This window comes from Bacillus rossius, chromosome 8 (genome assembly GCF_032445375.1).
Source record: "Bacillus rossius redtenbacheri isolate Brsri chromosome 8, Brsri_v3, whole genome shotgun sequence".
Lineage (NCBI taxonomy): Eukaryota > Metazoa > Arthropoda > Insecta > Phasmatodea > Bacillidae > Bacillus > Bacillus rossius.
Genome location: NC_086336.1, coordinates 68,466,954 through 68,525,973, shown reverse-complemented (window position 1 = coordinate 68,525,973; position 59,020 = coordinate 68,466,954). Strand labels below are relative to the sequence as shown.

At 40.0% G+C, this 59,020-nt stretch overlaps 3 protein-coding genes across 7 annotated transcripts; 2 read left to right on the top strand and 1 right to left on the bottom strand.

Moving 5' to 3' along the window:
- The first annotated feature begins 2,489 nt into the window (after positions 1–2,489).
- LOC134535214 (protein bric-a-brac 2-like) lies at positions 2,490–10,951 on the top strand. Of its 4 annotated transcripts, none has more exons than XM_063374257.1 (5): positions 2,490–2,603; positions 3,584–3,978; positions 4,923–4,985; positions 6,608–6,944; positions 7,467–10,951. In XM_063374257.1, exons 2-5 carry the CDS (start codon positions 3,610–3,612, stop codon positions 7,778–7,780), a joined length of 1,083 nt encoding a protein of 360 aa, XP_063230327.1. In that variant the 5' UTR covers positions 2,490–2,603; positions 3,584–3,609; the 3' UTR covers positions 7,781–10,951. The 4 variants fall into 4 exon arrangements, with proteins under 4 accessions (XP_063230327.1, XP_063230329.1, XP_063230331.1 ...); XM_063374259.1 differs by having other exon boundaries at positions 2,499–2,852; XM_063374261.1 differs by having other exon boundaries at positions 2,521–2,539.
- Positions 10,334–32,694, bottom strand: LOC134535213 (TBC1 domain family member 5). Of its 2 annotated transcripts, none has more exons than XM_063374255.1 (14): positions 32,298–32,694; positions 32,081–32,213; positions 30,962–31,229; positions 29,987–30,157; positions 28,299–28,387; positions 27,500–27,550; positions 26,854–26,962; positions 25,585–25,718; positions 24,219–24,361; positions 23,696–23,802; positions 22,585–22,736; positions 20,745–20,844; positions 20,201–20,353; positions 10,334–18,750 (listed from the first exon to the last, which is right to left on the bottom strand). In XM_063374255.1, the coding sequence occupies exons 1-14, from the start codon at positions 32,353–32,355 to the stop codon at positions 18,529–18,531; spliced, it is 1,890 nt and encodes a 629-aa protein (XP_063230325.1). In that variant the 5' UTR covers positions 32,356–32,694; the 3' UTR covers positions 10,334–18,528. The 2 variants fall into 2 exon arrangements, with proteins under 2 accessions (XP_063230325.1, XP_063230326.1); XM_063374256.1 differs by having other exon boundaries at positions 30,962–31,130.
- Positions 32,695–33,292: 598 nt separating this feature from the next.
- Positions 33,293–56,864, top strand: LOC134535211 (LMBR1 domain-containing protein 2 homolog). Its single transcript, XM_063374253.1, has 11 exons — positions 33,293–33,974; positions 35,333–35,502; positions 37,940–38,107; positions 39,829–40,039; positions 41,142–41,318; positions 42,939–43,116; positions 43,817–43,998; positions 46,363–46,602; positions 50,550–50,751; positions 51,445–51,558; positions 52,556–56,864. The coding sequence occupies exons 1-11, from the start codon at positions 33,801–33,803 to the stop codon at positions 52,765–52,767; spliced, it is 2,028 nt and encodes a 675-aa protein (XP_063230323.1). The 5' UTR covers positions 33,293–33,800; the 3' UTR covers positions 52,768–56,864.
- Positions 56,865–59,020: the final 2,156 nt, after the last annotated feature.

The following is a 59,020-nucleotide window of genomic DNA, read 5'->3' as shown; positions in this document are numbered from 1 at the left end:
TTATTTTCTTTCACTGTGCGAAACTTGTACATAATAAAAACAACTTCATGGCCTTCTATGCATATAACATCTGAGTCTTCAAAAGATTTCGGAAAACTTAATTTAAAATTGCCATTACCCGCGGTTTCGAGGGGGTGCTGGATTGCTGACTCTATCCAGGAAGGTGCCAGGATAACTTGGAAACTAAACAATTGATGTTGTGTGGGTCGTCGAACCCAGCGTGGTCAACTAGGCCCCTAGGCTGTAGAATGCTGCTGAGTAAAAAAAAAGCTAGCAATGAAACAATATGAAAATTCCCTATACAGCATACGTGGATGATTTCTGAAAATGTTAATTTGCAAACTAAATAATATATAAATAAAAAACAACAACACATATTTGGAAAAATACATGGTTTTAAGCACACGCGATATTGGTTACTGTTACATGGCTTGCGCTGGTAAATTACAGTTACACTATGTAAGATAGTTGATTCTAGCAGCAGTCTTGCTAAAAGAGAGTTCTGCGATTGGAGGCGGCCAATTCCATAAGTTGCTTCTTTAACTGAGACTAGAAACGTGGCTAAACGAACCGTGAATCTACAGTAGAACAATTAAGAAAAATACTGGTACCGGCAGATGAATGCACTGCTTAATAGACAAAAATTATTCCCTGGAGTCGGTCAGTCCCATACAAGATTAACCCCCAGTGTGGTCATGTGGTGGGTTAATTTTAAGGTGGGCGAGATGGCTCCGGAATGCAGAATGGCCCGGGGATACATGGGGAGTTAATTAGAAACAGGTTTTAGGTTGTTGATTTATAGTTACCAGAGATACGAATCAGTGAGGCACCATGCTTATGGGACCAACCGACTCCTGTGTGTTCTTTCAAGATATATTCGCTGACACAGACATGCGTGGGCCTCAAAATTTTGGACAAAGATTAAATGCCATTGAATACAGACAAATTTCCATTTTCTGGAGGAGATTGTGGAGTACTCTACATTTGTACTTGTGAGTACACATGGGTGCTGCATTAAAGCCGGATGTGACTACTACCTGATGTGTGATTATTGTTTGTTTACCCCCGATTGTTATCCTGTCCCAGTGAGTTTCCACAAAGTGTCTAGCCTAGATAATGGCGTATCCACGAGCTGCAACACATGGGTCAGTGAGGGTTCAGGTTAGGCTGCAAGGCAGAATTTATACAGCATGGGTGACATTCCATTGTAAGCCAAATAAGTAGAATGGTCCACGGCTCACTTCCCTTTAGGAGGGTGCTCTTACTGAGAGAGCTGGCATTGCGCAACAACATCTAACCACAATGCTCCCGAGAGATGTCCATCATGTCTCCGCACTTGGCAGAAGTCTGGAATGCATATCAAATCATAAAAAATCAATATTAACCCCATGGATGAATACGTGGCTTCAATCGATCGCATGTAAGTAACACAAACGGAAGAGTTTGGGATTGCCCAGATAATCCATTATCCAGGGGTGGCCCTAAAGTTTGCGGGGCCCTGGGCCATTTACTTTTGAGGGGTCCTGGGCCATTTAATTTTGAGGCTCCTTATCAGAGGCCTGAGAAGGCGGGAGGAATAGCCCCCTGGAAAAAGGGCATTTGGAGGTTCCAGCCTGGAAAATTTGAAAATTAAACGGTTCGAAATAACATTTTTAAACCAAGATGGAACATAAGTGTCGATTATGACTATGGTGATCCTTCCTGATAAATTATACTGTGGTCAATTTTTGAAGATGCTACTGATCAAACTTTGTTGAAATCGCATCTTTTAATGAGGCAAAAAAATCTTTGAAAATTGTCCTAATGAACAATCATGAAAACCCAACTGAAATCGAAAGGTATTAAGCAGCGCTTTAAATTAAATGCTAGTTACAATTGAATTGTTCGTTTTCCCATTAATTCAGAAAACTTGATTAACAAGGAAAGTTAAAATAAAAGCATTGAATGTGGGGCCCTGCTAGACATGGGGCCCCGGGCAGTAGCCCGGCTTGCCCTGCCCTGAAGCAGCCCTTGACATTAACCATAGAGTGGTACTAACAACCCTATTCGTGATTACGTATCCGTTTCCGCTTCCATGTCATTGTAGATCGGGTCTGGAGGATTTTTTTTCTCGGCATTTGGTCAATATGAAATTAAGTGTTTTGATATTTTGACTTGTCATGTGATTTCATTTCACAATTTCGTACTTAGTTCATATTTTATTCAGATTATAGTGCCACTTATATTAAGTCTTTATGGCTTCCTTTTTTATTAAAATCGTAAAAAAAAAGTATTAGTTTGCCAACTCAAACATATTCATTTACAACATGACCATAATCAGTACTATGGTGCATTGAATCTTTAATAACATATTTTTGTATGTTCGAGTTTGCACAAGCAAATAAATAAAATTAAAAATAGGTACATGAAAAAAGTATGCTTCAAACAAGAAAGTGTAGAAAAGTGTAAATAATAGCCATATACTATCAAGGTCAAATGTGTTGTGCTTCCTGTGTGGGATGCCTAAATATCGTCTGCAAAGCGAAACCATGAGCGAAACGTGAGCTAAACTAAACAAACAGAAACAAACAAACAAGTGGTTTTGTTTTCTGAACCCTGAAAGGGTAGGTGTTTCTTAACATGTGGGTTGTTGTTAGATTTGTTCATTTCTATATGAATGTGAATTTATTACATAAATCTGTTTAGTTGCACACACACACACCTGAAATTTAAAGTAATTGTACTTTATTGTGTATCCAATTGATTTTTATAATGTAATATTAAAATAAAGGAATTTGTGTTGTTTGTGATGCAAACATTTGATTTTGAAGACATGTATTAAACTTTGAGGAACAGTGTTCGCGAGAGAAAGTGTATGTACCGGTTTGTATCCAGTTTTATTCTAAAATATAAAAATATAAAGGTAATCATAAAACTTAGATACGAAATATGACAGTACTAATTTTAATTCTAAACAGAATTATTGAAAGAGGGATTCTTGGCAATTTTTTGTTAAGTTAATTACAACCAGAGGTGATTCTTGCAGAGAGTAGCTTTAGTATGGGTAAAAAAAAGTTCTAAAAATGGTATTTAATAGTTTTTTATTGCTTTTTTATTGTTCTGCAAAGGGGCAATTTTGAATTCCCACTAAATGATGAAATGCCCCGTAGTAGAGAAAAACAATAAAAACTACAATTGCGTACTATTCACAGAAAACTAATACCATTGACAGCAGTGTAAAATACCTTTTAAAATACACAACGCACAAAAAAACACACTCATTGATCTGAATCACTATCAACTCTTGGCATTACCTACTCTTGCAGACATCAACATTTGTGAATGAATTGGACCAATATTTCGCCGAAATATCCACACAATAACTGCTTTGTAAAATAATAATAATTTTCAAATGCACCACTGCCTGCTATGACCTCTCACAACCTTCAAAAGGCGATAGAAAAAAAAAATATATTTTTTAACTTCTAAGATAATATCAATGTGATGGTCTAAGGGATGACTACAAACAGAAATATAGAAATATTTAAAACATATAAACTACAATCACAACATACAACGTGCTAGCTCGGTGTCGTGTTGGCAGCGCGCGGGAAGCGACGCCGCGGGAGGATGGAGGAGGGCGGAGAGGGGCGGACCCTGCTGCGCTGGAAGGACTCCCCCGCGAGCGCGGCCAGCTACTTCCAGGGGCTCCGCGCGAGGCGGGAGCTGGTGGACGTGACACTGGTGGCGGGACGGGGCGGCGCGACGGCCCCCGCCCACCGCCTGCTGCTGTCGGCGAGCAGCCCCTACCTGCGGCGCCTGCTGGAGGCCAGCCCCTGCGAGCACCCGGTGCTGATCCTGGGCGACGTGGGGCGCGCCGCGCTCTCCCTCGTGCTGGAGTACATGTACACCGGGGAGGTGCGGGTGGCCCAGAGCCAGCTGGAGCCCTTCCTACAGGCCGCGGAGCTGCTGCAGGTGAAGGGGCTCTCCGGGGGCCAGGTGCGTACCCGCCCTCCCAGGGACTCCTTTCCAGGGTTAGGTGAGTTCAGGCAAGTTAGAAAAACGTTCGGAAACTTAAGGAAAACCGTTACAAGAAAAACAAAAAAAAAAACAGGAATTTTAAATTGGTCAGGTAATTCAGGCAAGTTAGAAAAACGTTCCGAAACTTCAGAAAAACTTTTTTTTAAAAAATATAAACAGGAAACTTAATTTGGTCGGGTAGGTTGGTTAAAGTAATAAAGGGAAAGACACTGAAATGTCAAGTGGTTAATTTGCTCTACAATGAGAAATGAGAGGTACAGAAATCTCTTGGAAAGAGGCAAATTGTTAATTAATTTATCGTAGATTAAAAAAAAAGTCTTAAGAAAAGTGTGGAGCAATGGAATTTTTGTCGAGAAAGAAATAAGTAATTTTTACTTTCAATTATGGCCTTTTGATAAACGTGCAACGACCCACAGATACATAGACAGCTGATGCGACTCCTTTTGATAATAATTCCGGCCATAACTTCATCGTAACGTGACATTCTTAGGATAAACCAAATTGAACTATTGTTCCGAATATCATTTATAAAACTTAAATTTTTTAAAGTGGTTTTTAACGGTTTAATCTTAGGTTGCAGCCTATCGTATTCAAGATAAATCATAGTGATTACAGTCATGGAATATTAGCAATGATACTGGGGGTAAAATCATGTAACTGATGACAATATAATTTATAATCACCAACACATGGCTTTATTTTGCCCACTCCCTACTTCGAGTAGTCCCTTATTCTTCTGTTAAAAGTAGTTACATCTTAAAGAGTTAAAGCATAACTAATATTTTAGTCATCTGATTGACTACTGGTCAACAATTGGCGGATTTACGCCGGCGACTGGCTATTTTAATGCTGGCCTTACGGAGGAGTCATTGGCAGCCTTTGATGTTGGGTTCTCGTTCTAGGGCAAAACTGACGACCCAGAGGGCAGCGACGACATCAGTGATCCTTGTGCCGAGATCGACCCGGTGAGTGACGTAGCACATCATCTGTGACATGAACAAGAAAAGTTACGAATTACTTAAGAGCAGAGAGCAGATTGTCACGGGACGCGTAGCCGTGGAAACCCAGAAAGTGAACTTCTAGCTAGTGACCATGATGAAATCATTCAGGCGGCCAAGTTAATTATGAATATTTCCTGACCTTTTAAAAGTGGCATATACCGGGCGCAAGGCTGTGAACTAGCGTGCAGTCTTCTCATCGTGCTTTTGTAACTAAGATATTTGAGCGGTAACCATGACATTATATGGCGGATAAATGAAGATAATGGTAGGTATCATGAAAGTCCTTTTTGGTGCTTTCAAGAATCTGAACTGGGTACTTCACGCCTAAAAACTATTCTGGAAACATGCATTTGAGCCCTTTTCACTCTCTTAAAAATACTTACTGTTTAAAAATGAAATACGGAAACAGCTCTGCACTTTGTGTGTGTGCCTGGGTGTGTGTGCCCGTTAGACGAACCTGGAGTATAAGATTTGTATTGACAAGCTGTTGCACACTTTATTAGAAAAAATTTTGCTTATTGGGATTGTTGTTATTCTTTCGTGGTCACATCACATACCAGTGCAACTCATCAAGCTTGGCTCATCGCTAGAGCCCCGTGTCTTGTGAGGGTCGTGGGTTCGAACTCAGCACCTGGGCATTGCCAATCACAGCCAGAGCCTGTCGTCTCAGAGACCCTCCGTCTCTGTACACGATCCAGCATTTACCTTCATAGGCTTGTGCGTACGAGAAAAAGTACTGTAAAGTTGAATGAATAGGATAGTAAAAACATAATCAGAAATCCTGAAGATATTGCTCATTCAGTTAATTTACCAGGTTTTGTAGTTTATTAAAATTAGAAATCAATCTAAATACAAAATCATTCTTTTTATAAAAAAATACTTTATGTGGATTGGAAATACCTAGCAATTTAATATCACAGTAGTTGACAATTATTTAAATTATTAAATTTATTCCATATTTACTAAACGCTGTTTGATTCCACTTTCATCAGTAGAGCAATTTACATGGTTTCTTTTGAAACACCAAGCTGCAGCTATGGGTGGGGGGGGGGGGGGGGGCGATTGAAGCTGTTCAGAAAGCAAAGCATGTGGTGATACAGGGGTCTGTCTTCTGAGGGAGGGAGGGAGGGAGGGAGGGGGTGCCTTCCCCAGCAGCCAAGACACAGAGAAGAAGAGCAGAGATCCCAGTGACAAATTCGATTTGCAGCCTCTCCTTCATCCTGCATCTTGTCTGTCGACCGTGCAGAGGTCCAGGGAGCCCCGGGCTAAAGTGGCATAAGTGCTGCAGTTTACAGGCAGAGCGTGTAGTTTTACAACTAAGTGTAAGTTCAGTAGGTGGTAATTAACAGTGGTTTAAAGAGGCGTAAGTGATGAAATTTAAGAGGCATAGCCTTTAGTCTTTCAACTAAACATTTCCCATTTGCAAAATACAAGATTGCGATTATAACGCAACCCCCACTTTCAGTCAAAATCATAGCATGATGTTCAGGTAAATATTAAGAATCACTAGTGTGCAAACATTGTTTGTTCATCAGATATTTGTAATCTAGGTTCAGTTTCCACTCTGCACGAACGGTTGTTCCCAGGATGCTCCTGAAACTCGGCCGGAAGCGGAGGGCGACGGCAGCTGCGCGGAGCCGGCCGCGGAACGGAGGCCGAAGCGCTCGGCCCGGAAGCGCAAGAGGCCCGGGAGCACGGCCGAGCAGGGTTGCACAACCTCGGCCTCAAAGTGTGCGCGCGCGGACGCGGGTTCCAGCGAAGACGACAGTTGTTCGACCGTGCCGAAGGAAACCATCAGTTTGGTGGACGTAGACGCGAGTTCAGACGCCGAGAACAGAACTGAAGCGGAGGCCCGCGGAGACGCGACAGAGAATTATAGTTACCGCAACACTACGAACAGCCAGCGTTCGGTCGACACCTCAGGTGGGGTTCTGGCTTTGCATGCAACTATAACTTGGAGAGGAAAATGCACGATAATTATTTTTAATGGTTATTCTCAGAGCCTCAAGAATTTTAATAATTTTTTTTTTTTTAAAAATCTTACGTTATTTTGACTATAAGTAATGGAATTCCTTGTCATTACTATAAATGCTAAATATAATTTCTCCTGTAAAATAATAATTGGGTTGTTAGTATGGAATCCGAATATTTTTCTTTCAGAACTACAACTAATAATACTGTTAATAGATACTGTTTTATGGACTTACTAATTTTAATTAATGGTGATATATAAAATAATATTTTTTAATGTTGTCAGGCTAGGTAGTATTTTTTATGGCAACAGTGGGTGCCATTTATTTTGTACTGCAAATTAAAGAGTGACACACTATACACTATGTTGTTTTCCACCAGTGTAAGTCAAACCACTTGGTAGGTATGTTCAGTATAAATGGTGCTGTACCAGTGTCCACACACGTGGGCGTAACTGACGACTCTGCTCGGCAGATGGTCTGCAGCTGATCCAGAGGCTGTGCGGCTACCCGCAGCTGGTGCACGACGACTGCATCTTCAACTGCCAGCTGTACGACCGGGACTACGTGCACTGGGTGTGCCAGGACAACTACCGCTCCAACTGCCGCGCCTGCGTGGTCACCGCGCATGACCGGGTGGTGAACACGTTCGGGGCGCGCCACAACCACCGCGCCCACGGCCAGGAGGTGGAGGACCAGATGCTCCGGGGGAACTTCCGCGTGCAGCCGCTGCGCAGGGACATGTTCTTGTCCGTGCGCGGCCAGGCGTCGTCCCCGCCGCCGTGGTGAGCACGCACGGAGTGCACGGCCGGGAGGCGGGGGAGATACTAGGGGGCCGCTGCACAGGGACATGTTCCTGTTGGTGCGCGGTGAAGTGACTCTGGCATCCTGCAATGGCTTACCAGCATTTGTAAGCCCCAGTCCAGTGCAGATCCACACGGGGAGCTTTAGCCGTTCCGTTTCTGTCTAGCAAACAGCTCTTTGTGTCTGCCCGACTTCTTCATATCAACGGCAGTTAAGGTTACTACTATTAATTCCTGCGTGGAACTTTCAAAACATGTTAAATGACTGATAATAAATTAAGAGAGTGAGAGTGTTACACATGGAATTGCATTGCATCAGAGCCTGGAAGTGCCCACCCCTCCTCCTTGCAACTTGCCACTGGAAAATGTTATGTTTCCTGCACAAATAAACTTCGAGAGACATTTTCAATACAAGTCTTTGTTCACAAGTTTCTGCAATGTGTTGCACAAGCCTATTGTAGGAGAGTTAACATCTTGAAGAAACAAAAGTTATAGGTAATGTCCACGTCACAAACTGACTCTTAATGAAAGTCGTAGAAAAGTCCTGACTGAAATACCTAAATAGTGACGGTACAGGAAGTCACAAATTTTAATTTCCAGCATATATTTGCTTATTTGAATTTTTTTTTTGGCACCACACTTGAATTTATAGTCGCACATGAAATATAGTCGAGGACTGTCCACTTAAGTAATTTATAAATTATGTAACTTTGTAAAGGTTTTTAGCTTTCTAACATTAAACTCGGTATGTTCTTACGAATAGTAGGTGTATTTCGTATTGCGTTCATTTTTTCCATTATATAAAAATAACCCTGACGTAAAAATTCCAGCTCAAGGAAAGGCTGACTTAGTGCACTACCTACATGGACCCCTTAATGGGCCCACCTTGGCAGGGGTGTATTTCTGTTGGTGAAGCAGGCAGGATGATAAGTGTGACACTCGCTGGTGCTTCCAGCATAGTGTTGCCTCTGAACTGGCAGGGTCTTCTCGTGCATAGAGGGCAGCTTTGAGATTGAGTGGTGAAAGTAACATTTTATGATGGAGAAATGAAAAGGGTGTAATGAAAGTCCTTCGAGTGCTTTCTAGTATCTCTACCAAATTTTGGCCTAAATATTAAATGGAAATTACATCTTTTAGCCATTTTCACTCTTCTGAAAATACAGCTTAACATTGAAATCCAGAAATTGAACAACTCATTCATCCTCAGCGTATTCTTAATTGCTTATCGTAAACAGACCCTCAGATGTCTTCAAGTCACGACGTTTATTCTGAAAATCTGCACATTGCATTGTGTCCAGGTGACCGTACATAAATGTGCAGTGATAAACATCTCAGTGGCATTTCACAAGTTCAGGAAGATCTGTAAGAGATGGCAGGACCGTGTAACTGCAACAAGTTTGGGATGCCAACTAGGAAGTGATATCCAGCCTCTGCTTGTAGTTGTGCTAGTGGACCACTAGTGCGAGCTGCTTAGCTGCAGTCTTCGAGACTGATCTTGTATGATCTCCAGTTCTGAGTTGTTTGTTATTGTGTTTTGTTTTAATGTTTTAATACTTGCGTTCAGATTGTATAAGCATCAGTAGAATATGTAATTTTTTTTCCCCAGTCTTTCTTACTACCAGGGTGCTGTGTGCTGTGAAAAAAATTTTTACGTACATAATGCTGTAAATTGGAAAACAGTATGTGTTTCCTATGTGCACAAATAGCAGTAAATCTGAAGTGAAATTGGAAATTACTACCTTCTATGTAGATGTGAGAATCCAAGTGTCAACATTTGTAAATAAATGAAATAAATCACTAGCAGTACATACAGAAATATTACTTGAATGTTACAAGAGCAATGTTTATGCAGTGTCAGTGTACGCAATTGCACCATTTCAAAACTGGGAATGGTAGGTTTAATTTTCTTTTTACAGATCATCAAGATTCGAAAAACAGTATTTTGTGGTTGTTGTTCAGGGAAACTTGTGTGTTTGTAATAGATCTGATTGACACATATGAAATTGTTTATGGTTTTTAAACTTATAAATATTCTTTATTAAAAAAATTACATTGGTTAAGTATTTCATAAAACTTAAATTTCTGCAATTTTTCCTTATTTATGTACATTTATAAAATCTTATTCCCAATTATTAATATTAACAAATTTTAAATTCGATTGGGATCGAGAGTTATCTTATATTTAAAATATTCTTTCACTCAAGATCTTATAAACATATCTCTTACTTTTGAGGTCTTATAATTGAGGTGATGCTACATTCAAAATTCCTCTTCAATTTAAGTTCTCCCCTAAACATTGGAGGTCTCACTCTAATTGAAGTCCTACACTCAAGGTTGTATTAGTATATCAGAGGTCTATCTTTATAACTGGTTAAATAGAATTGTTAATATGTAGTTAAGAAGTGATAGTTAATATGTAACCAATTTTAGATTACAGAAGAATACAATAATTTACTCTCAACAAGTGGAATTAGGTAAATGAATATTCTTTACACACTTGAATATTCATAGTGTAACCATTGAGAATGTTAACATGTTATTTACTATGGTTATTTTGCAGATATTTATTTTTCAATATTAATTACAATTATTGTAATGTTTAATACTAGTTATCATACATTTAATGTGTTAATTAATCCCTATTTGCAGTTTAACTTCTCCTAGTTTGTTCATTATATTTATTTTTATAATTTGATCATTCCTTTTTGAACCAAGTATGCACTAGACTGACATACATTCATTATGCGATATTGGAATCAACACTACATTCATTACTTCCTCACAACGATGGTTATGAGAACACATTCTACGGACTGCCTATGCCTATATTATGGTCTTGCCAGCATCTCCACAATAGACTTACATTTAAAATGTTTTCTTGGGATCAATACTGCCATATATGCACATGGATCTAGGAGAAAGTAAACTGAACAAAAAAGAAAAAACTTCAGTGATTCCCAAGTTATTTGGACCAAAATGTGAGGAAATTATTCCTTTCAAATAACTACTAACAAACACAAGACTAAACTAACAGTTCTGGAAATCATGGAAACTACATCTCAGTTATCTTAAACAAGTTCCTATTGGTGTTGTGGTAGACATACCTAGGCTGGGGCAACTTGAAACAAAATTGTGAATTGGGAAGATAAGCGTGATTTTAATAAACAGTAGGTAACCTATAGTGCTAAATCATATGGAAATGATAGAAACAAAATTAATAACCAAAGATACACATTTCTTGTCTGGAAACCTACCACTATTCTGACCCCAAGTTAGACACTAAAATAAATCATGTTTATGCATAGCTTTTTTTTTTGCTATAGTTAAAGGTTAAATGTTTTATAAACGTGAGATTCTCACCAAAAAAAGTTTTCTTTTTTCTTTTGGGACAGTGAGTACTATTCACGTGTGATATTGATAACGACTAAAATAAAAGGATGGTGAAGTTGGTTCATTTAAATAAATAGTAGGTACGTTAAGTTCTGGTTAAAGTATTAAAGTACTTACAACATTTAATTTTTTTCTTTTGGCAACTTAGTTTTCTCCAATCTAGGAGACTAAAATTAAAAGTTAGTTTATGTCAGCGACATTTTAAATACATACTCTAAAATTGCAGAAATGTATTAAGTCCTAAAAAATATTGTTTTTGTTCAAACTGTAAAATTGCACAAGTGAGTACGTTTGGGTATGATCCAGTTCCAAAGAAAAATGGCTTCCCTTTCAAATAATAAGTTAGTTGTTAATAAAAGTAGGTTTTTGTTCACTGTAGAAAACCTTTACTTCCTCTTGTGGCTAAATATTAATTTATAACTAAACTTTTACAATAATTTAATAAAAAAATAATGAACTACTTTAACAAATTATTCAGGAACAATGTAAATTATATGTAAACATTTGTATGTGTATGACATATATAAACTACAGTAAAAATAAGGCATATTGGTAGAAAATTATAGTTGTGCCTATAATTATACATTAAAAAAAGATTTTCAACATTTTTTTGCACTCTGGCAAAGGCATAAAAATGTAAGTACCTCAGCACTGTACAATATTGCTTAACTTAATGACAAATAAGACAGAAAAAATAAACACATGCACTAAAAAACTTAACTACTGGATGCAATTTCAGAAACCTTATTCGCTCACATTGTCAATAAAGAATGTTCAAAATTGTCAGTTTGTGGAAAAGAGTCTGTTCACTTTTTTAGTATTTTTTTCTGAATAGCTCACATAATGCACCCATTTTCAATTGGTCATTTTTCGTACTATCGTCGTTCATGACGTTTAAAATTTTGATCAGCTTGACATTGAGAAAACTGTAATGAAGGACAACAACTTTTGACTCTTGACATTAACTAAAGGTGAAGAAATAATAATAATAATAGCAGTACTGCTAGTTAGTTCTGGACATTTGTTGTCATATACGCATCTTATGTCCAGGAATATAAATATTCCTAAGGTACGCAACTACCTTAAACACACTTAGGTATGTGAAAAATGTACAAAGTGGATGTCCTAGATGCTACCTAACTGAGCACTGTACCTCATCAAGGATGAGCTACCATATGAAATAACTAATCATAGGTGCACAAATTGTTATAATATATATATACTTTTTAATGAGAATTATCTATTAAGTAATTCATATAATTAAAAAAAAAAAACAATAGCATGATCATTTTTATCTCAGGGTACTCGTACTTCTATTGGTATTAACTCTCACCTCCGAAAATATTAATGCAAGCCATCCTAACTTACCTTGTACAGTTATTCTCGAAAGAGAACTCTAACCACTGCCCTCCCTACCGGATGCAAGCAAACCAATCCACTCGAGAAGCAGAAGCAAGAAGTGTGTGTGTATTCTGTGTATTCTATTATTCAAGCATAATTCCAGACGAATAAACAAAACCTTTTTAAAAATTAGCCTCCAATGTTTCAATATACTCAATACATGTTTTGCAGTGGCGAGGCGTGAGGTTTACATGAGGGGAAGCAACAACTCCGTTCACCCCAAAACATGTCCGGGATGGGGGGAGGGGGGGTCCGGGTGCCCTCCCCCGGGAAAATATGGATATCAAGGTACAAAAGGGTGCTATTTATGTAGTTTTCTTACTGAACATTGACTATTACACAGGTAGAAAAACTGACATTTTTTAAAATTATAAATTATTTTTGAAAAATAATAATGTTTGACTTACATTATTCTGATAATAAAATACCTACTCTACATTATTTATATACTAATTGGGAGTGTAGTATCATCGATATCTGGTACAAAATATATAAACAGACAACACATGGCAAAGTAAGTACTTAAAATAAAGAGAAGAACCTCATAAAAATGTACTTCTTACCTTAAATTTTATATTTCAGCTCAATTCTGCGGTTTTTAGTTGCGAAGATATCGATCACATCATCATTGAAAGATGATCCACGACGTAGTTTCTGCAGAAGTTTTTTTTCAATGCTGAGTAGTGCAAGGGCAGACAATCTTTCCTGACGCTGGCTGTTCCGCAAGTAGTCTTTAATTCGCTTCAAAGCTGAGAATGATCTCTCAGCTGAAGCACTTGTAGCTGGCATTGTCAAGATAAGCTTTGACAGTTTTAGTGTTTCTGGAAATACGTCACTTAGTTCGGATGCTACCAAATACAATTGGAAATCTGACACAGTACATTTGTGCATGTCACTGTCCGTGAATAAAACGTACAACTCACTTCTTAAGCTTGGTAAATCAAAGAATTTCCCGTAGTTTTTCTTCAGAGATACGAAAGCTTCTTCTGGGAAGTTTTGTGAATGCTGAAGGAAAAGTTTGCTATCCAACAAGCTTACGAATTTTAGCTTGGATACTTCTGAAAATCTTTGATTTACATGCACAATAATGGCATCCACAATTTGAAAAAAAAGTCTTCTGTAAATAACTTTTTTATCCTCACCCGAGGAAAAATCTACACGAGCGCGTTTTGCTGTTGGGAGAGTATTTTCACACTCTGAGCAAACATTTCCCCACACTCTGTCAAAATCATTTCTTAAATCGTTTAGAAAGGTTTTAAAGTTTTCAATCTTCTTCATACAGAAATTTATGTCACTGATTTTAGTTTGAAGTATTTGGAAAATTGAATCCGAATGCGGGAAAATGTACGAAAATATGACAAGAAAGAAATTAAAATCGAAATCATTCAAATGTGATAAAAGACCACGGGCAGAACATAATGTTTCGGAATCCCACTTGTCAGCATTTTCTATCATAGCTCTTAGAAGATCTGCTATATTTCCCTTGTGTTCGTTCACAGTTTCTACAAGCTTACTATTGTAATTCCAGCGAGTTGGAGCAAGCGCGGGAAACCTCTTTTTTACCTCTGCATCTAGAGCCTGCATCCTCTTCGTTGATTTCCCAAAAAAACTTCCAAACGCTGTTAGAGAGATGAAAAATACCTTGCACTGTTTGATGTAACTTACAGACTGCGAAAGAACAAGATTTAACTTGTGGGCGTAACAGTGAACAAAAATAGCTTGATCACAGACTGCTCTAAGTTTTGTTTGCAGTCCACCATGCTCTCCAGCCATCACTGCAGCTCCATCATATGTCTGCGCTACTAATTTATCGACACATTTAAAGTCTTCTAAAATTTGTATGGCATGTTGGTAAAGTCCATGAGCTGTTCTATCATCACTGACATCCACGAACTTTAAAAATCTTTCCTCAACATCCCCATTTCTTGTAACATATCGTAGTACTGAGGATAATTGAGATTTGACTGATATGTCGGTTGTCTCATCCAAAATCAGTGCCACAAAAGGTGACTCCGATATTTCTTTTTTTACTTCACGAATCAGTAAGTCAGACAGAGATAACAGAATATCATTCTGGATGTCACTCGATAAACCTGTGAAAACTGTTGAGTTCTCAAGGTGAGCTTTGAGCTCATTGTCATATTCAGCCAATTCATTAAGAAATTCTATATAATTACCCTTGTTAAGTGACAAAGTAGACTCATCGTGACCACGAAAAGCCAGTTCTTGTTTAGCCAAAAAACAAGTTGCTCTTATCAGATGGCTCACGATCCGTCTGTTTTTCCGCACTTTCTCATTATGCATCTCAATGCCTAGCCGATACTGACTGCTTACCGCGAATTCAATACGTGTTTTACCGAACTGTTTGAGTTCTTTCAAACACATAATGTGGCTGTGGGATAATTTGTGCCGTTTTTCTGCTTTCTGAAGATTATTTAAATCGCAAAAACCGGAAGTACTCCACACTGAATTTTCTTTTGAAAAGAGTAAGCAAGGCCAACAAAAAAGTTTCATCAGTTTCTTGCAGCCACATAACCAGGTTATATGTTCGTAAGTGCGTGGATGAAAATGCCTAGTAAATGCTTTTACTTTTGTCTCCAGAGCTAACGGAGGTATAGGTCTGCCACTGAGGATTATTTCATTTTTTTGTTCAAAAGTTAAAGCACTAAACGGACTGTTTATTAGTTTTTCTATAATACATTTACAATTATTGACGCATGATTCCTCTGAGTCCAACAAAAAAGCATTACCTGAAAATCCAGGTTGAGAAACCTCACTACTCGCCATTATTCTGGCGTGGAAGCTCTCTTCACCGCAGCTTCCAGCCCGCGGTATAGCCCGCCACACTACGCATGCATATCGCAGCTCGTGTATTGAAAGAAAAGTTTACGGTTTATTTATAGACCACCACTATTCACTTTAACAAAACAAAACGTTTAAGCATATTTTAAGATAATCGATACTCATTAGTTAACGTTAAAACATACGTATAAAGTTTTATCCTTTATATTTCACACGTGGTTCTTATACTGTTTTTGCACAACTGGAAGCTGCAGGCGAGGCCGCTTCCAGGCCAACGGCAACTCCCGCCAGCCCAGTTCGTAGTTCCTTTTATCCCTCCTAGATAGAAGCACCAGTCCAGCTGCGCGCGCAGATAGCAGCTGGTCGTTGTTAGTATGGGCGGACTGCTCGTACGGTTAGATTGTGACATGCATCTACACTGCCCATGATTTTTTTTGTTACTTATTACATTTTCTAGATAATATAAAAATTAAATATTTTTATTGTTGTTTACTGGTTAATGGAAGGGAAGCGCCGCTTCCACAGCTTCCATGGACGCCTCGCCTCTGATGTTTTGGTATTTGACTAGATTGCAGCACAAGCAAATCATCTTAATACTGTACGTAGTATTTGACATTAGCCTCACAAAAGTCACAAGGCAGAACTGAATACGGAAGAATTTGGTTTGGGCCGAATGCTTGTGAACAAGAGTATAGTTTGGTTTAGGTTGTATCAATTAGGTTGCTTGCTTTTTTTTTTTTTTTTTTACAAGAACCAATTTGTACAATTATGGCATCGGGAAGTGTCCATTCTGTTTGTGCTCAACAAATATGTAGCTGAAAGTAAAACATAAAGCAGGTCTTTGTATGACTACCATGAATAGTCCAATGTTAATGTTAGTTCTAAGAAACAAGACATGATGGTTAGCTGTACAAGTGCATATAAAATGAATCCACATCAGTAATTAACTTAACACCTAACTTAACATCTTATCTCACTGCAAGTTTCAAAAGTGAATAGATGAAACTTGCAACAGGCTAGAAAAACAACAGAAGTCAAATATTTTTAACTATAAACATAATTAATCATAGTAAATACGTTCTACTCTATTTCTTCTGGAATTACTTTAAATATAAGGGGTGCATGAGTAGCATATTTTAATGTTGAGTCGAGTCTTGCAAAATATCCACAGTACTTTTTTTTTTTTTTCCCCTTTTAAGTTTAACTAACAGGAAATAGTGGCACTAATGTACTGCACACAGTATCTCATTATGGTTTTTTTAAAATCACTATCATAGTGATAACTCCATAATAGCCTACATTCCATAACTACAGTATTTAGATTTACAAAACAAAATTACAACTGCGTATGTATTTTCATGTAATTTAGCTAGGTACTGGAATTTTTCTTACAAATAATTTTTAAGAACCTATTTTTAGTACCTATTTATAAAAAAATAGAATTATCTCTTAAGTTACATTATGAAGCACAAGGAAACTAAATTATATATGTCCATTTCCATTGCAGTTAAAGACTTTGAATTTATATCAATTTGAAACATTAAAATGAAAAATTTTTCACACAGACACTATCATAATCATTTAAATACATATTACAGTTTGTTATTGTCATATTCACTATATGCCCAGTACATGAATATTCAGGGTGTGTGTACATTATTATGCTTGAGCTCGGTGGGTAAGTAGCAGTGCCATAACATATACTTTGCTCGATATATATCAGGTTATTTACCGGTAACTATAGTGCATCTGTGGTAGCTATAGTGCTATAGTGCTTCTAAAGCTTTTATGGTAACTACTGTGTTTATTCATAATCGTTCATTTGTCTTCACTTCACATGCACCATTATTATTTTCAGCTAGGCGGACACTAAAATAGAAGTTTATTTCGTACGTTTATATCTTTTCAATGACACATAGTATAAATAATAATTATGTGGAAAAATATATATTCACACGTCCATTTTAGGAAACAGTTGTTACTGCAGTCAATTCTACCAAATTTTTGAGTAAGGTGCTTGCATAAAATTTATGTTTTTTTTTTTGTAGTAGGGGTTAACGTAAACAAAATTATGATCATGTGCCAAATGACCCCAAATACGTCCATACATAAATATAAATGAAAGTCACAAATACAGTGCGAGATTTTGTAAAATCAAACACCATCTTCAATAATTAATTTTCTATGTTGTTAGTAATATGTAATGAGACGGTGAGAGATAAACACGTCGCATGCTGAAGAACTTAAATCAGTTCTGCATCAACTGATCACGTTTCCTACTGAAAAGCGTTATACGAGCTTCACAGCTACTAGGTGTACAAACCCAGGATACTCCAGGTTAGTATTAGTGATGTTTCATGAGTGTCGAATCATTTCCCTAGACCAAACAGTAAACTATTCAAATTTTTTTGAGCTTTAAAATTAGGCTCGAGTCAATTACCTAAAACTCAACTCGACATTTCGAGTACTCATGCACCCCTGTAAATCCGCATTCGAAGTAATAATATTATAATGAATCCCTTTCCTCTGTTCAACCATCAATATACTACAAGATTATTGCTCTTATGTACAGAGAGAGTGAAGCACATAATAAAAGTATGTTCATGTCCTGAACACGCAGAGATGAGCACACTGCACGAAACATAAACTCACTTGAAGAAGTCGGCGACGCGCACATTTCCCTGATGACGTGTCCACATCTTGCAGTTCTTTCTTCAAGTGATGCCAGCACCCATGTCTTACACATCCCACTTATTCAGCCACCACAATTTGTTTTCCCTCGCTGATTGCTGTTCGCGAAATGCCACCTTAAGAGTTTTTAGCATCATCTAACTCAAAACGATACGAAAGGCAGGAACAAAGGACTAGAGAAGACAGCACCGTTGAAGTAACAATCGTGCGATTCGGCACCAACCAGCGTCCATTCGTCATGGGAAACTATACGTTGTATTTTTTGTACATTTAGGTTCCCAACTTTCAGTTACTATACACATAAATAGCTGTTTTGTTTTGATTGGAATGCTTTGGGTGTGTTTTTAAAAGCTTTAGCTTTCCATTACCAGTTATGAAAGTAATCAGATATTTCAAATCACCATGGACATGTATGTCGTCACGAGACGCTGGAAGGCGGGGGGACGGACGCTACCAGCCGAGGGTGGGGTGGGGCAGGGGGGCGCCTGCCACGACCTCCCCCCGCCCCTCCTCCTGGCTGAACAGCTTGAGCGCGACGTCGCCGCGTGGCAGCCGGGCGCCGGGGGGCTTGTCGGGCAGGGGCAGGCGCGCGGGACGCTGGCGCTGCTCCCCGGCCTCGCACGCGCGCTCCACCTCCGCCTGGTGCGATCGCCCGCCCAGCAGCGCGCACAGCTGGCAACACGCACGCACCGCCTTACGAGACACGCTCTCTCCACATAGCAAACCTAACTAACTAACTTGTGAATTCATTTTTGATGTGTAAAAACATCTCAGGTCTCGGTATAAGGAATTTGGTAGGAGTAATTTTGTGAAAATGAAACAGATGTCAATAAATGGAAATGTGTCACGAAGATGTCAAACCCACCAGTTGCAACATAAACCAGTATATAGTCACTTTCGTAAACACGGTACATACCAAACGTATTGGTATCCTATATTAAACTTTATAATAGTAAAACTATCCTTTAATAGACTTTATAATTTATACTCGTTATAATTTATACTCATAAAAAGAAATATCGACATACTGTATATTCCAGAATTAGAGCCAAGAGTTAATAGTTTTCATATATATATTTAAAAAAATCTTTAAAAGTAATGAATTTAAACTTTATGGTAATTAAAAATTAAAATATAAGTAGTACGTAATATATATTATCTTTGAAAGATTTGTGCAATGGGAGTGCATGACTTGATGTAAGGTTTTGGACATACGCCACAGCAAAACCTTACATCAAGTCACGTATGTAATACCAAGCAGTTGCACTGAACAACTGCTTCAATTATTCATGGTAAGAAAAACAAAATGCAAACACAAAAATACCACATATTGATGGGAGTAAAAAAGAAACTACAACTAACATATTCTATAATTTTTCTGTAAATGTTTCTTAGTTCAGGTGAGAAAAAAATATATACATATTTTTCATAATTCTAGAAAACAATTTTCAATACATGATGAGGGGCACACATTTTTTGCAGAATGATTTCAAGACTAGCCAAGAGTTAAAACACTGTAGCATCGTATGTGTTTCATGATTGGGCGAGTTTCTCTCGGGTACATGTCTACTGTTAGGACACCTACCACAGTCATGCAGTGCGGCAGCAAATGCATCCTGAACAGCAATGGCTGCTTATCTTGCAGACGGCAGCCAATTACAAGGAAGAAAACACTGGCACAGGCATACAATATTGCAGTTGGTAAAAGTTCCATGTTACGTATCCAAGTTTATCCCTTTATCCTGCGGTATATGATGCTTGTTTTTTTAAAATTTTGTATGTAAAAAGACCACGTACATAAAAGGAGCTTGTGATAAAACAAATAATTATTATCATACATTGAATAACAAAGTAGGTAAATTAAGTTTTTTTTTCCCCAAGATCTTTCAACGTACTAAATTAAAATGGCAAGCATCATTTACCACGAGAGCACAACATACACACGCACACACGATCATGTCACGAGACTCGAGGATTAACTTGGATACGTGACACGGAACAATTACCTCGCAGCCCTAATTGCTGCTCGATCTTTATCCGAAATACGACTGCCCCTGTACACGATCTCACGGAAGCTCCACAACGACTGATGTCCTGACAGGAGCTGCCTGCGAGTGCGTACCTCGTTGATCCCGCCGATGGCCTGGTGGACGTCCGAGGGGGCGGAGTGGGGCACGCCCTTGCGCAGGATGCCGTGGTACTGGGCCAGCTTGATGCGGCAGAGCGCCATCACCACCCGGGCGTGCTCCAGCTCCTCTCTCAGCACCACGGGGTCCTGCAACCAGCACCGCCCTCGACACGCCGGCACGAACCGGAACAAGCGCGGACATTACGTAGTGGCAGGGATCAACATCATGAGAAAATAGTATGGTAACTGTAATATTCATGACATTAAAAAAAAAAATCAAGAAAAAAACCTGATATGAAGCTACTTGTAAAAACCATTTCTTAAAAAATATATATATTTTTTTTAAGTTATCCTTCTGACTAATACTACGAATAAGTAGGCAGTTAATTTATTAATGGACATGACTTATTTTCCTAAAAGAGGTTCTCCTGTTGATAATTCCTTTAACAAAGGCATTACCAAAATTTTACTCTTTACATGTGATGTGATCCAACAGAGTAGACGTGAAGGTTGGAAGCTGATGGCGGAAGCTACTCACGTTGACGGCATATCCATCGACGACTGCCGACTCCACGTTGCTTGCCGCAGTCCGACCAACCGCCTTCACCTTCCTCGAGTGAGTGGACAGGAACCTCATCCTGCACACGAGGGCCACCAGCTAGGGTCGGGGCACCCACACGTGGAGTCTCTCTCCGGGAGCCACAGTGACCCTGGCTCTAACGCTAGTTCTGCTCAGCCCACACATTCGTAGAGGTTGTTGCCTTGGTGGCTTATGGCAATTAAATGTTACTTGAAAAAGGTATGACATTCTAAGTAATTTTGAAGTGATAACCTTTTTCTCAAGATACCCAAGTTACATTAACCAATTATTATATGAATAATAATTGAATTTTTCATAGTGCCAGGGGGACTTTGGTAAAGGTCAGCTGATCGTGAGCCGGTCTCTATAGTGTTGTTGCCTGGCACCAGCTCTCTCAGCAAGAACACCCTCCCACGGGGAGTTTGTTTTTTCCTAACCTAAGTTAAAACTAAGTGTGTAAGGGAGGGGTCTAGGTAGGGAAGACTCTAAGTGCGTCTCAGGGCAAGCCCTATACGCTCTAAACATGCGGGTTTTTAACCATGCAGAAAAGGTCACGTGCATCATGTGCTAGGAGGGGATTGGCCAGCCATGGCAGACCTTTTCGCCATGACTAACTCCCCTCACTGGGGGGAGGAGGTGGCAGTGGAGGGGGAGGAGGGGTAGTGGAGGGGGAGGAGGTGGCAGTGGAGGGGTAGTGGAGGGGGAGGAGGTGGCAGTGGAGGGGGAGGAGGGGTAGTGGAGGGGGAGGAGGTGGCAGTGGAGGGGGGAGAAGGGTAGTGGAGGGGGAGGAGGGGAATCTCAGCTCAAATGGCACTCTGCGAGATCTGCACAGAGCCCCAGATATAACGAAAACAAATTTTTAAAAAAAGAATTTGGATGACTATGGATTCAAACACCAGTTAAAGCAAGAAATTGTTGGGAGTTCCGTGAGACAGCATCTGCCCACGCTGGTGGGTCGCGTTTATACACTGGACTGTAGGAGGGGATGTGGCGACAACAATAACACTTATCTAAACATGAGAGGCCGCCAGTTTGTTTCTGGAAGGCTGTAAAAGAATGTATAAATTGATAACTGACGCTGTCCACCTTGCTCATTACAGCCAACAACTACATTATTAATTACCAACACTGACGACGGACGGCCGTGAAGACACAGGGTGCACTCCACAGCGGTGGATGGCAATGGGACCTGGGCTCAGCATATGGCCCAAGACTGTACCATGTCATGCTTAGAAGCTTATTCCAAGTAAAATGAACCCTGAAGTGGCACTTAATTTATATGATCCAGGTGATAGAAGTCACACATACTGACCCATTGACTTAAGATATATGTCAAGGTATCACGCACTGCATCACGGACTTCGGAGGACTAACTATTTTTAAGGTGGCAATGCTGGTAAAAACACATACAATAAACGAATATGTTGTCAGGATAAAAATTTCCTGACTTTTTCAGGTTTCCTTAAGAATAAATTCATATAAGAATATTTAAATATTTTTCGTTTCAACTGAACATACACACCAACACAAAAAAAAAATTATTTAGCAGTTTTCGGCCAAAATGGTTGTAATGTTTGTTGACACTCCTACAGTATGATGTACTATTTCATTTAATGCCATTTCATTTCATTGACAATCATGAGTATTGTTTATGAATCTACAGAATTGTTGGCTTCTGAGGAAAAACTATTTGGCCAAAACTGTACATATTTCAGATTCTTCGGTGGTTGTGTGATCCCAGGTTTTTGCAGACCTTACAGAAGTAGTTCCCGGACGTGCACAAGTTTGCCACACAGACCTGTCGGAGAGCTTGGAGACCTGGGGCTCGGGGTGGTCCCTCCGCCGGGGGCCGCCCGCGTCCTGCCCCGCGGCGCGGTTCAGGTCCGCCCGCCCGCCCACCGTCACCGCCGGCAGGTTGGGGAACGTCGTCATCGCCGGCGCACAGTGCTTCTGCAACCACCGTCGCCCTGCCCGTCACGCCGGCAGCAAGGTCCTCGCACTTCGAGGGCCCTCCCCAGCAGCATTGAAAGTTAGCTAACGCCATGTTTTTTTGAATGATGATGAGACACTGTCAATCGACACTACCATTCTGAGAATTCTTCACCAATGAGAAGGAACTACAAAAATTGTGCGTAGATAGATTTAAATTTAAATTTTTTTTGTATCAAAATACAAAATAAAATATCACAGGCTAAAAAGATAATTTGTTTCTGGAGAAATTGATGTATTAAAAAACTGTAGTCATCGCTTCCCACGCGTCTCGTGCTGCAACTCGGCGGAGTTAGCCCGGAGCCCACCGCTCGGGGAGTGCGGTGGGGGAGCAGATTACTATGTGAGAGGAAGATAACAGCAACGGAAACTTTACCCCTGTGACTGAAAGGTATTCCCAGTTATTGTTCTCTAGTGTACCTATCCACAGTACCATAATGCTCTACTTATTCTGAAAACACATATTTGTGTAACCCCAAAACATTGTTTTTGTTAAAAATGCAAATATCTTAAAGCTTACTATATTAAAAAAGTTCTAATGAAATAAAGTGTTGAAAATGTTAAAAAAAAAAAAAAACCACCGTAAAACTACAGATGGAAGAAAACCTAAGTGAACAGACGAAAAGGAGACGTAGCTTGAATCTTAGTGGACCACACAAGTAAACGAGAGCAACTGCTTTAGTCGTGTACAATAAAATAAGATGAGCTTCACAAGAATTACCCATATTCACTAGTGGGAAAGTGAATTTACAAAAACGTATAAAACAATTTTTGTATTAAAAAATTACCATTCTCCTTTTTCCATGACCTCAGTAGCCAGATGGTGCAGATTCCCGCTCCGGCTGCCCAGTCACACAGGAGTGAAGCGTGGTGGAGTGCGGAGGGGAAGGGAAGGGAAGGCCCGACAGTCGCGCGCTCACCTGGGGGTCCTTCAGGAACAGGGCGTGCTCGATGATGTAGGAGATGTCAACGGCCCCCGGGTAGTGCATCAGGTACGTGAGGCAGGTGGTGTAGTCTCCGCCCAGCACTGCACACACAGCTCGCTTTATCACACCATCAAGTATGCTTGCTGTTGAAATTACAGAATTCAATACGCAGTGATAATGAAAGTGTACCGTCTTGTTTGAACATTTTGTAGATATTATGATGATTCTGTAACTACCAGTTTGGTATCACTCGTACAAACATATTTTCAAACTTAATAACAAAACTTAATAAACAACTGTACCAAACATACAAGCACACACCTGTTATTTTTCTCAGAACACTCTGTTTTCACTCAACAACAGTACTCCCGACACAAATCCCCACTGGAGTGAAGCGTAATGTTGGAATGGGACAAGAGGGGAAGAGAAGGGGTAAGGAAGGAATGGGGAAGGGAGAGAAGAGGTGTAAAGGGGTACGGGAGGAAGGCCAGGATGCCAGCGGCCGCGAGGAACTCACGCTGGTAGCGGATGGCGATCAGCATGGCCACCACGACAAACTTGACGAGCTCGAACTGGCGGCCCTCGGCAAAGATGGCGTCCCACAGCACCAGCAAGTCCTGGAGGGGGAACTCCCGCCCGAACAGCAGCCGCAGCCAGCGTCTGCAACATTCCACCCGCTCTCGGACACTTGCACTCGCTTCTGCCATTCTGTTGCCAAAATTACGGGCATGCGCAGAGTACACTTGTTTGTTGATTTCATCCAGGTGGCTGAATTGCATCTGGTGCCATTAACTCGTATATAGTCATTTTATGACCATTGGGGGACGTAACACACGTGCTGATGTGCCAAATGAAACTTCATGATAGCGAAACTATTCTGGAATACCAATTTGTACAGTTTTAATAGTCATACTCATAACAAGAAATTATCACAACTTTAAAAGTACTTGAAAAAATTAAAACTACACGATAGTGCTGCTATCTGTAGGATATTTGGCATATCAATTGTAACGATGGTTGTCAAAAGTTCGCTAGAATGCATTGAAATCAAGTTTCTTGCCTAGGGCCGGGCAGAATTCATTAAAATGTTGCCTTTTCTTTACCTAACAGGGTTTGGGTTTGGATACGTTCTGGAATAAGGTCTGCAAGTTAGGTTACGGTTGTATCCTAACAAGGTTTGTTTATTCCTTACCTTACTCGAATGTCTTTGAATATCGCACTTAATATTATTCACATCTATAATACTATGACAGATCTACACGGTTGTGTACTCTATGCTTTTGAAACATACACTGTTAATAATACATTGAAACCTATAGTCAGTAATTGAGTGGATATATAAAAAATCAAAATGCTATAAAACAATGACCAATTATTTTCAGTATTCATATAGAGAAAAGAATTTTTTCTACAAATAACTTTCTTTTTGAACAAGATGTTTATCACAGTTACTATCAAGGAAGTGTTATCACAGTAGGTTTCTGCATATAATTATAATTACCAAGTGTAGCTCACTAATTAAGAGATTTAAAGGTTTGACTTCAATATTATATAAGTTACTGACTTTTAAAAGATATTAACTACGCCTGTGCGAATATTCGAATACGAATAATAAATTATTCCTATTTAATTAAACCTAGAAAACTAACACTTCGAAATAATGATGAATATCTGTTTACTTACGAATATTTGACATAGCATGATGCATAGTGAGTTTGTCACATATCAACGTTCATTGCTGAGATTAAGCCATCTGTGCGATACGAATACCATCTTCTTACATTTGGATTGCTCGGGTGGGTTTGGAAGCAGTTTCGAGACAGGGGTCCGATGAAACCCGGGACAGTGGGCGGGAGCGGGGGCGGGAGAGGGCGGCCACTCACATGCCGAACAGCGGCAGCGGGATGTCGAGCTGCAGCAGGTGCTGGTGCAGCTGGGGGTCGCAGGGGGCCAGCAGCTGGTCCCTGATCCAGTTCAGCTGGCTCACCACCTCGTTCTCCCCGGGCCGCTCCCCCGCCTGCTTCACAGCTTCACCGTCACTTCCCGCGCCCCCAACATCAGGGGTGCAACAACTTAACTTCCAAAGGGGGGCAATATACCTTTTTATAAAGAATCATCGATCCCCCATATTGAAGCGGGGGGGTCCGGGGGGTCCGGGGGGTCCGGGGGGTCCGGGGGGTCCGGGGGTTCCCCCCCCCCCCCCCCCGGGAAAATTTGTATTTCAAGGTGGAAAATGGTGCTATTTAAGCAGTTTTATTATCTAAAAATTGATTACACAGCACTTTCTTTGCCCCCGTTTGCCCCCACTTCAAGGTTTCAGAGGGGGGGCAAAATATCCTTGCCCCCCCCCCCCCACCCTGTTGTTGCACCCCTGCTCAACATCCTACATTTACAGGTAAACTCTCAAGCATCACTGGCAGAAAATTGTAAAAAAACTAGTAAATTATTTGGTACAATTGGACGGTCTCCGGGTACAAGGTAACAAGTCACATTTTGGTGATTTTTAGAGAACAAGTCACTTAAACTCTTTAAGTATACTTAGAATATGTAATGCATTATTTTAATCATCGGCAACTATGGTGGTAAATGAAAGAGTAATGCAAGAAAAATTTTTAAGTATTTAAATTCAATTTTTATCTGAAGAGTTTTTTTGTTTCTCCTGCAAAAAGTGAATTATTGACTTGTTACCTTTTACCCGGAGACCGTCCAATTTAACATCTCGTAAGCAACTTCTCAATAAGTTGGGTGCCTTTTTGTTTGTATTAAAATTCATATTCACTCTACGTCCAAGACATAACAACACAGCCATACTGAACTTGTGAATGCCCCGGAACGATAAAGGTATTCCATTGTTTGGTGATCAGCCGCCAATTTTCAATATGGCCGTGGTCAAAATAATCAAATTTGAAGAAACCATGTTAAAGCTGAACTGCCAAAATTTAGCAAACTGTAAAAACTATTACTTTTTTTTTTGTTAATTTGAAATGAAATTCCAATATCAAAAGTCTGAGTTTGACATAACCTGTAAAATTAGCAGCAGATATTCACTCAAGCTTTATCTAAACACAAGTCAGTGACAGGTGAATCAACGACAGACCCAGTGTTGCAGCACACTCCGGCGAAACAGGGCGAAGACGCGGGCGTGTACTCACGTCGGGAGACTTGCTGTTGCTGGAGGGGAAGTAGCCGGTACAGGTCGGCGTGAGGTCGTTGATGCGGTAGCACGACTCGAGACCGCCCATGATGGCAGCGAACAGCATGCTGTGGACGGACACAGCGGGCGGCTAAACGGGCGACAAGCAGGCAGGCAAGAAACATTACCAAGAATATCGGAAAAGTTTAATCTTGATGTCAAAAGAATCCAGATATGAATGACAATACATGCCTACTGTTTAGTTGCTTGCATTGTGATTCTTTGATTAAAAAAAAAAAAAAAAAAAAAAAAAAACATTAATGACTTAAGTTAAAACACTTTCTTACTCTTTACATGAAAATTACTTTCATTTCTGACTTGAGATAATTTATTTTGGAGGTAAATAAATTATTTTTCACCTATGCCTATTAAATATAACTCAATTTTTTTTCCCTTTTAAAAGCACTATAGTCCTATTAAACAACTTTTTAAAATTACTTTCATGAAATATTTACGCAAATTCTACTGGATACGGGATGAGTGTAGACTAATTTTCAGAAACAGCAGTGACATGACATGCACTGCCAGGTACTGCAAAGTACAATGTTAGCCACGGTTCAACTAATGAACCTGGGCCTCCACGAGATGCTCTGTGCTGTACTCACTAGGCATCTTCTTCCATGTACGCTGGGTCCAGCATCTCGGATATCACGTCGCTGGGAACACACACAGAACAGCGACGTCAAGGGAGCACAGTGCGACACAGAGACACAGACGCGGTGGGCGCGGAGCTCGGTAGGCACACCGGTCTCCCACCACGGACGCGACGTGGTGGATGTTGCCCGTGGCCAGTGGGTTTCCTCACAGTGCTCCAAGTGTAGGGCTTCCTTCCACGAGCTCTCCCGTCAACCCTCTCCTTGCGGCTGTTGTCATTCCCGAGCGTTGGTTGAAATCGCAGACAAGATCTCACATTGCTCTCTTTAAAGAAAGTTGCAGTTTTGCCTTTACAACTTTTTTGTTTAATACATTTAAATTTACTCATGGAAAATTCCAATATGGTATTAATGTTTATAAAAAAAAGTTTAGGGGGTTTAAATCGTATACTACTTTTAAACACAAAGGCTCAATGATGATAGGAAGTTTAACAACAAACAAAGTGGACTTGAAAGCACTTGAATTGTGTCCCTGGGCTCATAATAAATCATGCGAGTGAAGACAGCATTCACCCAGGTGGCATTATTCAGGACCGGTGTAGCGAGTAGTACAAGTGTGCTGGCTGTGGGACGGGGAGCGGAGAAGAGGCTGCGACACTGCTCGTGATAACAAGAAAAGTTCTGTCTCCAAGCGCCCTGCCCGCCAGGTTAGCGGAATATAACACATTTGGGGGGTCGTCGGAAAAAGAATTACGCCGTGAAGGAAGCACGACGGCTGTCGGCAGAGCGCGGAGACCCCGGGAACACCCACCTGACGCTCAGCTGCTCCTTGGTGTGCAGCAAGGCCTGGTGGTCGCAGTGCAGCACGAACATCAGCGGGGCCAGGATCTCGTGCATGCCCTGCCGCAACAGCACAAACTCTCAGGTACCTTCTTAAAAATTGCTCGGCTTCTGGGTTGTAGCCGTGTCCTCGGCGAATAATTCATCCGACATTTCGGTCAACATCATGGGCGTCGCAAGGTTATATTTTTTTTTTGGGGGGGGGGGGGGGGGGGGGGACTTCAATTGATTTAGTTGTTGAGGAATATCCATCCACTGGAAAAAAAGCGGGGGGGGGGGGGGGGTCCGGGAGTCTTCTGCTGGGAAAATTTGGAGTTTGAAGGTGCAAAAAAGGTGTTTTTTTTTAGGCATTTTTCTTTCCTAATTATTCTAATTATAGTTGGTTTCAATATATAATTTTTTTTTTTTTTTTTTAATATTTTCAGAGAAAAAATTTGTAAAATAACAGTTAACATATCTGTATTCGGTATCGGACCTGATTTTGATTTTACACGAAGATCAAATTAAAAAGTGCTCACATTACCACGATTGGACTAAATGCATCATGCGCAACATATGGGTTGTATCACAGAAATCATATTTTTAATATAATAACTACGAAACTAAATATATTATTGGAGGGGACGAAATTGAAAACTTTTATTATTGGGGGGGACGGGGGACGGGGACGTGTCGCACCCGTCCCCCCCGGTTGCGACGCCCATGGTCGACATTGCAGTCATCATCAGGGAGCAGTTACCTACCCAGTAGACGACACGGCTACAACCCAGAAGCCAAACTACTTCAGACAATGGCCGTGAAAGCCTGCAAACATTATAAACTTTTTTTTTAGTTTAATGCTTTCTATAAAAAAAATTATATGTATCTTTACAAGCACGGTTTTAAGCTTCCTACAGAATTCAAAATCAATTTTTACTGACTTTTCCAGGCTGTCCTTGAAAAAACCTAAAAAATTTTTTTCTGTCATTTTGAAGCTATGTAGTAGGTACTTTTAAACACATTTGCACGGTAAAATACAAATTGTTTATAAAGTCTAAAAGTTTGTGATGTTTGTTCATTTTCTATTGAATGATTTTTCTAACATTTTAGGTGATACAAATTTCTCTCAAGATACCAATTTTTTAACCGACAACCATAAGTAGTATGGTTTCTTGCAGTTAAAAATTTTTTTTTTTTTAGTTCTAAAGGAAATCAAGCTAGCCTTCATTTTAGAGACTTTTCTTTTTCATTATAAAATTGAATCTTATGAGATTGTTTTCCTGAACCTTTAAATGTCCTATTCCCCAACTTTCTTGGTTCTCCATGACAGACGCAGACACACACACACACACACACACACACACACACACACACACACACACACACAGACACCTCTTTATAAGCCAACTCAAAAGTAGGTTTTCTCCACCGAACATAGCACCAGGGTTGAATTACACATTTGCTCAAAAGGAAAAAAAATGAAGTGATCTCTGCAAAAAGCAGCCTCTCCTCCTGTTGTAAGCCTCGTCGACTGTGAGGTCACGATAGACAGTTCAGGGGCGTTGGAGACGAGAATCTGCCACCCAACCCGCAGGCGCGACTTCGGGGAGCCACGGCGACGGACCCCAGGTCATCGCCCCGCGCTCGCAGGCCGCTGGTTGCCCTGGCGACGGGACGCACCTGCCTGTAGCACATGGCCGGGTTCTCGCGGGCGTAGCAGAACAGGATGTTGACCATGGCCTCCTGGATCGACTCCTTCCTGAAGAAGTCCACCCCGGGGAACGTCCTCACCACGTCCTGCCGGATCACCGACCGGAGTTCCTTGTCGCAGAAGTGCTGGTGCCACACGCTCTGGAAGAGACAGTCGCTCGCACCAAGGAGCACGACGGTGAGCAGAGGTTTCACTCCCAGGTTCAATATTATTCATTGTATTCCCTGAAATTATCCACTAACGATTGGGGCAATACCAAACACACAACATAAAACCAAAGGAATGTGGTTTTTCCCCGCACAATATTGGCATCTAGGTGGTTACAGATTTTCTTTCGGATCAGGATTTAAGTTCACAATCAATTTAAACCTTTTTATCAAAATATTATGGTTTTTTTTTTTTTTTTTTTTACTTTTGTGTATTGATATTCTTAGAAAATAAGTAACGACATTCCTAAAATTTTATTATATACAAAGGGTTGTGTTCATTTATGATGTTGAAATGTGAATGTCACGTTAACCTGGGTATTTGTTTCACGATAATCATTTTTGGGTATTGAAACCATGATACGTATTTACAAAAATGCCTTTATAATACAATACATACATGCAGGGGTGCAACAACAGGGGGGGGGGGGGGCAAGGGTATTTCACCCCCCCCCTCTGAAACCTTGAAGTGGGGGCAAACAGGGGCAATGAAAGTGCTGTGTAATCATTTTTAGATAATAAAACTGCTTAAATAGCACCATTTCCCTACTTGAAACACAAATTTTCCCGGGGGAGGACCCCCGGACCCCCCGCTTCAATAGGGGGCATCGATGATTCTTTATTAAAAGGTATATTGCCGCCCCCCCCCCCCCCCCCCCCCTTTGGAAATTTAGTTGTTGCGCCCCTGCATACATGTATGAATCTGATTCACTATAATTTGGGACTCCTCAGTAGTACCTCCGCCCTCTGCGAGAGGGGGTCGTCGTCCCGGCCGGCGTGCTGGTCCCACGGGTCCACGCACACCTGCCGCAGCAGCCGGGCGTAGTGCTGGCGGTGCTGGCGCACCAGCGCCAGCCACTGCGACGAGTCCGGGGGGAACACCCCCAGCAGGCAGCACCAGCACACGCTGCGGAACCGCGAGGCCCTCAGGTTCCCCAGCTGCGCCCTCCGCCCCAGCTCCTCCATCCCCGCGTCGCCCGCGCAGTACAGCTGCCGCCACTCCTCCCTGGGCCAGCCCCGCCACCACCACGCTCCCTCCCGCTCTCCAGCCGTCGCGACAACAACCGGTGCACGCAACTGTTCTACGTCAGCAACCACCACTGCTTCAGACACAGACATTACTAAACTATTACCATACATTCAGTATGCTCGAAAGTGCCAGATCGACAGAGTTCAATCAACGACATGATCTCAGGGTTAGATCTACAGGGGGTGGGAGGGGGGCAGCCTACCAGAGAACAAGTGCAAGATGTGCTTAACATCTGTTTATTGAACCTTGATTACGTACAGGACTTAAGAAATACAACGTAACAGAAAGTTTTGATTCTATGCTTTGTTAAATAATTTTTTTCATGCTGTAATTAAACAATGTAACCCATTTAAAACTACATATTTTTATCTTATGTTTCTATTAAACCTTGAACATAATATTATTGCTGTAAATACAGTACATGAAGAAAAATATAGACTTAAACTCTGTAAGGACACATTATTCCTGGTAAATTTCTTGCTATTTAAAGGGGGAAGGGAGAACTTATCACAATTTCTGCCCCTTACAAAGGAAAGCCTGGTTTCACCCCTGCATAGTCAGGCCTGGCAACTTCAATTTAAATAAAAAATAAATTGTAGATGCCAAAAAAAATTGGTTAAATCATCTTAATTATTCGGGAACTATTATTAACCTATTATCAAAATTTATCTTTTATTTCAGTATAAATACTTTCAAGGATCAATTTTAGTGAGTTGGCAACAAAGCTAAATTAAAAGCCCCTCCAGCCACATTTTCAGAGCTTTTCAGAGCTCAGGAAAGTCCATAATTCAGCTTCACGACTGTGGTAAATAAAAAGCAAATCATACTCATATTTTTGTGCAGATGAACTTCTTTCTGATGTATCTTGCGACGTTTCGTCACTGCAGGATTCTGAACCTTTATCAGAACTTTCCGCATCTCCCTCGGTTGCGGCACCAGCACTGTTGTCTGCTGCGTCAGCTACGAATCATCACAGCAAATTAACTTTGTATTTCAAACTTATTATCTGAAAAACCACAAAATATCTATAGTATTTTTACAAACCATCAGTTCCTTTATCATCTGGTGAAATAATTGGTGTGGTAGCAATATCAGAATTCATTTTAATACATCATTTAACACGAGTGTATACTATGAAGGAAACATAATTACGCAGTTAAATTACGAAAATATTACGTCCACTAAAAAAAATACTGTCCGTGAAGAACACCACTTCTTCAAAGAGCATCTTGATCTCGTTTTTTTACTGATATGGAACTTACATTAAATTTCTGTTTACGAATCACTACATGTCATTGACTCGGTATCAGCTGGCACACCAAAACAAAAAAAAACTGTCGAAAGATCACGAATGTCACGTCAAAGTGGGTTCACGCGGAAATCATCCTGCCTCATGTTCTGCCGCCTGGCCAAGTACGTACTCAAAAACAAAGAGTGTGTAACGTCGAATGAATTTCTTCGGCTCGCTCTTTCCTCTCTTTCGTAATCACTATTATCTATGGTAGCAGGGTGTCCACAAGGAAAAAATATTTCGTACCAACTTAGGCAAGAAAAAAGTACTAGATTTGAAAAAAATACTAAATTATAATTTGTTATGGTTTTAACAATTTAGGAAGTTATTATGACACTGCAATGCTCGAACTTATATATCTTACCACACACACATATTCTATAGTTTTTTAAAAATAATTACGCTTTATAATAAAACATATTGGAGTTACTATAATATTATTATATTAAAGAAAAAAGTACTAGATCTGAGCGTAAATGTACTAGACCACTAAAAAACTTATAAAAGTACTAGATCTAGTACGAAAGTACTAACTGTGGACATCCTGTATGGTAGTCGCTTACCCCTTTCAAATCCTAATACATTCATTAGCGTTTTTTTTCTTTTTTTTTCCGTTCCGACCATTAACAAAATATTGTGTAGAAGTATTTTGACAGTACTCATTATCACATTTTCGGTTGTAAAAGTTACTAGGGATTAAATGTCATTGTAGGGATTTTTCCAGAAGTGCAGAACATGTTGGCTACTCTCCCGAGCTGTCTGCTGGTCGTTGGTGCTAACAGCTGCGTGTGATTGATAAAAATATAAACTTTATTGTTCTGCTATAAAAATGTACTTATTAAAATGTTGTACCGTGTTTAAGAAAGTGGTTTTGTTTAATATAACTGTGGGTGACCATTTATATTTGTATTAAACTTCCACTTCGACTAATAATCGTACAGCTTTGTGAGCAAACACACACGTTCTAAATTTATTATTTTGTTAGTTTAATGTGATTTGTTAACAGTACCGTTATGTCAAGTCAAAATCAGGCTGTTTTGAAAGAGTTTGTTCCACGTAAAGGATTTGTTATTCCTGATGATGAATTACAGTACATATTGTGCAAGCCTAAGTTAATGCCCCTAAAATCTGTTACTCTAGTAAAACTAGAAAAAATGCAGAAAGAAGCTGAAGAAAAGCTGCAGCTCCAAAAAACAGAAACAAAAAATGAAACATGTTAACTGTTAAGACGTGACACTATTTAAATTTGCTGTAAAATGGCATTAGACATACTTGTAGCAGAAGTTGTCTGCACTTTCTTCTTGGCCTTGGGATTGTTGTACAGATATGGAAATTTAATGAGAAATCATTTGATTGTCACAGTTTCTGTATTCATTGCTTGGTATTTCTCTTTTCTTATCATCTTTGTACTACCACTGGATGTCTCTTACGTAAGTATACTTCTAGAGCCGTATCACCTTTTGGTACCTATTGTAAGCATGTTTATTGTGTAAACAAAAAATTCTATTGAATGTGTATTTATGACGTATTTAATATTGTTTCACAATGCATCTATAGCGTTTGACATAATGAATGATCTTGTTAGAGGCCTGCTATGTTAAAAGGGTTTCAGAATAATTATGTATATGTACTAACATGCTAGAAAAATAGTGTAGTAAATATGGAAGTCACCTTCAGGATCAAGGGTTAAATTGGATACGTGATACAGAACTTTTACCCACATGATGTTCAGTTGGCAGCCTGCTAAACAAAAGTTGTTTCATGTCAATGTTATAGTAAATGGGTAATGTTTTGAATCAATGGCCTTTAAAATAATTACTTTTTTTTAATTCAAAGCAGAATCAGAATGGCCATACCAACCACAAAATTGACACTTAGATAAAATTCGCTAGCTGTGTGATGATATTAAGTCTTAAAATTTAGATTCTCATACAGTACTTGCCAGATGTCAGGAAATAGATTCGCTTTGATATCTGCTTTCAACAGTTCATTTGGAAGCTTTACAGAACATAATTATATTTAAATTTGTTACAATTACAAATAAATAAATAAATAAAATAATTTACTTAAAAAATTGTCTTATAAAAATAAAATTACTACTAAATAAAAAAAAATATTTTGAAACTTTCGATTTTATTCTGGCAAGTTAATTTTTAGGATGTATAACATTAGACTCTAATATTCATATTTGAGTTATTTTTTCCAGGGTTGATTTGTTCGGGTGGAGGTTGTAGACTGTTGTGAGGTTGTGATTCTTGTGTTACGAATAGATGGGTTTCATTTCTTAGACGGCACCACTGAAGAGAGCTCTACAAAAGATAAAATCAATAAATCCTGTGCCCTAATCATCATTATTCTTAACACACGAGCCCACAGTCAGCTGATAAGAAACGCACACCCCGGAAGGGCCGGACCACCGCCCAGCTCTAAACTGACTAGCTCTTCTATTACAAACACACTAGTATTATGAAATGCATGTCATCAAACTGTAGAATACTGCTTGTTACATAACATGAACGTAATTTATTAGAACGGAGTACATAACGCTGAACTGATCGTAATCGTTTTATTAATTTTCATATTCTGTAATTACAAATATTTTAGTAAAACCGTCGATAAAACTTGAGGTGTCGGTGGGCTTGAATACATAGTTTGTTTTTTCAAATGCCTTTTCTCTGGGGGGTATGGTAAATATAGAAGCCCTGCGAAGGTAAATGGTCCGGGGTCCGGGGCCCGGGGCCACCACTGCTCTTCGGCGTCCTCCCACGACCCTGCGTCCTGTGTGCAGACGATAGAGCGGCAGTGCCTGGGCGACCCGCCCGAGGGCAACGCCACGGCAGCGCCGGCGGACGGGGGCAACGGCTCGGTGGCGCCGCCCTGCCAGGTGCAGACGGTGTACAAGCGGGTGCTGCCCAGCCTGTGGCGGGTGGTGTACTGGAGCTCGCAGTGCCTCACCTGGTGAGCCTTGCCGCTCGCTCCCGAGGGCAGAGTCCCCGGGGCACACGTCCACTGTGCAGAGGAACCACGCGACTTGACAAATGCTCGAGATATACCACTTCCCAGTGGGGTCTGGGGGGAGATGAGTAGTTCTGTTTCCGTATTTCGTTTTTCCAACTGTATTTTTAGAAGAGTGAAAAGGCTTAAAAAAAAAAAAAAAAAAATGTTTTTAAATAAAAAATTTAGGCATTAAACATCCGGTGCAGATTCTTGAAAGCACTCGCAGAATTCACATTCTTCATTTCTCCACCATATTTTGTTATGGTTACCACTCAAATCTCATAGTTTCTGTATGCACAGCGAGAAGACTGCGCGCTAGTCCACAGGAATATCGCGGTAGAAGTACAAGCGAGCGTCGCACTTATCATCCTGTCTCACTAGCGCAAATACACCAGTGACAAGGCAGGACTTTGAAAGCTGCTACGCATGCTGCTAAGATATTCTCCTCTGAATGTGTGCAATGATAAACTAAGACCCCAAATACAAAATCACAAATTAAAGTACTTGAATAAAGTTTATCCAGTTTTGTTGGCTTCTGTGTTTCCAGACATATTATCCAGTGAGATGTAAACATTAGTTTTGATGTTTTTGGAATTTTTAATGTATGTACATGTTGAAGTTATGGTGAGCAAATTTTACAAGCTGATGCTTATACTTATGTTTTTTTACACAAATTACTAAATAATTAAAACAAAATTAATCTTTTCATAAGCACATTACTAGCCTACAAGAATTTAAAAAAAAATTATGTATGCCACTTTTGAACATTACTTAGTAACAAAAAGGACTTAACTTAGCAAGCAAGCTAAATAGGCTGCCTCTCTATTTACAATAATTGTGCTTCTGGATATCAGCTCTTCAAAGAACAAATGGAAAACTTTTTAATTTTTCAACTCTCTTTTCTGTCAGTAAATATTTTTATTATAATCAGTAAAAAAAAAAAATGTACATGTTAAAGTAAATAATGTTTGGTGTATTTTTCTCTCCTTGTATTTATTTATTTATTTATTTTTTAAATGTAGAGAAACCTGCCTAGCAACACCTTCTTCAGACTCAGTTACAGTGGAATATTTGTTTATTTATTGCATTTTTGTGTAACACAACTGGTCCAACATCTTTGTGCAAACCAGCACATACAATGTCTAGCATATGTAATAAACTAAACATACTCCTGTTGTAAGTGATGTAAAACAACACACTAGCTGTCATGGTGACAATTTTCAAATAAGTAGCATGTAAGTTAATTAATGAATTAAATCTTACTTAAACATAAATAGTTTTTTTTATGTGGGACGATAACAGTGTAGAATTTGGTATACATGTTTAAAAAATAATATTTTAATTAATCTAATTATTTGAGCAGTAACATGAGCTGTCATGGTTTAAGCTAAAAAATTTTGATAAGCTCAAATTTAAAAATTTGATATTAATTATTTATTTGAAAATTAAATTATTCTTTTTAATGATTTTTGTACGAAGTTATGTTTGAAAGAAAATTAAAGTATCGTCCTTTAGTGTTTGTATCCAAGAAACAAAAAAAAAAGTATGTTTTTGAGAAGTAGTGGTGCAGAGATGCTGACAATGAGCGAGACATGAACATGTACTGGGACTCGAGCAGAAGTGTGCAGTTGTTTTCGCTGGCAACCCGAGTTAGACCGGTCGGGGATGCTGCACCTTGTACAATCTGCCTCAAGCTAAGACTGCAGTACAGAACGAATGGCGACGACTGTTGCCAGGTTAATACTACCTTTCTTGTTAACATTAAACATGTTATTTTGAATACCATCTTTAATTATAATAAATTTTAATATATTTTTAAAATTCTAATATTTTTTTGATTTTTCTAAGACCATAAATTATTATCGATTGACAGTATTACAGATTAACTATAACAGTACAGTTATAGTCATTCTGACAAAAAATAATAATTCACTGCTAAGTACCAATTATTATTTTACAAGAGAAACTATTCGTAGCAGTCAATCACAATTAATGATATGGAATTTCATAAAATTATGTGCTATGCCCAAAAGAGGAAAAAAAATTTCATATTTAATGATATCATAATAATGTTGGGAAAAAAAAAACATTGGAACCAAGATGATGTCTTTCAATTATGACTCCTTGGGAAGAAAACTTGATATCAGATTATGCTCTTGATGAAAGCCAACGGGCAAATGTACTTACGAAGTTGTCGTTCCGAATGTTACTTTACAAAATATAGTGTTTCAGATACATTTAAAATTCTTTTTCATCACATTAGAAAGTTTTGTCTGAAACTTTTGTGCTCTGTGGTGTACACCTGGCGACAGAGCACATCGAAACAAGGACGGCGCTAACGGGAGAGCGAGAGTGAACGTACACTGGAGACGAGACGTGCGTGAACGTGTGGGGGCAGGTTGGTGCTGCCGCTGATGCAGTCCTACATCAAGGCCGGGGACTTCACGGTGCGGGGCAAGCTGCGGTCAGCGCTGGTCGACAACGCCATCTACTACGGCTCGTACCTGTTCATCTGCGGCGTGCTGCTGGTCTACATCGCGCTCCAGCCCTCGCTTGAGCTGGACGGGTGGGTCCTGCTGTTATGACGAGTTCTCTCCTAACGAAAGCCTTATTACCTTCCCTCTCTAATGGGGCTCGAAGGGAATAAAGGGTTACTAAATAAGGTCTCGACATTAACTTCAGTTCCACTTCGATTTACTACTAACTATTACAATATTGTCAACGCCGTCATCCGTTCAGTTAAATCCATAAAACATACTTAAGTCAATCCACGTGCCTCGCTATCACACCTGTGAGTCTCTTTCCTCCGCTCTCTTGTGACGCGCTCGCGGCACACCTCTCGGCGAGGCGGGAAGCGGCGACGAGAGTCACGCGACGCGCACCGGGCTCCGTCTTGGCGCGGCCACCCCCAAAAAGCCCCCTTTCGGGCGTGGCTGCCGTATTTGAGACTTTGGGTCCAAGGCATCGTCGACAGTCCTCTCGACCCCGTTCGCTTTCCGCAACGGTTGGCCAGCCTTGTTCGGAAGCGCTGTCCCAGTATTTCGCGCTGACGCCGCTGTTGCCGCAACGAGGCCGGCCCACGTCGCTGCAGGTGTGTCGTAACACTGCGCCCCGGGCCCGACTGCCTTCGACTGCCTTCGACTGGCTTCCACGCCTCCAGCCTGCCCTGGAGCGATGGAGAGAAGGCACGCGGCCGGAGATAGTCGTGGGACGGCCAGCGTGATCGGGACCACGGCCGAGCCACGTCATTGTAGTCACAATGAAAATACAAAAGAAAAATTAACATACAGTATAACATCATCAACTGCTTTCAGCTCGAAGCGGGGTCAGCATCTTCCTCTGTCACTCCGCCATGCCTTCTCCTTCACCGTGTTTCATTTGTCTTCTCTCTCTCTCCTGTTCTTCGTGTCTCCTCCTCGGTCTTCATTGGAGGGTCTTCTTCCTGTACACTTCAACTCACATAATTTCACTGGGCGGCCTCTCTTTCCCCATTCTCTCCACATGGCCACACCATCTCATTATTGCTCTTCCCATCATGATCTCTTCCAAGTCCTGTGCTCCTTCACTTGTTTGCACCATATCAGTCCTGATTCAGTGTTCAAATCAAGTTGATCTATTTCTAGAATAATACACATGAATGTTACTGTTTGGAAAATTGATGCATATCACATTGCATCGGTGATATAGATTGCTTCTTAAAAAAATATATATATAAATAATAAACGCTTTTGGATCTAAAAATGTTGGTAGACGTGGCTACCGAGGTCAACGGCGGACTCAGTCCGAAGGAATCTGAACGCAAGCCGCTCGATCAGCCCTGGATTACGTAGAGCCTGGAGCGAAGGTCGCAGACTGTAGTTTGTGGAAGGGAGGAGAGGTAACATGTGGCGAGGGGCTGTGTAGTCATGGTGGTGCAGGGGTTAAGCCAGGGGGGGGGGTTTAAGGGGTTTCAAACACTTCCCAACCCTTTTGCACCAAATCTTTAATTAATTTCTTATTCATCACTCAAACAAATTTCATATTAAAATTAATGGAATTTTTACCATTACGATATTTAAATTTAAGAACCGAAAACTGCTAAGATAGCGCTATTTTGCACCTTAAAATCCAAATTTCCCCGGGGGAGGACCCCCAGAACCCCCCCTTCCCCCCGCTTTAATACGGGGGGTGGGGGGCCATGCTTCTTAACACGCCCCACACACAAATCCTGGCTACGCCACCGGTGGTGGTGTGTCGAGAGAGAGAGAGAGAGAGAGAGAGGGGAGTCGAGGGTGTGTGCGGACGCAGGCAGAAGCTGAAGGCCATCGCCTCGTCGGCCAGCAACACCTGGGGGCTGTTCCTGCTGGTGCTGCTCCTGGGGTACGGCCTGGTGCAGGTGCCGAGAGCCCTCTGGGACGCCGGCCGGCGGGGCTACCTGCTGCACTACAGCTACTTCCGCGCCGCCAAGCTCAGCGCGGAGAAGTGCGAGGCGGAGGAGACCGTCGACGACATCCTGGAGGTCAGCACCCCTCGCGCCTGAACCCGCTTGCGTGCGACCGAGGCTAGATCACGTCGAGACACTGCCTACCACCCATGGCCTTATGCCGTCGGTAGGCGTGTAACAAATTGATAAATAAATAAATAACGGGGACAATATGTTATTGTAAATTGCCATAAAAAATTAAGTAACACCAAAATGTCTGTGTGTATATATATATATATATATAATGTGCAAACAAAACTTCACTTAGATCACTAAACTATTAACTATCAATATCAAAATTTAAAAGTCAGTATATTTAGTTGGTAGCTTTTAGCAAATTATGTGGACAAAAATCCTTGTAAAGTTTTTAATTGTATTATCTAATTTTTTTTATTTTAATTATTTCATTAAACATTGCTATTATTGTACATATTTGAAAAAGAAAAAAGTATTTTTTTTGCAGTAAATTCACATTATAAATTTACATTGCAAAGTTTAGTTCTAACAATACAGTGTAGAGCTAAAAATAAAATGAAAATGGTTCTTAAAGATAGTGTTCGCAAGAAACCTTTTATTGTGATATATATTGAAGATAACACTTATTTTCATAAACAAATGTATTATTGTAAAATAAAATCTTTTCTGTAATTATTACACTTAATTAAATGCAGACACCCTATTATAGTAGTATTATGACCTGCTAACTCCTTTTATATTAATGTGATCTCTTTAAACTTTTTTTTTGTATTAGCGGGATCACTTACGGTTTTTTACACCCATAAACTTCATCAGTTGATTGTTTTGCTTTTTATTAAATGTGCTGATGGTCATATATATGATTATTTAAAGGTTATTGTTAGTAGTGTAACTTGAACTGTGTGAAGTGCAGCGGCACCTGGTGGTTTGCCCTGCGCGGTGGAGGGGGAGTGCAGTGTCAAGTGTGACGTGTCTGTTGTGACGTGTCGAGTGTGACGTGTCTGTTGTGACATGTCGGGTGTTACGTGTCGAGTGTGACGTGTCTGTTGTGACGTGTCAGTTGACGTGTTGAGTGTGACGTGTCTGTTGTGACGTGTCGGGTGTGACGTGTCATTTGTGACATGTCGGGTGTGACGTGTCGGGTGTGACGTGTCGGTTGCAGTCGCTGCAGGCCGCGGCGGCCAGCATCGGGCCGGGCCACCCCCTCCACAGGAACCTGGAGACCATCTTCCAGAAGGTGCCGATAGAGCTGCGGGAGCGCATGGGGCGACGCCAGCTGCCCCAGGACACGCCCGCCGACCCCCCCTCCTACAAGGCCCTGGTGCGCCTGCACCGCCAGGTGGGTGCTTACTGCCGGCGGTGTCACCGGGACACGCGCCGTGTGTAGAGCTTCACGCAGTTTGATAACTGCTCGTAATATCTCAATGGTGTCTGTTTACGAAGATCATTTAAGGAATACGCTGCGGGGAATGAGTAGTTCTGTTTCAGGTATATTCAGTTTTTAAACTGTATTTTTATGAAAGTCAGAATGGCTAAAAATACATGTTTTTAGAATAATGTTTAGACATGGAACTTTCTGTATAGATTATTGAAAAAAACTCAAGGGTCATGCATGGAAGCCTTCACCTTTAAATTCATTTCTCCGCCATACAAGGTTATAGTCGCCACTTGGTTTTCATAGTTGTCCTTATGCATGACAAGAAGACTGTGCACCAGTCCATGGCCTTGCACTTAAAGGCAACACCGTGGTAGAAACAAACACCAGCAAGCAATACTTTTTTTTTTGTATTTAAATAACCTATTTAATATATTGAAGTAGGCACAAATGTTAACAGAGTGGAAAAAAAATGAATAGCCACAACTACCTTAGTTTAGAGTTTAAAAATAAAAATAAAATAAAAAATTTAAACATAGCCTTATTAACACTTTTCGACCCCCATTTCTGTGAACCAAGCAAGTGGCTTTTGTACCAGATGGCTTGCTGAACCCAACAGAGCGAGTCTACGAGCCTGTATGCTCCCTCAAGGCAGTGAAAACACTTCCTTCACGAGAGTGGGTTAGCCCTCTCAGCCACCAGACTGAGACAGGGATGGTGAGAACGAGGAAGCAGCAAGGATAATCATCACAGCGATGACGAACACGGGGGGTTGGAGAAAGCTGTTAATTTCCATCCAACCAAAAAATGGAAATCCAAAATCCATTTAAGAAGCTCATGTTAACACCCATTTCCATGAACGTTATATCCTGAAAGAATTTAAGACTTGGGTCAACAGCTATAATAAAGGAAAGGCATAGTGACATAATATTCTATGTGGATATTTCTTACATGACTCGCTGGATGTACTTAAGAAATGATTCGCTACTTTCTCTCTCCCCCTCCTCCTGTTCCTGGCCCCCGCCCTCACTGTCATTGTTCGCACCGCACATGCATGTCCCTGGATGTCCCATCGTCGCTGGGTTGGACAGCTGCTCGCAGCAATGGCAGTGTGGCTGTATATCAGTCACTGTTCAGTATTTAACCGTTTACATGTGGTAGCGACTCTGTGCCTGACGTGATTAACATTTGTTCATTGAATTTTCCCGTTAGTTGTGTATTTTAACATATTTCTAATGTATTTACTACAAACATGTGCTGTTATAAGTAAGTTCTGCAATGTCGGTAAGAGCAAAGTTAACACGAGTGTTTGCAAATGCTGTGCTGATTTTTTGATGGTGAGGTTTTATCAAAATCCTTGGGGACAGAGAAACTAGTTATTCTCCTTTTCGTGTTAGTTGCTTCATTCTTCTTGCAAGGTGTTCGACGTTCAGTATATTCAAATTCTGGGTCTTGGAACCTGATGTGTGATCAAGCCATAAGAGTGGTGATATTTTCAAAGAGAGATGTATTGCGGCTGGGACGTCACAGCCCTGGCAGCCGCTCATGGGCAGAGGGTGACGGGGCCCGCCGTGTGCCCGGCAGATCCTGAAGGCACTGCAGACCCAGCACCGCACGGAGACCCAGTGGGCCCTGCTGGTGGACGAAGTGATCGCCCTGGAGGACGTGGCCTGCAACCAAGTGAGCCACGAGCGACGCTTCCGCCCCACCTTCCAGCCCGCGCGCTCCGCCGTCGCCCGCCTGCTGTGGGGCCCCACCGCGGGTGAGCCCCCTCCTCGTCGTCGGTCCGGCCCTGTTGGTCCCTCTAGCCCTCTAGCGTGCTCGGACCGGCGAGCCTTGACGTGACGATCTGACACTTCTTTGGTTCAGGGCTACTCCTACAACTTTGCAGATCAATTGGTCTGGCTTTTAATATGTGGTAATTCAGACCTATTCTTCATACTTCCTGCAGTCTCGAGTATCATTGATGATTTTAACAGAACAAAAACTGGACTGGTTTGTAAAATACTTATATTTTCGATGAACATTTGAGGTATGCTACGTGTCCTGATAAAACAAACTTGCTAGGGACCCTCTCAACACATTTTTTTTAATGAAAACATAATTTTTTATGAACAATTAATGTTAACTTACAGTCCCATATTGCTAGATAACGCCACAGATCACGGATATAAGATTTAAGTTCGTAATTTTTGAAATGCACAAGTCAAAAATTTGGAACCCATAAGTAAACTACAGATAAAAAACATTATTGTGTTTATCCATAGACTTTTAATTTTGGTCAGCTGACTTAATACAGTTATGAAGCCAATGCATGAAAGTACAGCTTGGTTCTTTTTCTATTACAGAGTGGTGTTCATTCTTATTAAAAAGGTTTGGTAAAGGCTGAGACGGGGGGTGTGGACCCCACAGACACCCGTGTCGGGCTGAGGTGAAGCGCGGACTGTGCTTGTGCTGTGCAGAGTGGTACTGGAAGTGCGTGATCCACGGCCACGTGCTGAAGCTGCTCTCCGTGGCGTGCGGTGCCGTGTCGCTGGCCGTGGTCTGGTCCGAGGTCACCTTCTTCAACAAGGAGCCCGTGCTGTCGCTGTTCGCGCTGTTCGTGGACCTGGCCACGGCGGACGGCAACTACGTCGCCATCCAGGTACCCGCGCGTCCGCGCCGGAGCTGCTTCGCTCTCGTCACTCCCGGCTGCGACCAGCACGGTGTCGTCGCACGGATAGTTGCAGCGATCAGCACGTTCAGCAGATCAGCCTGGCGACAACAAACATGAGTCGTGTATTTCCAAAACCGGCCATCTCCAAAAAAAAAAAAATGGTTTTGTTCTATAAAATCAAATTCCATGGTAACACACAGTGAATAAGGAGCAGTTAATTACAAAAGCGGCCTTATTCATTTAATAAACCGTCTTGAATGCCACATCATGGAATTGAGTAAACAGTTTTTCTTGTTTTCTCGCAAAACTGTTCTGAGGGAGATGGCCAGTTTTGGAAATATTATATGAACCTCATTGTGCGAACATAATAAACAAAATAAAATTATATTCTGCACTGTCTAGTCAACAAACACATTTTCTTATTTACAGTGCTTATCTGAAAATCTGGATGATCCAAACCGTTTTAATATATGAAAATAAATGAAAAAAAAGTAACATTTAACTGTTTTTGTATTTTAAAAAATTATTTTGATGTCTTGACCCAAAAATCAACAGGTTTTAATGATTTTGTCTGTGTTATAGGCTGTGTTACATGATATCTTAATGCTTGCAGAGGTGTAGTATACTGCATGTTATTGCATTACAGCAGTTATTCGGCTAATTCGAAATATGTAATCCGATCAGGTCTCTGTCTGAATTAGTTTGGATTAGTGGGAACTCTACTTCGTAAATTTCTCAAACGATAATGTTGTAGGACGTCCAGATATGATTTGTCGGAAATATAACACACTTTTAGCAATAACATAGTATTAAGCTAGAAATAAGTCTAGAGAAAACTCTACGTAATACTTATACCGGGCTTGTGTGAATCTTATCGCAATGTAAGATTGTAGCTAGTGAGATTGAATTACTTGGAGTTCAGATGTGTATAATACTTTGTTGTGCTTGTTAAATGCTTTTGTTGATTGTGGCCAGGCGTTTATCAACATGGCATTGGCTTGTTTAATTCTGTACCGACTCTTCTTGCCTGTTTTGGTTAGCGATATGATTTATGCTCTTGATAGGTAAATGGAAACATAATATTTTTTTTTCAACTTTTATTTCCATTTCTATGTCTATAAAAGCCCAATGTTCAGCTTAAAGTACTTCGGTGTTGCTGTGGTATTTAAGCTAATGGCCTGTGCTGTGGAAGTCTTTCGAAATGTGCTTAGATTGTAACGCTGGTGTTTGTCATGCTTTCGAATTGCTGCGTTAAAATAGACTTTACTGTTTTGGTTCTTCTCTAAATTTACTTGCCGGATGTAGTGGATGATAGCACTCGAACTATGTGGCCTTAAAACATGCCAGAAATTTTTATTTCCGCCTGACAAGAAAGAAACCTTTGTGATTCCTAAAATGTTCACTAATTTCGGGAATCCTGCACAGTTAAATAAACCTAGATGGAATACCGTATTTACTCGCGTAAAGGCCCCCCTTTTTTTCCAAATTTTCGACTCCAAAAAAGGGGAGGGGGCCTATATGCGAATTTGGAGGAAAACATATATTTTTCTTTTTTTCAGGTATGAAAAACTAACATTTAATAAAAGCAAAATGAAATACCGCCACAACTTATTTAAACGCCAATTAAATTTTGATTAAATGAAACAGCTGGCAGAACGACTGGCAAGTTGTGCATCTTTGTTCTAATGAGGGAAGGTGGGTGAGGCAGAGATTCCGCAGGGGGGTGAGGCAGCGCTGGGCAGGGGGGGGAGAGGCAGAGGCGTGGCTTAACCTCCCTCCTGGCAGCTAGCCAGCCAACCAAACAAAGGAGTGTTAGAAATACCAGTACCTGCTCCACCCACTTCCCTTCCTCCTTCACTTCCCCTCTTCTACTCCGACAACACTGCACATCAACACAAGCGCGCGAGTCCAGCTTTCTTTATCTTTATGTCGTTTTAGATACGACTAACTGCGTACGTCTGTCACGCCTCACGACAGTCCTACTGAGAGCGGACAAACTATAATACCAGTCTCTGTATCACTGCCGCTTACAAAATCACCTCCTGCCGCTCACAATACATTGCTTGCTGTTTGATGCATGCCAAGCTGCCCTGCCCTCAGATAAACCCAGAAAAACCAGTTTTTAAATTTTTTCTCAAAAATGTTTACAAAAATAGGAGGGGGGGCGTATACGCGGGCGAGGCCTTTACGCGAGCAAATACAGTATTATGTTTTGGGTGTACCATGCAGCTGAGAAAATTAATTTGTGAAATTATTGTTTGAGGGTTGTGATGTCAGGTTTGCGGGACCGGTGATAGTAGATGGAGGGAGGCTTGGTTCGGGGAGAGCGCGGTAGCTACGGGCTGGTTGCAGGTGGTGTCGACGCTGATCATTGCGTACCTCTGCTACTGCGCCTACTCGACGGTGCTGCGGATACGCTTCCTGAACCTGTACTACCTGGCGCCCCACCACCAGACGGACGAGTACTCGCTCATCTTCGCGGGCATGATGCTGTGCCGCCTCACGCCGCCCATGTGCCTCAACTTCCTGGGGCTCATCCACATGGACAGCCATGTCATCAAGCGCCACATCAGCGAGACCTACTACACCCAGGTGCCCGCCCCGCTTGTTCAGTCCTGGATGCTGCGTACTTCAGCAAACATTCACACATTGGCAGCTGAAACAGAATCACTTATAAATAATCATTTTGTAAAATTTAATGATAAAATAATATCTTGCTGCCCAAGACTTTGTTGTGTGTGGAGGAATGTGGAAATGAAAACTAGAAGCTTATGGCAACTGGACTTAAATTTTTTTTAAATTCTTATTTTTAGACCGTATTGTTAGAGACATGCATATTTCGCGATTGCGATAAAACGAATTTTTACGCGAATTTGAGTACATTTTTAAGAATAACGCGAATTTCTCACATTTTGGATAATAACGCGAAATCCTTGAATTTTCGGCGAACAGTCAGAACATTTTCCTCATTCGAACACGGCAATTCAATTTGTAAATACAGTAACAAACGTGAAACAACAAAAAACCAAAGATAACTACCCACACAGTGTATTTTATAACATGAAAAGTTGCTTTTATTTCTAAACATGTAACAATTTAAGCCTAGGCGTGTAAAAGTCCGAGTAATTACAGCAGGAGACAATCTAAAATGTACTAGGGAAAAACGTAAACTCACGAATATAGAAACGTAACGGAAATGTCGGAAATGTCGGAAATATTACGTGGCTGATCGTAACATTGTAAGTGCTGATACTGTATTTATGTCACAACTTAGCCGAAATACTGGTACGAGACATGAACTTCACAAGATAAAATGAGTGGAATCTTGGTAACTGTTTTATACGTATTATATAATTTCGGAAGTATTATACTGTTGACGCATATTTTTTAAACTAACCATTTATTTGTGGGGATCGTAAATTATTAATTATTGGTATCAAGACATCAAGATGAACGTAAACTTGAACATGTCACGGCAGCGAGTAAGCGGGTGCGTATACCAATAAACTGGTATTAGAACTGGACAAAACTGGTACACGGGAGGTGGAGCTTATATTTTTTTCCGCTAGGCTCGCTTCTATTGGCTGGCTGCTGATGGAAGGTCACGAGTCTGGGCGGAGCATTGAATGAGTTATACTGCGCATGCGCAGCTCAGAGAACAGACGCCGCACTGGGCCGCACTGTAACAACAGATGATCGAGTACAATGACCTTTCTCCGCGCAAGGCGCGCAATTGACGGTAAATTTTCATCAATTTGCGCCCCTTTTTTATTTATTTTTACTGTGTAATGTAGCCCGTTCTGAACGCGGCAGGATGCGACTGTATTTTAATTAACTTTAACGTATTTCTTACTTTTCCCTTTATTTACACTTTCCCGCTTTTTACACTTTTTTACTTTGTCCCCATGAAAAGTGCAAATAAGGGGTTTTGCTGTATTTTGATATTCGGCTCGCCTGGACAGTCGATTATCACGGTGTTTACAGCAGGTTGTTTCTCGAAGCGTTGTTCTCTTATATAGTCTTTAGCGTTGTTTGTCCATTGCGTCCATTTTTATTAACCAAATACCAAATTTAAAATGCAAACACGGTGACGATTCGTAACATTCTGTTGTGCGCAAGTTAAAGTTTAACGGGTCGAATTTTGTTACAGATAGTTTTCAACGTCTGTGAAATAAATTAAAGGTGTACAATTTAAAGGTCGGCTAAAACATTAGGCCTATTAAAATGCCTAAAGTGCCGGTAACTGCAAAACAGCGAGCCTCTGAATTTTCTCAACACGGACTTTATGCTAGTGATTCAACCACACTTTTTTGTCGTCACTGTAATGTCACCGTCTCTTGGGATAGGAAAGACTCATGTGAAAAACATGTAGGCAGTGAAAAACACAAGAAGCGTCTCTCTTCATTGCAAGGCTCATCTAGTGCGTCTGAACGCCAGTCGTCAATATCTTCAGCGTTTCAGACAGCAAAAAATAATGTCCAAAAAGACAAAAAGTTGGAATTTATAAAGGAAACAGCAGAGACCTTTATAAAGGCAAATATACCCCTTGAAAAGCTTGATGATCCTAATATCAGGGCATGGCTGAACAAATACATCGAAGGTGCTGGAGACATGCCACTTGCGAGAACAGTCCGTGAGAAATATGTAGGGGACATAGCCAAATGCAGAATTGAAGATGCCAAAACTGCATTAAAGGACAAAAAAATTGACATACTGTGCGACGAAACAACAGATAAAATGGGTAGGTGTGTATTTGTTGTTTTATTTAGAATTCTGAATCTTCAACAGGATAAACCAGAAATATTTGTTGCAGGAGTTCACTTTCTTGAAGCTGCTAATGCCACAAACTGTGTGAGGGCAATTTTAGATTCACTCAAAATGTACAATGTACAGTATGGTGATGTGCTCTCAGTAGTAACCGATGCTGCTCGTTATATGACCAAGGCTGTTAGTACTCTCGAAGTAATCCTTGGAGACCAGTTAACGCATGTCCAGTGCTGGGCACATAAGTTAAATCTAGTTGGCAATGTCTGGGTGAAAGAGTTGCCTGAGTTGAACAATGCTATGAGCAAAATAAAAAATGTGTTCAACAACACCAGGAAAAGAAGGCACCTGTATGCTAGCTTTCTTGAAGAAAAGCATGGAGAGAAACGTCCATTGTTCCCACTTCCTGTTGTTACTAGATGGAATTCCTGGTTCAACAGCGTTTTTTATGTAGCAGACTACATACATGACATTGTTGATTTCTGCAAAACAGATGAACTAAAGGCAACACAAAATTCAGGGGTTGAGTTTCTGTGTTCACTCACAGAAAATGACATTTCTCTCATTCTTTGTCAAGCTGTCTTTGTGAAAGAGCATGCCAAGAGCCTTGTAGAGCTAATACAGAAACTTGAAGGTTCTTTGTATCCAACTGCCCATTCACTATATGGGGACTTGCAAGGTATAAAAAAAAAATTTGAAAACATCACTCGTGGCATTTATTTTGAGGCAACCAGTAGAGCTTTGTCTAACATGCCCCCCGCTAAAGCTGCTGAAGCTAAAGTGTCCATCACAAGAACAGCAACACAAGCCCTTTCCAAACTGAACTCTCTCATGACAACTGACCCAAGTAGAAAGAGATTTGAAGCAATTCAAATTTTTAGTCAGGAAAGTTTGTTGCTTGCTAAATTAAACCCAGAAATGGTGCAGAAACTGAGAACTGTCCATAGTCTCTACTCCATAAGCACTGAAGAATTAACAGCTGGTTTTGGTCAGCTTCAGGACATTGTTACAAAACAAATGGAAACAGACAATTCAGTGGACGTAGTGAAGTCATTGAATGTAGTAAAGCTGTCACAGCCATTGTTTGCTTCCAGCTGCCTTGAAGCCATCTGGATGCCTTCTGCAAACGTTGACTGTGAACGATTTTTGTCCTCATATAACACAGTCTTAACAGACCGCAGGACAAATTTAAGTGAGGCTAATTTGTGTATCATGGCTACTTTTGCTTTCGAGAGCTAAAGTTTGAGGATTTTGTTCCATGTGTTTATGTCACTATTTTAGAGACTTCATATTTATTCTTGCTGGTTTAGGTACTAAAATATTTTCAATTACTGTATGTAAAAAGTGATGTGTAAATTCGATTGTAAATTACTGCTGCTAGTGCAACTGTACAATGCAAGAATGTGTCCAAAATTTCAAGGTATGCTTAGCTTAATTTTTTTAATTTATAGTGCTAAAACTATTTAAAAAATAACACCGCTTTTGATGTATGATAACACCACTTTTAAGGGTAAATAACAACGAATTTTGCTATAAAATAAACCCCAAAACTGCATGTCTCTACGTATTGTTTCTGCTATGTTAAGTATTATTCTGAGCAGTAACTCAATATTTTTGTTTATAATTGTGTTAGTTTCAGTACTAACTGAAACAAAAATATAATCAACCAATAAATTTTTGAGCTTGAATTTGGACATGAGGGTGTTTGCAGTTGGCCAGCGTGTGTGTAACGTCGGCGAGGTTGGCGAGCCCGAGAGGTCGGCGGTTGTCCGCAGGTGATGGGCCACATGGACGTGGTGTCCATCATCTCCGACGGCTTCAACGTGTACTTCCCCATGGCGATGGTGGTGTTCTGCCTGGCGACGTACTTCAACCTGGGCTCGCGGCTGCTGTCGGCGCTCGGCTTCCACCAGTTCCTGGGCGACGACGAGGTCACCTCGGACCTGGTGGACGAGGGCCGCGAGCTCGTCAAGCGCGGTGAGTCGCCCGGGCCCGTCCCTTCCCTCGCGCGGTGAGTCGCCCGGCCGCATCCCTTCCCTCGCGTGGGACATCCCGCCATGCCGATAGCTTTACCCCCTGCGGATCAGCAGGCATGCTTTGGTTGGAGTATTTATATCAAATAAAAGTTTTGGTTTTTTTTTAATTCCAAAGGATATTATTTTCTTACCAAGTGCTGACAGGGTTGAGTCTCTCACTACAAAAAAAAAATAATACTTACATAAATATATATTTAGTAACTTTTTCGCTTTGATGTACTAGAAAGTTTTTCCATTTGAGGAAATTAAAATGTGTATTTTTTATACTGTGGAGAATAATATGTATTAATAATACATACTATTAAATTCTTACTTTAAATGTCGTTCTTTATCCAAAATATATTTTTTATCTGGTGTTTAACAAAATATTAATTTTAATATATTCAAAGTTATTTACAATTTTATTATGCTTTTTTTTATTGTCACTTGCAGGTTCACAATATATTGGTTGTAATAAAGCTTTTTGTGGAAAATAATTAAATGATTAATCCATATGTATTTATACTTGTAGATATTGGTATTATTTGGTATGCTACCTTAGTTTTAAGATGGTAAATGAAAGAGGTCGGCTGTTCTGCTGTGCCGACACGAGGCAGTTGTGTCAGCGCGCGCGTGGGGGTGCGTGTTGCTCCAGAGAAGCGGCGGCGGCAGCGAGCCGAGGACTCGGTGAACCGCAGGCGGGAGTTCCAGGAGAGGTTCGGAAGCACGCTCAAGTACCGGACTGCCCGCCAGACCCCGGAGGACAGAGGTACCGCACCGATCTCCTCACTAACTTCTGTACGCAGTGTGTTGCATGTAGGAATGGAAGGTTGGTAGAGAGGTTGTAGGTAGGGAAGTTGAGAGTGGGAGTGTTGGTAGTGGTGTGTGGCATGGCGGGTAAATGGCGAGTAAATAGGAAATGTAAGTTGATGTGAAATAAAAGATATTGTGCAAAATGGAAGGGGAGTTAAGCCCATTACACGCAGTGAACGACAATCCAAGATAAGAGTGACGTAGTGTCGCATACACTGCAGCACACGCAGCAATTACTGACATATTATAAAAAAAATACACTTAATCGCAGCTTCCTGATTACAGACGTGTAACCCCATGTCTGGGTTATTTTAAAAATTGGGCCATGGAGTACATTGTCTGTAGGATGCTCTCGAAACGTAGACACACGCACAGGAAGTGACAGTTCATAATGTTTATAGTTATTTTATTATACTGATGCTGTGCATCAGCACAGTTCATAAAAAAATAAAAAACTACAAAACGCCGAAATTTCCTGATGGTTTAAAAAAAACCCATAAAATCTTGTCTAGTTAGACAGTGTGTTGGTATGTTTTTCGGTGTTTTTTAGGTTTTATCGCAATTCACCATAATCACACTGTCAAAGTAATAGGGCCACATGTCAAAAAAGTAGTAACTTTTCAGGAGAGCATTTTAAAAGTTTAAACAGTGTTATTTAATATTTACCCTTATATAAGATAAAAGTTTATAAAAGTATATTATATTTGGGTCAACTTTTATCTTATATAACAAGGGTAAATATTAAATAACATTGTTTAAACTTTTTAAAATGCTCTCCTGAAAAGTTACTATACTTTTGACATGTGGCCGTATTACTTTGACAGTGCGATTAATCCGGGCCCTACTTTTGAGTACAAAGTACGTGGTGTGTCGACGTGACATTGCATGTTGGGATCACGTGGAAGGTTGCGCTGGAGGGATCGGACAGCGTTGGAGTGGACGAATGCTTGCAGTGCGGACGCTGCGGCGAGACGACTCGACCGAGTCTGCGCGGGCCGTGCTGCTGCGCGACGTGGAGCCGGTCGACTGCTACCCGGGCAACACCATGAACTCCGCTTCGACCGAGGGCAGCGACCGCTACTGCAGCAGCCTGGAGCTGGAAGTCCGCGGGCGCGTCGACCGAGTCGGGTTCCCCTCGAGTGGGGGCTTCTTCGACGACGTGTGACTCTGCCCGCCCCCGCCGCGACGCTGGGGTTCTTTTTATCCACGCGAGAGTTTAATTTATTATGCCATTTCCACTGTGCATTCCGTCACACCGTCGCTCGAGGCAGCTTCTTGTTTTAACTGTTGATCATGTTGTTTTGTGTGTACCTTCAAGGCTGTGCTTGTCATTTTTTTTTGTAAAGTTCGTGGGGCTGGATTTTTTAACTGCAATGTTTCGTGACTGAGCAGACAGAGCGAAATTTAAAGTTGTGTATATCAAAAAAACTCGCTGAGTAAAAAATTGTTTTTCTGAGCTGTAAAACAAAACCTTTGATGGGTTGAAAGCTTTTTTATGATCATTATGTCGGTAAGTCTGTCAGGAAATCTGTCAGCAACGCAGACTTGTGTTAAAATAATTTTTGTGTTTGCTGTCGACTGAGAAGCAGAAGGGTTTGTCGCTGCCTTGTGGGGTCACTGTTAGGTACTCTTAAAAACAACTGCAAATATTTCTCTCAATACAGTTGCAGCTACAATTTTTGAATAACTCATGCTTCTCGAAACTTTGTTGATTAAATTTTTTTCTAAGCTTCCCATTCTCAAGTTTTACTAACAGGGCTGGCTTTGTTGCACTTACATGAGAGTTCTGTTGCTTGTCAGTAGAACCCGATGGTTATGGTTTGTTTACGAGTCAGAATTATTAATTTTTTGCCATATATAGGAGAGAAACTAACATACTTATAATTGCCAAAATTAACCGTTGTCGAATAAGTGATTTTTTTTTTTTTTAATGGAAGCTAGCCCTTCTTTATGGAATGCAAATTCTCTTGATTCACTTTATATTTCTGATAGCAAAACTGTAAATTTAAGACTGTCTAAAAGCAGTTCTGTTATCAGGGCAGTATTTGGGTTAAAGTATGTAATATTTTTTATAAAGTATGAGGTTGCTGGGTTCTTTGAGCAGAAAAGAAATACGAGTGCTCAGTGTCTTAAGCATTTCAGCAGCTTGCACAACAGTTGGCTGTACTGGTAGTAACCAACTCGTTCAGTTCTCTTCGGAGTTGCAGTCCTGCCAATTACTGTTTCACAAGTGTTGATATCAAACCATGAGTATGATGTGATACAGTTTCAGTATACCAGAAAACTGTGTAAGCTTTTTGATAGCTATGTTTTATTAATATTACCTAATTTATTTATAAAAAGGCATTGTACATACATAATGTAGTTACAGTGGAACCTGTCTGATTTTTAGTGTATTGACTGTTAATATCCTAGTTTCAGAGATTGTGATCTACACTGCTACAGCTAGAGAATTTTTTCAAAGGTAGAGGTCATCAGTGCATCAGCGGCGGCTCAGGGATTTATTTTTGGGTAGGCCTGTACTGTACCGCAGTCTTGGGAGTCCAGACTGTACCAGGAGTCTGGCCCCTGTATCAGAGGGTGGTCTGGGGAATTTTTAAAATTCAGATTCCAAAATATTAGTTTTGTGGCTTTCTGTAGGTAATTTATTTCTCTCTGAAGTCTAATATATATAATATATTAATCATAACAATTATTATAAATGTATAATTGTATGTCAACAAAATACACTTTAATACCTATAAAGATAACAAAGTTAAATGTTAGAATTAAACTTCTGTTAATATAAGATGAATATTACAACACAACTCATATGGCAATGTAAACTGTTAACAAATCTGCAGGTGAATTAATACGTAGTTTTATTTCATTTCAAACTTCCCTTCTCAGAAGGGCAGACGATTACAGTTTTTAATGAAAATAAGATTTATTTTTCTTATAGTTTTCAAAATAAACTTAATGTTTAATATCAATTGTTCATTTTTATTAAATGTCTTATTTCCAGTTTACAGTTTTGAAAATTTGGGTAGGCCCGGGCCTATCGGCCTACCACTGGAGCCATCACTGCCGTGCGTTGTTTGAGGAAAAGCATAGTCTGCAGTAACTTCGCAGTCCATTTACTAATCTGAAGATTAATCTTGTAAACACATTAATAATTTAATATCGCTATATGCAGATGAATTTGTTTTTTCCAATCTAAAATTCTCTTTATTCTAAGCACTTGGCCTTAAGTAATTTGGAAACAGAAAAAAAAAAAAATACTCAGAAAATAATATTTTTTTTTGACAGACAAGGAAATCATCCATTATAAATTTCATAGGTTTTGTGAACATGCAGTTTTTTTTTTTGATTGACAGTAATGTTCCATGAGCTACAAACTTTTATGTGCCTTTCAAACACGTCCCAAGGAGTTTTGTTGCAGCTGGCCAGAAATTGTGATTGAACCATGTGATATACTAGTGACGTGTGAACAGAATATTTTTGCATGTTTTACGTTGACTTGTCTCATTGGATCGTGAATTAGTTGGTTCCACTGTATTTATATATTTATTTAGGGCACTGTTGTGCCTCAAAATATTTTTTCTTCCCTTGGAATTTGTAGTTGATGCTATAGATAGTTACATTCAAAATTTCTCTTTGTAGTGCTAATAATAACTTGTGTAGAGTAGCATGTATTACACATGTTTTGTAAAACTGATTGTGTATTATGGCATCTGAGGAGTTGGTAGTATATTTTTTTTTGTAATAGACTTTATTCTGTATTTCCTGACATATAAGATGAGAATTTTATGCCACTATGAATAACTTGAAGCTGCTTCTTGTCTTGTGCACTTATGCAGCTTTTGCATGTAGTCCCAACTACATTGGGAGGCAGAAGCTAAAAGGAGCGGAAGAAAAAGATAATTTTTAAAATGCCAGCAGCGTGAAACTGTTTTATCCCACTGACAATGCTGTTCTTTGACCTGACCTGCTTTACTGTGATACGGTATGGTTTTTTTTTTTCCTGGGTGTAGAATTCAAAAGCAAAACAGTCGCATCTGGTCTTCCCGTTTTTTCACGAAACTGCTTGCGATTTGTTGAGGCACCGTCTTGCGAAACAGCCATCGCTGCACCTGAAGTAGATAAAACTCCTGTGCTGCTTCCACCCCAAGCCAAGGGCGCCCTCATTTTATATGCCAGGAACTACGGAGCAGATGCTAGTAGTGCGATCTGGCTGATGTGAACTCCTGGCATTGATTACGGACGATCACAGTCTGGTTTACAACCGACTACGTATGTACTAGTATTACAGTTTTAAGTGTGCCTGTAGCTGATAGCACACACACACTTGATTAAAAATCCCAAGAGTTCAAATTAGCTGTAATAGGTACATCATCATAGCACTTATCAATTGTAAATTTGGCATGATGTAAAAGAAATAGTTTTAATAAGGCACAATAGTGTAGTGCATTGTGGTAGCAATAACGAAGTGGACGTAAGAGTTGCTAGTATGCTTGGAGCAAGTAACGATAGTGATGAAGAAAATGCATAGGTACAACAGCCTCGGCTCATGCAGCTGTGAAAAGGCAGGTGTTGTGAGCCGTTGTATTGAACAGACTGTTTAGATGAGACCATGTTCAGGAATGCTCATGTTTATATACTAGTTGCTTGGCATTTTACGTAACGACTTAACTTAAATAAGTACAAACTCCTGATTCATTCAAATTGTATAATATATAATTGTTTATTTTCCTTATTCTTTTGAGAGTACAAATGTATGTATTGTGTGTGTGTAGGTTCATACTAAATTAAACAAGTTCTAACATTCACTTTTAATTGTTGTAGTAGTAGTACTATTTGCACTATCAAGATACCAGACACGATGACATTATTTTTTATGGAATTTTAATTAAAATGTATCTCATAAACTAATACCATAAACATAATAGAATATAACAAGTTGGTTTGAAAGTCTTACAAAACTATACCATTTACTGGAGGAACTGACGTGAGATAAAGATGACTTCTGTTTATAACTTGAAATATGTATTACATTTGTCTGCTTACCAGAGGGAGAGAGAAAATCAAAATAGTATGTATTCTAATAGATCATGGGCAAAACTGTTTGACATTTATAAAAAGGGGAATCTAATTAGGTAAGTGCAACTCCTCGAAAGGTTTTGCGGCATCTTCACTTGTTACTTCATGATGGTGACCTGTAATCACTAGGTGTACATGTACCATTGTGTGATATTAAAGTGCAAGTGCCGTACACCTGCCAAATTTTCCAAGTCTGGTCTTTAACCTCATCCCAATCCGTACAACCAAAACCTATAACAGATTCAACATTATCTGCTAGGGATGTGCGAGTACCCGATATTTTCGGGTACGGTTCGAATCCACAATTACCCGAACCCGGAATCGTTGTACGTACATGGATTCACAAAAGTTATAAATTAATTTAACATGGCTCAAAAATACTAGCAGTGAAAAATAAAATTAGGCTACTATTATGTAAGTATTTATAATATGATGTATCAAAGAAAGATATGTAAATTAAATAATTAACAGTGACATTAAAAGCATTTTGAGATTTCGAGAGCTTAAACAATAATTACGAATTTCGCCATATAGCAAACTAAAAAAACAATTACATACCTACAAGAAAAAACGTCTTGGCTATTTATTGGAGAAAAAATGGTTTCTTTTGCTGAAACCGTTATAAAACTGAGATTTCCCCGTGGTGTGCAGTTTATTACGATTGAGTTGGAGAATCAAATATGTTTTGGTTTTCATATTTTAGTGTTTATTATTAAGTTTACATAATTATAAACATTTCAATCTCAGTGTGATAAATAATTGCCAGTAGTTACAGTTAGAAAAAAGAGAAAACACATTTTTAAATTAATCAGTTATTTTTAATTATTCTGTTCTTAATATTCAAAATTGGATTCATATCTCAAATATTGCCAGGGATTCGAACCGAACTGAAAATCAAGGATTAGCACATCCCTATTAACTACCGTAATTCACTAGCATGTCACAGGTTTTTTGAAGTGACGTCTAATAAATCGATGATGCCGGCTGCACGCACGAAAAGTGTCCCACTACGGATGTGTGCTGTTTGCTCATTGTATGCATGCATGGCATCTCTCTTCATGCTCATTGTACGCATGCGTGGCATCTCTCTTCCACTCGATTGGAATAACCATCAATTTGACTTTTCAATCATATTTTCGTCGTTTGAATTATTAATATTATGTAATTTAACGATCGTCCACCGATTTTCAGCACAATCGGTACGGTTATTTAAAAGTAATGTTGAAATTTCAAATACGTTTTGAACCAACAATGGTGTTTTACAGTTACACATAATTCAAATTACACCCAGGATCTTTTGCGAAACGTTTTAAAAAATATTGTAACACATTATAAATAAGTTTGGTGTATTTGGGATGCGTATTTGTTATCAAATCGTGTTATAAAAACGAAATAATATTATTCCCCTATAGTGAACAAAATTTTTATAAATATTTATATAACATCTGAAACTATGTATTCTTAAGAATGGCCTTGTAGGTCTGCGGTTAGCGTAGCTAACTCTTAAATCAAAGGTTGTCGGTTTGAATCCTGACAACTCTGAATTTTTTTTGTACTTGTAAAAATAAAAACTGCGCACGCAACATTACAAAAGTAATAAATATATTTGAATTAATGAATGCAAATAAAAGTAAATTTATTAATTCAATTGCACATTTAATTCACTCCTTTGTATCCATACAAAATAGTGATAATTCAATAAAAATGATTCAATTTTATTCATAAAAGTATGCAGAGGTAGATTTTATCATACAAAAGATAGAAAAATTAAAAAAGAATTCTTCCTCAAGGAATATAATATTTTTAATGCCTAAATGGTTTGGTTGCAAAAAACCTATTACGGCTCAGTCTCAGGCCGTATATGATATTTCCTTTTCTTCTGGATCAATCATTTCATCAATGTTTTGTTATGATGTCACGTTAAAATATCGTCCGTAAACCGACTTTACAGACAACCAATATTTGGTGATAAAATGTAATGCAATACATACGCAAAAATTTCAATTTTAGGTTTAAAAAAAACATTGCACTGTTGTGGTTGACTATTTATGATTAAATAACCAGCCTGTAGTGGTTTTTTTTTTTTTTTTAGTAAATGCCACGAGTAAATATAAATCTTTTGGTTAAAATATATCGGCAGTGAGTTTAAGGAGAGATTGATTGTCCTTTTCTCCTGAAATTTTCAAGGATTTAGGAACCATTCACTTGTTAGATGGGGCTTGAAGCTAAGTTAAGGGACATGTGCGTGTTTGTATTATATTTACTATTCTTGGTACCCCTTAATTTGCTGAGAACATGGATCGACCCATTCCTAATATATATACACACATACATATACA

Coding starts and splice junctions, on each gene's coding strand:
- LOC134535211 (XM_063374253.1), top strand. CDS start 33,801: ATGGCATTAGACATACTTGTAGCAGAAGTTGTCTGCACTTTCTTCTTG. Junction 38,108..39,828: donor CCCTCGCTTGAGCTGGACGG/GTGGGTCCTGCT, acceptor GTGCGGACGCAG/GCAGAAGCTGAAGGCCATCG. Junction 50,752..51,444: donor CCGCGAGCTCGTCAAGCGCG/GTGAGTCGCCCG, acceptor GTGTTGCTCCAG/AGAAGCGGCGGCGGCAGCGA.
- LOC134535214 (XM_063374257.1), top strand. CDS start 3,610: ATGGAGGAGGGCGGAGAGGGGCGGACCCTGCTGCGCTGGAAGGACTCC. Junction 3,979..4,922: donor AGGGGCTCTCCGGGGGCCAG/GTGCGTACCCGC, acceptor TTCTCGTTCTAG/GGCAAAACTGACGACCCAGA. Junction 4,986..6,607: donor CTTGTGCCGAGATCGACCCG/GTGAGTGACGTA, acceptor GGTTGTTCCCAG/GATGCTCCTGAAACTCGGCC.
- LOC134535213 (XM_063374255.1), bottom strand. CDS start 32,355: ATGAATTCTGATATTGCTACCACACCAATTATTTCACCAGATGATAAA. Junction 26,963..27,499: donor TACATGGAAGAAGATGCCTA/GTGAGTACAGCA, acceptor GTCCGTCCACAG/CATGCTGTTCGCTGCCATCA. Junction 23,803..24,218: donor GATCGCCATCCGCTACCAGC/GTGAGTTCCTCG, acceptor CTGTGTGTGCAG/TGCTGGGCGGAGACTACACC.